The 71,450-nt window shown below is 47.9% G+C and overlaps 1 protein-coding gene across 4 annotated transcripts; it reads right to left on the bottom strand.

The window, feature by feature from the left end:
- Positions 1-15,419: 15,419 nt before the first annotated feature.
- Positions 15,420-66,426, bottom strand: PDGFRA (platelet derived growth factor receptor alpha). 4 transcript variants are annotated; one of them, XM_055138006.1, is made up of 23 exons: positions 66,301-66,426; positions 55,830-55,889; positions 53,767-54,087; positions 52,321-52,581; positions 50,914-51,044; positions 46,477-46,648; positions 46,196-46,385; positions 42,930-43,045; positions 42,241-42,367; positions 40,596-40,789; positions 39,307-39,401; positions 39,007-39,139; positions 36,311-36,415; positions 35,791-35,901; positions 34,507-34,660; positions 32,838-33,004; positions 31,052-31,167; positions 30,557-30,679; positions 28,758-28,869; positions 26,809-26,908; positions 26,589-26,694; positions 24,492-24,751; positions 15,420-18,253 (listed from the first exon to the last, which is right to left on the bottom strand). In XM_055138006.1, exons 2-23 carry the CDS (start codon positions 55,876-55,878, stop codon positions 18,106-18,108), a joined length of 3,291 nt encoding a protein of 1,096 aa, XP_054993981.1. In that variant the 5' UTR covers positions 55,879-55,889; positions 66,301-66,426; the 3' UTR covers positions 15,420-18,105. The 4 variants fall into 4 exon arrangements, with proteins under 4 accessions (XP_054993981.1, XP_054993983.1, XP_054993984.1 ...); XM_055138008.1 differs by lacking the exon at positions 66,301-66,426 and adding an exon at positions 65,825-65,843; XM_055138009.1 differs by lacking the exon at positions 66,301-66,426 and adding an exon at positions 65,066-65,154.
- Between the last annotated feature and the right edge of the window lie 5,024 nt (positions 66,427-71,450).

Below are 71,450 nucleotides of genomic sequence, written 5' to 3'. Positions count from 1 at the left end.
AAGCATATCAGCTGAATGCAGATGAATCCTTATTCTATACAGAGCTCCCTTAGAAAACTTCATATAAAAGATATATTTATATACATCTGTGCCCATATACAAATATATAATGATGTCCATTGTCTGCTGTCATTATTTTTCTATAATTTCATTCCAAGTTGCCTTACCCACTTGAGATATCCAGCTTCCCAAAATTTCCCTGGGACCAGGCCAAGTCAGACTTTAAGTAGCAGCACTCCTTGTTATTTGTTCACCCATAAACAGCTTCCTTTAGCAATAGGCACAAGTATGTTAGCTGGTTCTCCGGATGCAGGAAGCAACTTATTCTTTTCTTCTGAAAGCTGCAAGGATTTCTGTTGCATTCAAGAAGTTGAGGACTAGGAAAACATATAAGGAGCTCCTCCAAAAAGTAGAAAAGTCAGATGAAGGAAAGATTGAAAGAAAACGATTACAGGTAGACAAATATGGGAAACCCAAGGTAGTCATACCCACTAATAAGTATCACCACAAATAGAACCTGTCTTCCTTCCCACAAGACTTTGAAAATGAGAAACGTGGCCACAAGAAGAAACTTCAAAGATGTTTCTTTAGAACTTCTGTTGCTCTCTAGCAACCCCTTGTGGTACTTAAAATAGACTGCAGTCCAGCACCTGTAGATCAGACCCCTCTGTAAGAAATTGGAACTATGAGAACCTGATCAATGGAAATCAGGAGATCAATGGAGATCCCTGGCCCCTACGGGGGGGAGGAAAAAAACTATACCGTGAATGTGCGTAACCTTGTCCTGACACAAGGATCTTGCATACTTTGATAAAAGTAGTAGCCATTACTAGTTATGAGAACTTGCTCTGTAAGTTCTATAGAACTTGGCCATTAAACTTTGTTTAAATCCAGTTGGGAGCCAGAGCAATAGTACAGGCTGTACAGCATTTGCCTTGCATACAGCCAGCCAGGGTTTGATCTCTGGCGCCACACATGGTCTCTGAGCCCTCTATGAGTGACCACTGAGGGCAGAGCCAGGAGTAAGCCCTGAGCACTACTTGATTTTGGTGTGGCTCAAAATCAAGCAAAGCAAAAACAAACCAAAAGAAATACAATCGATAGTTTGTAAAAAAAAATGTTTTCCCACAATCATCTTTAATCTACGAAATAGAATCTCCTTACAAATTAGCTGTTCACACAGTATTTCTTCCAACCAGATTCTTAATTAGTGTAATTCTATACAAAATTATTTGGCGGTGGGGGGCGAGGGGGGAAGGAAAACAATATGACCTGTAGTGGGGAAGAGAAAAGAAGATAGAAAGAAATTGAACTTGTCCAGCCGCAAAATCATATTGCTATTCTAATAACCGTTTCCACAGAGAGCCTTCCATGATTTCAAGATACGAACAAAGAAAGGATTGTCTGAGACCAGTCAGAGTAACGGAATCAGAATGGTGACTCTATTTCAAAGAACAAAGCATGAGAACATTCTAGATTTCCTGGAGCGTTTAATGTTAGCTCCATTTGGTTCAGCCTGAGAACAGATTACAGCAGGACCACAAACAGGGCGAAGCCAATGAGATGCCTTGGACACAAAATTTTCAAAGGCACTTGCATCCCTGTCTCTGTAAGTGTGCCCCTGATCCTCACCCTACAGTACAGCCATAAGCATAAAGGCTTCCGTTTCAGTGTCGCTGACACAGAGGAGCCCTATTAAGTGGCGAGCCCTCAGCTGTAGCATAATCATAATGTGGGCTATTGTAGGCCGTACTCCATGCTGGAGTACGCTTCCACTGATGGGCTGGGTTCTTGCCAAGTAGCCCCATCCGAACCTACCCAGAATTCTGAATTTGAAGAGGAATTGAGACTAAACAATGTTGGCTTATTCATACCAGAAGTGGAATAAATTCTCTATCTCAATGAGGTAAAATCAATGTTTATGAGAAATTTGCCTGAAGTTCAACAAATACACATGTGTATTTCTTATAAAAATAGCCACCACCCGAGACCACCCAGGTTCTTAATTCAACAGAGCTCAGGATCAAAAATTCCCTATGCCCCTGGCTTGTCTTCCTTTTGCCTTGCTTCAGGCATTAACCGATTGCCAGCTAGACTCTGGGTTTTATTTAAAATAAGGAACGTAATTCTTCCTGTAAGTCTGAAAGAGGTGTTATGATGGTAAATGACTGCATTCAACAGAGTGTTTGATTTTTCTGAATTCAAGAGAAGCTCTGTATAACACCATCAGCAATTTTCAGATTTATTCCTGCTTGAAAAGAAAAGCTCTCATGCATTCACTATTATGGTTATTGTCCCTTTTGTCCCTAGAGAAGAAAATAGTCACGATGCCTTACACACTGCATCACACTACGTTTCAGACTGATGCAGATAGATGGGAGTTAGGTCCAGCACTGAACTGGACCTACCTCCAGAGTTGCTAAATACTTTAGTGTTGGTTTGTTCTTTTTTCTCAAGTAGAAGCTCCTATAACTCTCCTCCTGTGGGTATGTGATTCATTCAATTCTGCAATAGACGTATAGTATGGAAGAGGCATTTTGAGGGATATAGCAGTGAAGAAAATAAACGCAAATTCTATCATCATGAAGTTTACATTCTAGCAGATGAGACAGAAAATATCAATAAGCACACTTATAAACAGATGATTCAGTAATTAGGAAGTTTAAATGGGATGGGATAGGATGGGATGGGATGGGGTGGGAAGGGGAGAGAAAGTAGAATCGGAAGTGCTAGGGGCAGAGGGCAGTGAGGGTGAATGGTGAGTGAAGCCAATATCTACATTAAAGAGGATAGTTAGAGTCCACTTCATGGAAAAGGTGAAATTAAGCAGCCATGTGAAGGAAATAAGGGAATTATCTAAACAAAGCCTGAAGGAAAGCATAACAAACAAAGGGAACAGTCGATTCAAAGGCCATTACATGGTGTGTCCTTATTGTGTTCTAGAAACAGCAGTGAGGTCAGTGAGGTTGTAAGGAATAAACAAAGGGGAGAACAGAAGACATTTTTCTTTTAGTCCAAATTCCGAGGGAATTTGAATATTTAATTTCCAAATTCATGTTAGAACAAAGGGAATAAGAACATGCTGAGAAGGGTTATTGGGTGGGCTCATTAATAATATGTTACAAAAGATAAAAAAAAATAAATCATTCAGAGGTGCCAGAATGGTAGTACAGCAGGTAGGGTACTGGCCTTGCACATGGCCAACCCGGGTTCAATCTCCAAACCCCTTGAGGTTCCCCAAGCACCACCAGGAGTGATCTCTGAGCACAGAACTAGGAATAAGTCCTGAACACTGCCAGGTGTGGCTTAAAACCAGAGAATAAAAACAAACAAGAAAGAATTATGCAGAGTTACAAACCTCATGGCTTCAGCAGTAGATAAGATGTTAGGTCTTTCTTGTCTACTTGTCAGAGGTAATTTCTTTCTCATAAATGAATGCATCTTAATAACAAAGTGCCCATGTCTATGAGTTGTAACAAGTTCACTTCTATATTGCTTCCATTTCAACCTCCTTTTAACTTTATTCTGTTCAATACCTAAGGATTTCACAAGATCCTTGTGCAAAATGCCACTTGTTTCAAATTGTATCAGCTATGAGTGACTTTAAAGCCAAACTTTATTTATGGGTTTTTTTTTTTCTTTGCTTTTTGGGTCACACCTGGCAATGCACAGGGGTCATTCCTGGCTCTGCACTCAGGAATTACTCCTGGCGGTGCTCGGGGGACCATACGGGATGCTGGGAATCAAACCCGGGTCAGCCACGTGCAAGGCAAACACCCTACCCGCTGTGCTATCGCTCCAGCCCCTAAAGCCAAACTTTAAACCCCACCATTTCTTTGGTTTGAGAGAATGACTGACCAGAAGAGGCATTCAATTTGTAAACTATAGATTTAAAATGTTTGTGATCTTTATGAAGAAAAAGTAAACTCATAAACCTTGGTTTATTATCTTTTTTCAAATTTTATTATAGTTAGGTAATTTGACTATAATAATTTTGGCATCTTTAATATTGATATACATAGTTACACTGCCACCGCCAAAGAGCTCATGACCCTCCACCACTCCCCGGATGTCACTCTGATGAGATGCTCACCCTCCTCCACAGCCTGTGCCCCATGGTATATTGATCAGCATCATAGTCATGGTGATACAGTTACCTCGCCTATCATCATCAAAGTGCCCAAGACCTTTTCTGGACCAGTATATCATAAGGGCCCTGGTAAAGGGAGTTGGGCACTTTGATGGAGGGTCATGGTTTATTGTCTTTCACTTAGAAGGTACCATTCTTTTCATGAAAGAAAAGCATTTGACGCCTAGGTCAAATGCTGCTCTTCAATGTTTCTTAGACTAATCAAAAACTCTTCCCTCTGCACTGTGACAAAGCTTTAATTTATGTGTCACATTACATTTTATCAGAATGGGTAGGATGTGGCCAAAATAATACTTACAAAGGGACATAGCATTAAATCCTTATATTAGAAAGTATTAAGTATAATACTTGAGGGGCTGGAGCAAGAGTACAGGGAGTAGTGTCTGCCTCATCTGTAGCCAATCTAGGTTCAATCCCTAGCACCCCATAGGGTCCCCTGAGTCCTCCAAGAGTGACCCCTGAATGCAGACCCAGGAGTAAGCTCTGAGCACTGCTGGGGATGGCTCCAAAACATACAAGAAGAAGAAAAAGAAGAATATTTCAAACAAGTTATCTAAGACTCTACCTTAAGAAACTAGAATGTAAGGGGGATGGGCAGAGCAATAGAACAGCTGGGAGGGCACTTGCCTTACACACTGCTGACCCAGGTTCAATCCCCAGCATCCCAAATGGTTCCCTGAGCACCACCATGAGTAACTCAAATGTAAAGCTAAGATAAGCCCTGAGCACTGTTGGATATGGCCTCCAAAATACCCAGAAAATAAGAACAAATTAAATACAAGGTAAATAATAATGCAAAATAGAGAGAAATTAAGAGGGAAATTGTCTGCCATAGAGACAGGGGGAGGGATGGGACAGTGGGAAGAGGGGAGGGATACTGGGGACATTTGTGGTGGAAATGTGCACTGGTGGAGGGATGGGTGTTTAATCATTGTATGACTGAAACTCAAACATGAAAGCTTTGTAACTGTAGCTCACAGTGATTCAGTTTAAACAAATAAATGAACGGTAAATAGAAAGAAAGAAGTAATAAAGAGGAGAAACTACTGAAATTGGAAAAGCGCAAGCAATAGAAAATAGGAAAACAATGAAACCAAAAGCTGTTTCTTTGAAACTATCACTAAAATTGATCTAACTTTAGTTAATATAAAAAAGAAAGACCACATAAATTATCAATAGTATGAATGAGGAAATATTACAGCTCTAACAATATTTTTTGGTTTTTTGCTTTTTGGGTCACACCTAGCGATGCACAGGGGTTACTCCTGGTTCTATACTCAGGAATTACTCCTGGCGGTGCTCAGGGGACCATATGGCATGCTGGGATTCGAACCCGGGTCGACCGTGTGCAAGGCAAACGCCCTATCCGCTGTGCTATCACTCCAGCCCCTACAGCTCTAAATTAAAGAATAAGGAATGTTATGAAAAACTTTATGTTAATAAATTCATAGCTGATATAAACAAATTCTTTCAAAATAAGAATTTTGAACTTCCTAAAGAATAAGCAAGTAGGAACCCAGGTGATAGTTTGGTGACCATGTGTCCAGACACAAGTTTAAAAGCCCAAACTGGGGCTGGAGCGATAGCACAGCAGGTAGGGTGTTTGCCTTGCACGCGGCCAACCCGGGTTCGATTCCCAGCATCCCATATGGTCCCCTGAGCACCACCAGGAATAATTCCTCAGTGCAGAGCCAGGAGTAACCCCTGTGCATCACCGGGTGTGACCCCACCCCCACAAAAAAAAGCCCAAACCACAAGGCCCCGCAATCCAGTACCTCAAGGTGTGGCCTTGCCAACGGTGTCAGAATGACTAGAACAGTGGCCCCCAAAGCACTGTTGGGGTGTCCCTAATGGTCCCTGACATTACAGGACCTGAGCAGCTGCATATCCTCAGACCCAAACATTGGAACAAGTAGAAAATTGGCAGAAGAGGCCACTGGTTCCCTAACCACTGGTTGGGAGCAACCCCAGAAGAAGAAGGAGGAGAAGAAGGAGAAAGAAAAGAAAAAGGAGGAGAAAGAGGAGGAGGAAAGGGTGGGGAGGGAGAAGAGAGTAACATGAAGAGTACTATACATGATTTTGTCATTTTTAACATCCCAGCACAAAAAATTTTCAAACCCAGGTGGCTTTAATGATGAAACATTTAAGAAAAAAATAATACCTATTCTACACAAATCTTTTTCAGTAAATAGCAGAAGAAACATCTCCTAATGCATTCTATGAGACTATTATTAATAACCTTGATACGCAAACATGTAACAAAAACAGAACACTTTTGGTCAAACTTGATGCTCAATATCCACTAAGATCATAGATTTTAAAATCTTTAACAAACCGTAAATAAGTCAACTCTGGCAATAAATAAAACATGTTAAATCATAAGCAGAAATGCAAGATTCTTAGCTTTTGAAAAAATAAACATATAATGACCATATTAAGCAAGTGGAAAAGCACAGAACTATGTAATAATCTCAACAGATACAGAAGTCTTTCACAAACCCAACATCCATTTCAGATTAAAAATAAATAAATCAACCTCAACAAGCTATAGCCCTTTCTTTACCTGACAAAGAGTGTCTTTTGAAGCCAGAGTAATACTGCAGTAGGTCAGGCGACCAACCCAGGTTCCATTCCCCAGTATTCCATATGGCCACAAAGCACTGCCAGGGGTAATTCCCAAGTGCAGAGCTAGGAGTAATCCATGAGCATTTCTGGGTGTGGCACAAAGGATAAATGCATGTCTATTAAAAAGCATACAACTCACATCATAATTAATAGAAAACTAAAGTACTTTCCCTCTTAGATTAGAAACAAAATAAGAATGTGGCTTTCAGCATTTACATTCACCTTTGTACTGAAAATCCCTGGTCAGGGCAATAAAAAATAAAGGGCATCCAAACTGGGTTGGTGACAGCGGGTAGGGAGAGAGAAGTAAAACTGTCTTTACTTTTAGGTAATATCACTCTCTGTGTGGGAAAAAAAAATACTTGAATTTTATTTTTTTAAATTTTATTATATTGAATCACCGTGAGAAAAAAAGAAAATACAAAGTTTTCAGGTTTAAGTCTCAGTCATACAATGATTGAGCCCTCATCCCTTCACCAGTGCACATGTTCCACCACCAAGAACCCCAATATACCCCCCTCCCACCCAGCCCCCACCTAAGTAGCTAACGATCTTCATTGTATTCTCTATACTTTGAATACATTCAATATTTCAATAGAGAACTCACTATTATTGCTTGGAATTTTCCCCCAACAATCAGGCCTGCTGAAAAGGCATCATTTAATAATTTTTTTTCATTGCTGAGAATGAAGATTCACGGTTTTGGATTTCTGATGTTTTAGTTCAGTTCACAGTCTAGATGCATGTCTGTAAGAAGCCGCTCTGGGTGCCAAAATGGGTTAGAAGACCTCTTGGATCATAGTCTGTACAAGCAGAGGGTCTGTTTCGTGAGCGGCAGCTCCGGATCTTATCTGGGCCGAGGGCGTGCAGGTAACGCCCCCTTCCCACGATCGCCTATGAGCCACAACATTGCAAAGTTCCTAACTCTGGGTGGAAGTCTTAGGGGGTGGCTCTCGCCACGTGGATGGTGCCGCCGCCACCATTTTCCTCACAGAAAAACAGGGTGGAAAGGGAAAATCTCTCCCGGGGTGGCACATAGTCGTAGTACAGCTCACAGTCTAGATGCATGTCTGTAAGAAGCCACTCTGGGTGCCAAAATGGGTTAGAAGACCTCTAGGATCATAGTCTTTAGGAGCAGAGGGTCTCAATACTTGAATTTTAATAAAAGATGACAGAATACAAAGTCAATTACACCTCTGGGGTGTGGTGCCTTAGAACCACACTTGGCACTTTTCTGGGGCTATTCCTGGCACTGCGTTCAGGGGTCACTCCTTACAGTGCTGCTGGGGGCTGAACCAAAGTCAGCCATATTCAAGCACCCTAAGTCCTGCACTGTCTCTCTGCCGGCAATCACATTTCTATGTATTAGCAAAAAATATAAACAAGAGGGTTAGAGAGTTAGTACAGAGGGTAGGGCACTTGCCTTGCATATGACCCAGGTTTGATCCCCAGCACCACATACACCCTGAGTTCTGCCAGGAGCAGTGACTGAACACAGGCGTGAGTGAGCCCTGTGCACCATCAGACGTTGTCCAAAGACCAAATATATAGCACTGTAGCACTGTCTTCCCCTTGTTCATCAATTTGGTCCAGTGGGCACCAGTAATGTCTCCATTGTGAGACTTGTTGTTACTGTTTTTGGCGTACCAAATATGCCATGGGTAGCTTGCCAGGCTCTGCTGTGCCGGGGAGATACTTTCGGTAGCTTGCCAGGCTCTCCGAGAGGGACGGAGGAATCAAACCCCAGTCGGCTGCATGCAAGGCAAACACCCTACCCACTGTGCTGTCGCTCCAGCCCAAAAACCAAATATGTATGCATATAAAATTCCAACTACTTTCTTTTTTCGACTTACAAACCTTTGTGATTACATTTCAGTCATACAATGATCGAGTACCCATCCCTCCACCAGTGCCCATTCTCTACCACCAATGTTCCCAGTATCCCTCCAGCTACCCCCCCCTTACTTCTCCCCCTGCCTCTGTGGCTGGCACATTCCCTTTTACTCTCTCTTTCCTTTTGGTTGTTAAGGTTTGTAATACAGTTACTAAGTGGCCATCATGTTGGGTCCATAGTCTACTTTCAGCTCACATCTCCCATCCCGAGCGAGCCTGCCAAGTATTATTTACTTGGTGGTCTTCTCTACCCCAAACTTCCAGCTACTTTTAATAAATTACTTAAAGTTTAAAATTTAAACTTTAAATGGGGCTGGAGCGATAGCAGAGCGGGTAGGGCATTTGCCTTGCACGCGGCCAACCCGGGTTCAAATCCCAGCATCCCATATAGTCCCCTGAGCACCACCAGGAGTAATTCCTGAGTGCAGAGCCAGGAGTAACCCCTGTGCATCATTAGGTGTGACCCGAAAAGCTAAAAAAAAAATTTAAACTTTAAATAATTTAAATAAATTATTTAAACTTTAATAATTCATAAATAAATTGACAAAATATATTTAAATGCACACACACACAAAAACCCAGTTATGTATTTCTGAGATAAAATGAAGAAGTAAATAATATAAAGCCATATTGCGTTCTTGTATTAAAAGACTCAGATTAAGGTAAGAACATAAGGTCTAAAACACAAGCAAATTTTGGGTGTCTATTGTAAAATGTCTATTATTATCCTGCAAAGTGAAGAGTCACATGGCCAAGTGCAACTTCCTGAGATACCTACTTCTCCCATGAAGGTAAGGGGAAGGAACAAAGTACTAAAGTAGAATTTGATTTGCAGCAATGTTCACTGACCACTAGTAACAGTGGTATCCTGTAATTGACATTACTGCATGGGAAATGGTCATTGAATATGACTTTTCAGTCCTTTTTGAATAGTATGCCAAAAATATCACTTTGTGTTTCAGCTTGGAAGGATTCTTATTTCCAAAGCCATAGAGAGAATGCCACAACCTTAACCTATCACCTCTCTGTCTACATTCCTGAGATGCTACCATCAGCAGTCTTGCTCTGTGCACAAGAGAGTTATGCTGGGAGCTAAATGGCAGCATCAAAATACTAAAAATACTCCAAAGATTGACGCCAATAGTGGAAAATTGTCGTGTTTCTCTTCCTGTGTTCTGTAGTATTGAGGTAGAAATGCTTGGGTTGAACGTGTGCAACAGTTAAGATCACTCAAAATATTGTCACATAACTTACTTGTTCTGTAGTTTTTTCTTTCTGATACTTTGGATAAATTTTAGAATAAACTTTACCATGTGTAGTCAGCTACCAAGAGTATCCCGCTTGCATGGCAGAGCCTGGCAAGCTACCCGTAAAGTATTCGATATGCCAAAAACAGTAAAAACAAGTCTCACAATGGAGACATTACTGCTGCCCGCTCGAGCAAATTGAGAACAATGTGTAGTAAAGAAATAACAAATGTCCACAGACAACAAAAATTGAGACTTGGCCTTCAGAGGTAGTTTTTCCTGGGTGGTGAGAGATCAGATAGGGGCAGGATGCTGGGACAATAAGTGGAGGGAAACAGACACTGGTGGACGGTGTGTGCTGGAGTATTTTATGCAAGAAATATTGTGATTTACAGTGGCAGGATTTCTTGCACAGTACAGTATTGTAAATCACAGTGCCCAAAATTAAATTTGGAAAAAAAACCTTTAAAGCAAACCAAGTAATGTCCCTTATCATGCTTAGATAATAAAATAGTTCCTATTGCTTCCAGTACAGTAATCATAAACTTTAAACTTAATGTGAATTTTTCTTTTTGTGGTCCCTTTCATTCACCGTGAAGGATCTTGATCTCCTCTAGATGAAATAGAGGACCCTATTTCTTTAGAAATGTCATTTATATGTTTATCTGGCATTCATACGTTTATTAATATGGTTTAAAACCCATCCTCTACCACTGACTTCTGTCATTTTCCGTGCAAACCTATTTGTTTTGAAGAAAGCCCCCACCACAGTAGACTTCTCCAAGACGAACCCTGAAACCCCAATCACTTAACTTCAACATCACTGCTTTCAGACTTCTGACACAAGAGCTGGTGTCCCTCATGAAGAACAGTTTCTTTCTGAGATATAACTGACATAGGACTTTAGATTAGTTTCAGGCATGCAGCATAAAAATGATTCAGTATTTGTAAAGTTTCCATTTCTCTTTCCCCACTTTGGTGATTTTTTTTTTTTGCTTTTTGGGGTCACACCCAGCGATGCTCAGGGGTTACTCCTGGCTCTGCACTCAGGAATTACTCCTGGCTCTGTGGGGGGACCATATGAGATGCCAGGAATCAAACCTGGGTCTGCAGTGTGCAGGGCAAACACCCTACCCACTGTACTATCGCTCCAGCCCCATCTCTTTCCCCACTTTTGACCTACTGCGGAAGGAAGGGCTGCAATGAAAGATGAATATTACCATTTCTCCTCTATTTGCCCCAAGTAGAAGTTTTCATTTCTTCCCCACTCACTCTATGACTCTGGTCCCTGTAAGGTTGAAAGGGGCTATCATTTGGGGAAATTGGAGGTAAGTGAGATCTTATTTGACTATGTAACTTGATCTATGTTGAGTCAGTGTCAAAATCTGTGAAGAGTCTGGAGAGTTATTGATTGATTGATCGATTGATTGATTGGTTTCGTGGGAGGGAGCCACACCCAGAAGTATTCAGGTCTTTTTTTTTTTACTTTTTAAAAAAATTCAATTGGATATCCAAGAGATAGACCATTATAAAGCTGTTTGTAATTGGGTTTCAATTACATACAATGATCCAGCACCCATCTCTCCACCAGTGCACATCTCCCACCACCAGTATCCCCCGTTTCCCCACCACCATCCCCCATCCCCCCAATCTCTACCCCCCAACCTCCCTCTATGAGAGGCACTTTCCTTCTTGCTCTCTCTCCTTTTCCTTTTATGCATTATGTATTTATGCAATACAGGTGCTAAGAGGTCATGGTGTTTATTCAGGGCATTGGGCATTTCTTTCTGGACAGTAAGGCTGGAGTAGCTTTTCAATTTGGTGGAGGCTTTGGGGTATGGATGTGACTGCTGAGGCTTTCTGGAAGTACAGGGAGGTGGAGGAAGGTAACCCATCCTGACTCCAAGAAAGCCTGGAGATTTCAGTCACAAAACTCGCATACAAGAATTTTCAACAGATTATATCTTGGTGGACTGGAGCAATAGCACAGCGGGTAGGGCGTTGCCGTACATGCGGCTGACCCAGGTTCTATTCCTCTGCCCTCTTGGAGAACCTGGCAAGCTACCGAGAGTATCTCGCCCACATGGCAGAGCCTGGCAAGCTACCTGTGGTGTACTCGATATGCCAAAAACAGTAACAAGTGTCACAATGAAGACATTACTGGTGCCTGCTCGAGCAAATCGATGAACAATGGGATAGCAGTGATAAAGTGATATATCTTGGTGAGGTCCATCCTGAGATGGAGTATTCAAGTCTTACTCCTGGCTCTATGCTCAGGGATCACTCCTAGCAGTGCTCAGGGGACCATATGGATGCCAGAGATCAGAGGGCAGCCACATGCTGTGCAAGTGCTCTATCTAACCTGTGCTATCTCTCAGGCCTTGAGTTATCCTATTTCTCTGATAAAAGTTACTCTTTCTGGGGCTGGAGTGATAGCACAGCAGGTAGGGCGTTTGCCTTGCACGCGGCCGACCCAGGTTTGATTCCTAGCATCCCATATGGTCCCCTGAGGTAATTCCTGAGTGTAGAGCCAGGAGTGACCCCTGTGTATCACCAGGTGTGACCCAAAAAGAAAAAAAAAAAGTTACTCTTTCTTACTCTTTCTCACTTCATGCATGCTGTCAGCAGACATAAGACACCTCTCCTGGCATAGCAAAAAAACATAAACACTGTGTTTACTTCAAGTCTTCCTGAGCCACAAGCTTATGGGCGTCAAGGCAAATGAGCCAGAGTATACACAGGTCTGTGTCAGAGCTGAAGAGCCCTAAAGGTAGGGGACACCATTCTTTTATCTTAGGCTTCAAGCAAACCTGATTGTCCTTTGTCCCAAAACTATCAAGTCACTGCTCTCCACTGCAAAGATTATCTCTGCTTTCCATGTCCCAGAGACCTTGTCTGTTGTATTCATTCTGAATCCCCAGGACTGAGAGTGTCTATCTCCATCACATGAAAGAACAGAGACAGTATTTAAAAATGTCAGGGTCCAGAGAAAGAGTGCAAGGAGAAAGGCCATTTGTTGACATGCAGCTCACCCCTTTGGACCTACTGCAGCTCACCCCAGTCTATGATTCCCTGAGCAAACAGTCAGGAATAGCTCCAGAGCTCCACCACGTGTGGCCCAAAAACTAAACAAACAAACAAGTTGGAGAAGATGGATGTGAAACTGGTCGTGGAAAACTGAAATCAAGCAACAAGGGCTGTGAGAAACAAGGCTGCCAGAACTGGCTTCCCCAACCCTAGATCCCCTTTCTCAATGTTTCCCATGATCTCCAGTTGCAGAAAACCTTTTGTGTGATCAGTAGTCTCTAGTAAGTTCATGTCTAGATCCTGTTCGTTTGGTTTTGGGTTCCTCCTAAGAAAGGACAATGGCCTCCACCTCCCACAGCTTTGTGGTTTGTGGGGATCTGCTCTGTGGTGTAATGTCCCCCTCAGGTAATTAGCCATTTGGAATTAACTAGGCCAGCTGCCTCATTTAGGCTGAAGTATTCCAAGGAGCAACTAAACAAAGAAGAGACTGAGAGCTCATAAATATTTGTTGAAGGAATTCATTTAAAAAATGACATAAGGGCAGTGGTGGAGGGTCGCAGACACTTTGAGCATGGCGGGGTGCAGTAACTTTGCACGTTTGCAATAAATGGTAACACCATCTTAACTATGTTCCCTAAACCATGTAAAACAAATTCTTAAAAGCAATAAATAAAATTAAAAATTAATTTCTGTAGCCACATCATCTCAACGTCTCATGTATTTTCTCCATTTAGGAAGCCAAACCCCAACCTTTCTGAGGTTTAAGAAAGAAGATCTAACAATCAGAGGCTAGGAAAAGACACGGAAGAAAAGGTCTTTGTTATCACGATGGAAGAGAAAGACTATGCTAATTAGAGAAAGACTCAGGACAGAGAAGAAAAGAAGGCTTTCATTGTTTCAAAGAACTACTTCATTTCTGGTGAGGTCTAAAACTTTGACCATTCCAATGAGCTGCAGCTCCAACACCACACAGAAAACCCTGGATCTGATTCTGTTTGGAGCAGTCAGCATGAAATGTAATGAAATTCAAAATAGACAGGATACACATGCTCCAGAGGGAAGTCATTAATACCCATGAATAATGATAAAGCAAAATACCATCTGCCAGGATAATGTGGCAAATCTTTTTAAAATTCCAATTACCCTATAAACCAGAGACAGGGAGCAAATATGCTCTCCCTGCCATGTGAGACCATGTGTCCATGATGTCTCCATTGCTTTGTATATAGACTCGACTGTGAGTGATGGAAAGGAACATTAGTCACGTCTGAATACATTCTGGAGAATGCATTCCTTATTCTTGAAGACATGGGTACTATTTACATAACCGGGTGGAACAAAATGAAAAATCATTAGGAACACCTATATACTTCCACGTGTGGGAAGAAAAGTGGTATCTGCGATATAAATACAGCATATTCATTTTGCCATAACAATGCGGTTAGATTTCATCTTTATGTGTACTTGGAGTCAGAAATAATGAAGCATTTCTATCGTCCTGTTAGCCCAGGGAAAATGGTGTAGTTTATGATGGATTCAGATCTTAGTTCCTGAGCTGCGTTTTATGAAACAGGGCAATTAAAATTGTGACATTCATTATTAGAATGGTTGCAGTACAGCCTGGAAAAAAAATAACATTCTTATACTATAAAATTGTTGCACAGACAAACTACTCTTATTACTTGTCCCTTGAAATATATTGCAAGCAACAAAACAACAGACTCCTCAACACTGCTATGTCCCAGCAGCTCTCTCCTCCTGTGGTGTGCTGTAGTATAGACAACACTGGGTAGACCGAGCCTTTTCAATCCTGGTACTTCTATGACTCGCTTGTATGATTTTTTAGGAATCACTTGGCTTCCTTGTCTACAAAGTATCTTCCTTGTCTCAAAGTGCTATTGTAGGATTCAAAACAGTTGAATGTGGAAATTGTTTTAAATCCCTCCAGTGGCCATTTTCAATGATCATAACTGATAAAGCAGGGCAGAACTGTCTGCTTGTTTTAAGACCTAGAATTATGCATTTTAAAGGAGAAGAAAAAGACCTATGCATGGGACTGGAGCACTACTGATGCTAGATTAGGCAATTACTGTTTAGCCAGCAGGACTGTTGTTCTTCCATGATCTATAGAGGTAAGGCTTTTATATGTCTAAACCACTAGACCCAACACTACTGAAGCCATGAGACGCAAACTACAAGAATTGAACTTAAAAATGAATCTGTCAAGAAATAAGGTTGGGGGTGGGAGGGAATCTGGGGGTCATTGGTGGAGGGACATGATCATGAGATAGTAGAATTGGAAATGAGAATATTGTATGCCTGAAACCCTATTCTAAGTAACTTTTAAATCCTGGCGTCAAATATGTTGTTTTAAAAATGAAAAAAAAAAATGTTGCTGAGAAACTAAGACAGTAAATTTAGCAAAATGGCTTCAATTCATATTATTAAACTAAAAACAAGAATTCTGGGACTTAGCATAACTTTAAATTATATATATATCATTTATTGAAATATAAAGATTTTCATTTACACATTTTAAAACAAAAACAAGAACAGGGGCATTTGTAATACATTTCAAATTGGTAGAACCGTCCTATGAAGTTTAGTTCTTCTCACACATTCACCACACCATTGTTTTGGGAACACAATGCATTTTTTTTCTCTTTATTATTTCTAAAATATAAATTTTGGACATTCAAAAGTGCAACAGTTAATGTGCCTGTGGGGAATATCACAGTTAAAAAAATATAAACAAAGGCAGTGATACAGCTTGTCATAAATGTTCTGGCAGTATTCTCCAAGTCTATATAGAAATACATATATACATATTGATGTATAACATCATTTTCTCTTCCGTCCCTCTTCACAAAAATAGGACCATTTTGTACAGATTGGCAGACCACATTTTAAGGACATCATTGATCATTTAGAAAGTTAGAAATTATGTTTCTCGGGCCAGCTTTGATTGTCTTTATGGAATTTCAAAGCAGGAAGGACTGGGAAATTTTCATCTGGGGACTTTGCACAAGAGGAAACAAATCTGTGATACCCTAAAAACATCATTTAAAAAAAAAAATTGCAATCACATACAAACAAGTGGGAATGTTTGTAAAGACTGGCAGGCCTGAGAATTCTCATCCAGTTTCATAATGCCATGCCAGACTCAAAGGAACATCAAAAATGTTAAGCACCCACAAAAAAAAAAAAAAAAAGGCTGTACAAGAGAGAGAAAGCGATAAACAGAATGCTTGAGCTGTGATTCCAGAAACACAAATGCATTTCAAGTCTAATTGGTTCTACAGAACCTAGTCAGGTTTTCTTTTTTAATTGGCCAATCTGGCTCAGTCTTCACACTTCCTATGAAAAGGTAGATAGGAATATTGGGCCTTGCACTGAGAAGACACCAGTACGCAGTCAAGTACCTTGTTTTTGCTTCTCCATCTTCCAAAGCCTCACCTGCCAGGGGCATGCACCGTGATTGCAAAAATCACAGCACATGTTTCATTCATGGGTCGCCAGCAACAAAACAGAATCGCACAGAATGCCAATGAGCTTTCATCAACCCATCTGATGGTTTGGGTGGATGTGCCTGTGAGTCCTGCTATCTCACTCCCCACTTTCAGTAAATCCTTTTTTCTTTTTATCAGATTGTTGAGTTGACAATACAGAACTGGGCACACTGGATGGCATCATTTCAGCCCCCAACTTTGCTTGGGGAAAAGAAATTTGACTTCCCCAAGCCAGGGAAAACAGAAAGTCCACTGCCAAAGCAAGACTTCACTTCCGGGGCCTCACCTAACACTGGGCAGTTCAATGAAGAGTGGCTACTGCTTAGGTGGCATTAAAGGGCACTGATCTTATACCAGGGCTTAAGAATGCTTTCTGCATGGTCGGCTTCTTACCCAATTTCAAATTGTCTTTCTGTTTTCCAAAGCCACTTCCTGTCACCTATGCTAGTATTTCACACCTGATCAGGGAGTTTACAAAAATACAGATTCCTGCTCCTTCTTTCTTCTATCTCTGATTGAATCATCCAGACTCTTTGGGAATCCTTCTGACTCTTTGAGGACAGGGTTTGTAGAATTAAGATACATCTGTATGTTAGGGTCCACCAGCATGTTTGCCGATAATTTTTTTCATTGGGTAATAACGTGAGAAATAATATCAGGTATAGGCTTATGATGCCGTTATTGAGACAATTTAGGACTAAGGACTTTTTTTTCCTTCAAATCCCATTACTTCAGAGGGAATTTCATTGTACATACTGTTTTCAACATTAGGGCACCGTTAAAAACTTTGACTTCCTGGAAGACACTACTTTTACTCTTCTCTATGTTCAACTAAATTTAATCCCCTAAAGCTATTACCATATTTTATAGAGAAACATATGTTATTTAATATAAGTGTCAAGAACTGTCAAAATTATCACCTACTTAGTAACGATTTTTTTTTCTAATTGTGCTTTCTCTGTAGGGAAAACGTGTTAGATATTACACATTTAGCATTACCGATTACAGTAGTATTATTATAAACATAGATTACAATATGAAAATGGGTTGTTGGGTCTCTAAATAACCCAAATCTATTAAACAAGGTTGGTTAATTATTATTTTTTTAATCTCTTTTACACTAAAAAAAAAAAAGTTAAAATGCTATAGTACCAGTACCTTTTAAGGTTCAAAAGTGGTTTTGCATGTACTTCTTAAAATTCAACAGCAGCTGATACCAAGTTTCAAGCAGGAAGTACATGGATGAATTGAGTGGTCTCTTAAGTCCAGAGAAGACAGTGAATACAAATCTAAACACTTCCTTGGTTAGAGTTATTTACATAATTACAATGCTAGAGTTTTGTTGCAGTAAAAATCGCATTAAGTTGGATTCTCACCAATGCCCTTGAAACCCAAAGTTTGTCTTCTGTGGCCATTAGTTCTTCCATCTACCTCCAAACTTGACACTCCACTGAGATGCTACTGAAGCATTGCAAGAGGCAATGCTGGAAAAGTTAAATTCAAAATATGCCACTCATTCATATTTAGAAAGCTCCCTGAGGTCCTTGGTGGGGAACTTCTCTTGACACATCATCCAAGTCCTCCTCCCAAACTTTGCATTGCAATAAAGTGGTTTTCTTGCAGGGATCCCAGGTGGCTCCAGAGATGGAAAGTGTTACAGGAAGCTGTCCTCCACCAGGTCCGAGGAGTCTATGCCGATGTCGTCCATCATGTCAATGTCTTCAATGGTCTCATCCTCTCTCTTGATGAACGTAGAACTGCTAGAGCCCGTCTCAATGGCACTCTCCTCCGAGGTCTGTGAGCTGGAGGGAAAAGAGAAGGGGAAAGGTTATAGGCCACAGACCAGGTCTTTCTACTGTCTGCAGGACCACCTTCAAAGACAAAGGCCATCTTCCTGAAAGAGACTTTGTTGTTCAAATACTTGTCCTCTGGCAAGACTCATCCCCCATCATGCTGCAATAGGCCACCATGAGGGAAACCAAGTTCACAGGTACCCTACTCTTTTGGTTTTGTTTTGGGGCTATATTTTGATTCGGTTTTGGTTTGAGGTGAGGGCAAAGGGAGTCACACCCCAGTGGCTCAGGGGTCTCCCCTGCCTCTGTGCTCAGGAGCCTCTATGTAGTGCCAGGGATTGAACCAGGGTCAGCAACATACATTGTTGCAGATCTCTCCGGGCCCAAATTTTAATTTCTTTCCTACCAAATATTTCATCAAAGTTGTTAGTGGGCCTGAATGTGTCAGTGTCTGCTCTCCTGACTCATTCCTGATGGAATGTAAGCAATGCCTGATCAAAAGGCAGCAGGGGAAGAGAAACAAAGGGATCAAATCTCGTGTGCCACAGCCAGTGGTCATTTTTTTCTGAAACCCCTCTCCGCACGCCTCCCACCCCCTCGCCCCCAAGAGAACCCCCACTGCATTCTCAGGATTCCCTCCCCCACTTCCTTCCCATCTTCTCTCTCTGTGAGTTTTCAAGGTGCAGATAAAGGCTCTTTCTGTAGGGTGGATGGGTAGTTCCAGAATTATAAGGCCTTAGTTGTGTGGCAAGATCGTCTAATTGCAAAACTCTCTCCTTGCACTTGTGTTTTGGCCTATAAAGTGGAAGGATGACAGTCTAAAAATATCTGTATGTATTATGACGAATGTTTACTAAAGTCCCAAGCCCAGCACCTAAAACATGTTAGCTTTTATTTATTAGTACTATTATTAATTATTAAAACTCTTGCCTCAGGGCCCAAATTTTGTGATACTAGGAATATGTGATAGGGAATTATGTGATATGAGAGACACTGAATTATGTGTTATTGTTTTAGGCATATGATGCTATTATGGTTATGAAAGAAAATATCTACATCCTTAGATGGCTCTGTGCTGGTAAGCTGGGGGTTAAGTGTCCTGGAATTTACCAGGTATCAAGATTTACCAAAAAAAGAAATTATGAGCATGAGTGGTGGGTGTGTGTGTGTGTGTGTGTGTGTGTGTGTGTGTGTGTGTGTTTGACACTTACACCTATTATGTACATAAAGCTGCATAAAGCAAATATGCCATACGTTAGTGGATAAATCTAACGGGTACATGTGATTTGCTCTCAATTATTTTGACTACTTGAAAAAAGAATCTTCCTAAGTCCCCAGACTATGATAATTCCTGTCTTCCCTCTCTTCACTGAACTCATTAACTTCCTTCTTTGCATTGTGATATTTTTAGCTCTATCTTTTTGCCCCCAAATGACCATGATTTCTCCTCATTGTTCAGCTACACCATTTCACTCCACACAGTTAACACTCTACCTGCCCCCCCTCCACACACACACACTCCCTCCCTACCTATCTCTTCCTCCATCTTCCCCACAGGTCAGAAGCTCTCAACTCTCCAAGCTGTTTCCAGCCTCTTAGCCCACCCAGATTCCTCAATCTCTCCCCCTTCCTCCTCAAGTTCATTACCTAGCAGAGAAGTGAGCCAGGTTGGGAAGAAGCCCATGAGGAACTCCAGTATACTGGTCCCCAATATATTTTGCTCGAGCAGCTTCCAGTCAAGGTCCTGTGAACACAGTGCCCCTCACCACGCCAATCTACCTGAGGCTAAAAGAAGTGTCCCAGGGATCTACCCGGCTGATCCTGCCGGCCCAGACCCAGACAGTCCTAGCTTGGGGTGTCCACTCATGTTTGCTGCTAAACGGTGGCCCCCTCCCCGCTAAATCCACACAGTGAAGCCCTAACCATTGTCCACTGTGACTATATTTGCAGCTAGGACCTGTAAGATGATGATTTAGGGTAAATAAGATCAATAAAATTGGGTACTGATCAAACAGAAATGCTGTTCTGTCCTATAAACACAAAGAGGGGGATGGAGAGACAGTACAGCAGGTAGGGCATTTGCCTTGCATGAGACCAACCCTGGCAAAACGTATGGTCCTCCAAGTCCTCCAGGAGTGACCCCTAAGTGCAGTCAGGAGTTGAGCCCTGACCAACACTAAATGCGGCCAAAAAAAAAAAACAAAAACAAAAATAAAAAGAAGAGGAAGAAACACGAGGGATGTATATGAAGAAACAGGTCACAAAGGAGCCAGAGGAATAGTGCAGCAGATAGGGCACTTGCCTTGCACACAGCGACATGTTTGAGCCCTAAGTACAGAGCCAGAAGTAACTCCTGACCACTATCAGGAGTTGCCCAGAAAGCAAAATAATAATAATTGTCCTGAGCAAAGGGATAATCAGAAAAGAAAATCAGACAAGCCTCATTTCCCTGTCTCCAGATCTCATGACACATACCCCCAAGCTTTAAAACGGGAGTATGAAACCGGGGCATGTACAAATAAACAGGACTTTTTAATTACCTAGTATGTACAAATAAATATTCTATAAAGTATATCTTAACTAGTTAAAATCATATCCACCGAAGTAACTCTGCAATGTGTCTCTGTTTAAATAATCATAAAGTTAATGACTTAAAAAAGAAAAAGAAAACAGTACCCTGATAAAGAGGAGAAAAAGTGAGCCTCAAATCAGGGACCAGAGTTTTCCCTTTCTCCTGCACCCACACATGGACTATGCAAAAAGCGTGAGGGCCTGGGCCTGGTCCTTTCACCTTAATGATGTAACCATGGTTTAGTCCTAGCTGCTCGGGAGTGAACCCTGAGGACATCTCGGTGTGGCCTACACATCCCCAAAATAAAGTAATTTAATTAACTAATATGCAAAGGAGCAGAAGAAAAAACAAATGCAGATATTTATCAGTCAACTGCAATTTGTGACTGGGTATGTATAAAAAAACCAAAGTAATCTGAACACTAATGACGTATCTCAAGCTCTTACTGATCTGTGTTCTACTGGAAATGGGGATGAGATAACAGTATTAGAGTTTTGTTTGAGGGTTTATTTGGTTTGGAGGGTTTTGTTTGTCTTTTGGGGTCACACCCAGCAGTGGTGCTTAAGGTTTACTACTGGCTCTGAGCTCAAGGATTACTTCTGACACTGTGGAACTGTATATAGTGGTGGGGACCGAGCCAGGTTTGCCACATGCAAGGCAAGCGCCATACCCCACTGTGCTATCACTCTGGCCCTGTTGTAGTTATTTTTCATAACTGTGGTTCTCTTATTAAATAGAGTTCCTATCTCTGATCTTACCTTTGAAGAGACATGTGCCAGAATATTTATTATTAAAATTATAAGAGATCTAGGACCTGATTCAGAGTTGACGTGGGGGTATAAAATACGGCTGTTCATGTGGATTGGGCAGGAGTTCAAAACTGCTGAAGTTGCAGGGCCAGAGCAATAGGACAAGTCTACTTGACTTGCATATAGCCAACCTTAGTTCAATCCCTGGCATCCCATATAGTATTCTTTCTTATTTTTTAATAATGTAGGAGCACTGCTCTTTATTCAGCCATTAATTAAGCTGATTGAATTGGGCATGAACTCCACATTACTTTTTTTTTAATGTTTTTATTTTTTTTATTTTTAAATTTTATAAGTTAGTTCACAATGTTTGATTACATTCAATATTCAAACACCAATTCCACCACATTACACCTTCCCACCACCAAATTTGGGATGCATCCATCCCAAACCCCAATCTCTGTCCCAAAACACAACCAAAATAATGTATTTCGTATTGTCTGTTATGAAGAACTATTGAACATGCTCACAAAAAAGTGTTCATATAGGAAACAGCGTAAAGATTGTTCTATTTTGGCAGGAGCCATTAAGACATTCTACAGGATATCACTAACATGTTATTAAAGTTTGGATGTTGTGAGCTTTGGTATATATATCTGAAAATATGTATATATGTATATACATATATTTCCCTCTATGATTTGTTGCCTACTATCTGAACCCCATCAAATGTGGTGTGGTCATTACGGGGAATGGATAGGGAGTGTTGTACAATGTGTCACGCAAAGTGGCCGCGTAGTCCAGGAGTATGTTTACTCATTATGGGAGGCCGAGCACGTGGGTAGCGGCCTCGAGCGTGGCGAAGGTTGGTTTGTGGAGGTTTTTGGCTGCCGGAGCTGGGTTCCTTGAGGCAGGGAGGGCTCTCCCCTGCCTTCATCTGGGGCTCCCCATGTGAAACAGCCTGGCACGGCGTCCAATGGCATGGTTATGGGGGCCTCATGTCATGCTCCCTTTTGGGAGAAGCAGCCGTGTGATCTGGATGGTGGCCGATGACGAGATTATCTGGCGCTGGCAGGAGGTGGCTTTTGGGCATGACTCTTGGGTCGCTGGAGACTGGGGAAAGAGGGCAGAGGATCTCGGCTCCTGGTCCCATTGAGCCAGAGTCCAAGGTCACAAAGTTCCACATTACCTGGGTTCTATAGGATTTCACTCATACGTGAGGCTCGGCCCGAGCGCGTGGGGAGCGGCCTTGAGCATGGCAGCAGTTAGGTTGTGGAGGTTTTTGGCTGCCAAAGCTGGGTCCGTTGGGGCAGGGAGGGCTCGCACCTGCCCTCTTCTGGGGCACCCCGTGAAGACAGCCTGGTGTGGGGTCAGGGCATTCTGTGGCGCTCTGTTTCAGGAGCTTTAGTTTATAGTCCCTGGGTCTTGGCCATTGATGAGATTACATGGCATGGGGGCAGTTTGTGGGTGTGACTGCCAAGCTACTGGAAAACGGGGGATCTGGGGGGAGGAGGCCCAGTCCCAATCCAAGCAGGCTTGGAGATCTCAGCCACGGGTTCCCACCTACCTCTGCGCTACAGGCCCTAACTGCGTCTTTTGATCTCTTTTGAGATTTATGGGTCTCTGAAATAAGGCCAATAAATGAGATTATATAGCTGAGCTGGAGGTGGTTTGTGAGTGTGTCTCCCACATACCTAACTTTTGGCCATTTAATTTCTTGGTAAACTTGGCCACAAGTTGTTGGGGTCTGACCAAAGGCACAGCAGCAATTTTGGGGTATCTGGAAGTCTGAAGGCACAACCAGGCTGATGATGCACTCGCCCCACATGTACAGACAGGCTGACCTGCTGATGGCACCATACCCCCCGCCCCCATATAGTATTCTGAGCACCACCAATAGTGATTTCTGAGTTCAGAGCCAGGAGTAATCCCCAAACATTGCCAGATGTGGTCCAGAAACAAAAACAAACAAAAATACTGGAGTGATAAATACCTGACAAATCACTATACTGTTTAAATAGCATATACTAGAAATTTTCCATAATAATGTAAAATTTGTTTTTAATCAGCTAGTGAGTGCATGGAACCCACCACTAAGACTAATTCATAAGTCTGGACATGCTTGCATAGCTGTATTTCCATCATTATTCCAACTTACAGCTGATGGAGTATCAAAGAGCCCAGATTGGTCTCTCATCTTTCGTTTCCATTTCACAACTAAGAAAACAGCAAGTGAGGCTTATCATAGCCCAATAGTCACTGTATCCATGTGATAAAGGTCTCTGTACACGCAAGTCACAGACTGTTCTTTCAACCATGGAAGGTGGGAAAAGCTCATATTAGAATCATTTACAAAGTGTTTTCAACCCCATGGGGAGCCAGAGAGACAGTGTAGGGTAAGTTAAGGCACTGTCACTATCAATACCAACACTGGTGCAATACCCAGTACCATGTATAGTCCCCTGAGCACTACCCAAAGTGATCCCTGAGCACACATCCAGGAGTAAGCCCTGAACATCACAAAGTATGGCCTCCAAACAAACAAAACAAAACGTGGCCACTGGGAACAACAAACGTTTGGGAAAAAAAGACCTCTAACTTCTGACCACAGAACTGAGTTTATCCAGGAGACACTTGAGGGGAAGGGGTTGAAAGGGCTTAGTAGGCTGGAGGGAGGAATAAAGGCACAACAGGGATAGTCATGGTATGATAACTGTACCCCTAAAATGTTACCAACATTTACCCTTTTGTAAATCAATGCAATCATTTTTTTTAAATTAATGTCTAACTGTATTTTTCAATGCTTTGAAATTAAGCCCTAGGGAGTCTGTGCACCCCGGACCCTCTAGAATAGTCAAGTGTGACTCACTCTCCCTAGAGCCCCTCCCCATCAGGTGTGTGGAGCAGAGCAGACGCCCTAGCCTACCTGTGTCTGTTCCTCTTGCCTAGGTCCTCCTCCTCCTCTTCCTCCTCCTCCTCAGGAACAGGGTCGATGTCTGGCAGCGGGATGATGTAGCCACTGTCGGCGCTCAGCCGCTGCTCATCCAGCCCGCCCTCCCAGTCTTTGAGCTTGTCCTCCTCGTTCTTGTAGGGGACGCCGATGTAGGCATGGTCCGAGTCCGCACGCATGCGCGCCACGGCAGGGTGGTCGCTCTTGAGGAAGTCGAGATGAATCTTTTCGTAGCTCTACAAGCATTTCATTGCACACGGTTAATCGGGCATCACTGAGCCCAGTTCCGAAGAGAAGACATGCTCAGAACTCACTGTTTCCAAACTCTCTCGCAGAGGTGGGATTCAGGCACCTGAGGGTCAGCCAAGAGTCAACTGTCCCCAGAGATGTGGAACACACAGAAAGAGGGGCTGGTGGTGGATGGCCCATTCTGGTGGTCTTAAGATACCAAGTGCTCCATCTCTGAGTCAACAGGCTGTGCCCCATAAACACACATCCCTTTTTTCTGAGACTGCCATAGACCCTTCTACACTCTGTCTCCAGGTCTCCAGCGGGTTGCCAACAAGAAGGGACAAGAACTTCCTTCCCCCACCCCCTAACCCTCACCCACCCCCATGCCCCCAGGGGACACCATTACCTGAAGTCTCCTAATCCTAAACTTTGGAAAAAATCTAACTCACAATTTGGTGTCATAGGTATTATGATGGGTAGGGTGCCTGCCTCGCACAGGTTCGATTCCCAGCCCCACTTATGGTCTTTCTGAGCCCCACCAAGGAATGATCTCTGAGTGCAGAGCCAGGAGCAAGCCCTCAGCACCACTGAGTGTGACCCAGAAACAAAAACAAAAAATGAAATAAGAAAACCTGGGAAATCTCTGATCTAAAAAAAACAAAAACAAAAAAAAAACATTCTCAGCCAAAGTTCCAGTCCCTTCTCAAAACCCATCAACAAACCATTGACTTGTGGTTTCTGCCTTTCCTCCACCTCATTGTCTCTCTTATGGGAGTGATAATAGGCACAAAATAGTAAACAGAAACATTTCATTTCCAGGTTGGTGAGCAGCCTTCTCAGACTGCCGCTCCTTGCGAGGAGGGATGGGAAGCCTTCAGGATGAAAAGTCCACAGAGTGAGAAATCGGAAGCTGAGAAATTGAGTTTCCTGGACAAGAGTGCCTGGGTCTCCTTAGCCTCTCAGCAGAAAGTTTGTTTCATTCATTAACATATCCTGCTTGGTTCCATGAAATTACATTTGTTCCTTTGAACAATGCTTCCCATTCCACAAAAAAACCAGCTGGAGCCACAGATAACAGCTGAGGTTGTTCCTTCCAGTCAGCTGGTAAAAGCCAATTTCGCCTGGATTAAAGTGCATTCAAATTAGCTACTTAATGACTGTGGGTGCCCTGAGACTTCTGACTGCACAGTAGTTGTGGGTACTCAAACATCTGGCAACTAAAGTGCTTACAGGTGTTGCGCACTTAAGATGAAAGGGAGGCTGTGCGGAGAGGAAAGGATGTCCATTCATCGTTGTGTTTACAGGCCCAGGAAACAGTCCCTAAAGTCCCTGCCACTGAATGACCCACATCTTTCCTCCTTTGAAAATGTTCCTTTAACAGCGTGGGGACTGTTGAGATAGTAGGTAAGACCTCATCTTGCACACGGATGGCCCAGGTTCGATCCCCAGCACCCCACATGGTCCCCTGAGCACTGCCAGGAATGACTCCTGAGCACAGAGTCAGGAGCAAGTCCTGAGCATAGCCAGGTGTGGCCCCAAACCCAAAACTTTCAAAAATTAAAATATTGGGGCTGGAGCAATAGCACAGCGGTTAGGGCGTTTGCCTTGCACCCCGCCGACCCAGGTTCGATTCCCAGCATCCCAATTGGTTCCCTGAGCACCACCAGGACTAATTCCTGAGTGCAGAGCCAGGAGTAACTCCTGTGCATTGCCAGGTGTGACCCCAAAAAAGAAAAAATAATAATAAAATAAACATGGAATAGATCTATTTCCTGTCATACCTAGCACTTCTGTCTTCTCCCCTGTGTCATTCATCCCTCCTCGTGAGAGGCCCAGACCCACCTTTTTATAATGTCCAGGCAGCAGATTCTCCACAATCTCACTGAGGTGGTAAAAGGAGGGTCTCTTCTCTGGCTCACTGTTCCAGCACTTCACCATGATCTCGTAGCTGGAAAAGCAGAGAATTCAGAGTGGGCACAGGGAGGTATGTCGGGACACCACCCCCTCAGCAGCCTCACTGGGGTGGACACAGGCCCAGGGAAGGGAAGGGAAGGCGGCTCACACTTCACTGGTGGCATGGTCAGGCTTGGCCATCCGGTAGCCGCTCTTGATCTTATTGTAGAAAGTAGAGTCCACCATCATGCCAGGGTAGGGTGTGCCACCTGCAAAGCCCAAGAAAACCACAGGGTTAACCAATGGGCAGCTTACTTCTAGTCTACCTGGGGCAACACAGCACCTAGAGAAACACTTACGAGTCCATATTTTGAAGTCCTAATTTTCTAAAGGAAACTAAAGATCATTATAGCCTTGGCCTCAAAAACTTAACCAGAACTTTTGGGTGGGTCAAGTCCAGATAAGTGAGATAGAAATTCTACAACTTTAGAAAGAACACGGAAAATTTTTTCAGTAGAGCTGGATAGTTCTAGAAAACCCTCTGACTTTAGTGGAGGATAGGACCCATTAGCAACACACTGAGATGATCCACAGTAATTTCCACAGGAAGAAAATTCAAACAGAAAATGAAAGAGAAAGAGATGAGAGGATTAGAGAACAGAACAGGGGATATGGTGTTTGCTTTGCATCTACCAATCCCAGGTAGATCCCTGGCATTTTTCTTTTTTTTGCTTTTGGGGTCACACCTGGCGATGCACAGGGGTTACTCCTGGCTCTGCATTCAGGAATTACCCCTGGCGGTGCTCAGGGGACCATATGGGATGCTGGGAATCGAACCCGGGTCGGCCGCGTGCAAGGCAAATGCCCTACCCGCTGTGCTATTGCTCCAGACCCCGATCCCTGGCATTCTTATCACCACCAGGAGTGATTCTCTGTGAATTGCCAGGTCTCTCTCTCTCTCTCTGTCTCTCTCTGTCTCTCTCTGTCTCTCTCTCTCTCTCTCTCTCTCTCTCTCACACACACACACACACACACACACACTGAAAATACTTAACCCTGAACTTGCTTGGACATATAACTGTGTATCATAAGCCTAAGAACCCATACTACTGTAAGTATGTAACCCAAAGTATAATAATTTATTTGAAAATGAATTTTCTGAAGAGGGATGGTGGAGATGGGGCAGGACCTGGAGACACTGATGGAGGGATGCCAATATTGGTGATGGGTGGGGGGGTTGGAGTGCTATGCCTGAAACTCTATTAACAGTTCTGTAAAACACAATAACTAAATGACAATTAGAAGAGGGAGATAAAGAAAAAATACATTTTCCGAGAGAAAGAAGCATAAGTCATGAAACATTTCATGTCTTGACAAGCCAAAGCAACAACAAACTTAGTTTTCTTCCCAAAGACTTCCCCAACATCTCTGGAACTCCCCCTTCCTCTAGGCTTCTTTGTTTTGTTTCTGTTTTATGGGAAGTGTTGGTGGAACTATACCTGGTGGTACTCAGGGTTCACTCCTGATTCCGTGCTCAGGAATCACTCCTGGTGGGGGCTCAGGAAAGCATGTAGGGTGCTCAACAATTGAGCCCAGTTTGTGACATGGAAGGCAAATGTCTTACCCACTTTACCAGCCCCTCAGACTCCTGTTATTCTTAAACCCCTGTCAAAGAGCTTTTCACGGGGAGTGGAAGTTTTCCCCCAGATGACTGGAGGTTAGCTAAGTCACACCTCCTGCCTCTCTTAGGCTCGTTAGGGACCTCTATGGCTCAGGACCTGTGTCCAACCAAATGACCTGGAGGTTTTCTCTAAAATGGTGACCAGAAGGCAGGGTAGTCACACCTTTCACACACACACACACACACACACACACCTACCTTTCACCAATCACCATGAAGTGGGTGAGATGGGAACCGCGTCAATGGTGAACCCAGCCCGATGGCTCCCCTCCATAGCCTGCACGCATACACACAGCTCACAGTGAGTGCAGATGTGTGCTGTGGATCCCGCGTGCTGGGCCACACCAGGTTTTTTCACAAGGTACGCGAGCAGAGGGGAAAACCAGCCCCTTGCCCTTCCCTCCCTCAGCAAGTGTGGATGTGGGACGGGCCCGTACCGAGAGAGAAGATCTCCCACAGCAGAATGCCGTAAGACCAGACATCGCTCAACGTGGTGTAGAGGTTGTCAAAGATGCTCTCCGGAGCCATCCACTTCACAGGGAGAAAGGTCTGCGGGGGGAGGAGGAAGGCAATGAAACCCAGCACACACCAGGGATCTGCTGATGCACAAACAGAACAGGATACCCCGCCCTGGTAAGGGCTTGCACTAATGCCCCAGCCCCGCCTAAGACCACACAGCTCTAGTTCTGACGTGCTTCTGTTCGCTGCAGTCCTCGCAGCACGCAGAAGAGCACCCGGCATCCAGGGGGTGCTCGATGTATAGCACATGAACAGGAAACAGTCTGTTGTGTTGCTCTCCTGTCTTCTCATGGAGTTATACTCCCAAAATATTTACTTCTGAACTCTGACCCCAAAGTGTAAGCCCTGACTGTGCTCTATTTCCAGGTGTTGCTAGAAACAAAAATGAAGAACAGATGGAGTCATCTGTGAACCAGGAATGTTTGAGGAAGGGTCATTTCCTACCACTCCAAAGGGTCTGATGTGTGGCCTCTTTTGTGAAGTCGGTCCAAACCTCACAAAAAACACTGAGCTGAAGTGAACACATAAAGTAACCACACCACCCTCTCTTCTGCCCATTAAGGTTGCTGGGATAAATCAGATTCATAACCTGCAGGCACAAGAGAGGAACTGGTTGCAACAAATCCACTGAGGCAACCAGGGCCATGCAAAGCCTGGACAAGGGCCAGAGTTGTTCTTTAGGTGGGTGCAGTCACCCAGGAGAGCTGTCCCCCAATCAGTGTAGTGGGGTAATTTGCAATCATACCGACAAGGGGCACTGCTTAGAGGTAGAAGGTGTGGAGGAAAAGGTTCAAGTGTAAGACTGAATAACTTTTTTTGGGGGGGTGGAACACATACAGCGATACTGAGGGATTACTCCTGACTCCGCACACGGGAATTACTCCTAGCAGTGCTTGGGGGACCATATAGGATGCCGGGGATTGAACCCCAGACGGCTGCTTGCAAAGCAAACACCCTACCCACTATACTATAGCTCCAGCCCAATATAATAACTTTTTTTTTCCTTTTTGGGTCACACCTGGTGATGCACAGGGGTTACTCCTGGCTCTGTACTCAGGAATCACCCCTGGCCGTTGCTCAGGGGACCATATGGGATGCTGGGAATCAAATCCGGGTCGGCCGCATGCAAGGCTAATGCCCTACCCACTGTGCTATTGCTCCAGCCCCAATAGAATAACTTTTTAAGGAACTGTGCCTCTAACATATATTCATTCAAAACTTTTTTGGTTATTTAGGGGAGTTTGGGGGTCATATTCAGTGGTACTCAGGGGCCGGTCCCAGCTCAATATTCAAGAGTAACTCCTGGTGGTACTGGGTGGGAGGTGACCGCATAGAGTCAAGGACTGAACCCACGCTTCCTCCGTGCAAAGCATGCGTTCCAGCCCTTGAAGCCATCTCCCAAGCTCTCACTAAAATACTTTTAACATGTTAGGTTAGAGATGGCTTCTGAAAATTTGATTAAAAAAAAAAGACACTTTTCTTGGAAAGGCATGAATGTGCATACAATTTACATAGTAATATGTAATCAATTTTTTTTAAAAAAACACTGAACACCTATTGGGTGTTCTGTACACAGGACATTATCCTAAGCATTTTATATGTATTCACTGACTGAATCCTCCCTGGTACCCCAGCAGTTAGGCATTATGATCACTTCCCGTTAAAGACTTTCAGGGGTTCAAGTGAGGAAGAGTAAGGGTGCTAAGTGAGCACATACACTGCCTTTTGACACGTAGTTTGAATCATGCATGATGTCTCTGGCCAGGCCAAAGTCACAGATCTTGACGATTTTCCCTTGAGCAAGGAGAACGTTGCGAGCAGCCAAGTCCCGGTGGACACACTGAGGGGAAATGGGAAGAAACAGAGTCATCAGAACCTGCGTGTGTGTGTGTGTGTGTGTGTGTGTGTGTGTGTGTGCTGCTTACAGCGTCACCTCGGTGGCACGACTGTCACGGAGGCACATCTCAGCACACTGTCCTGACCTTAAGAGCTCACCTCCCCTGCCCTCACCTCCCCAAGACTATCATGAGGGAGAAAGCTCGGAAAGAGAGGAATCAGCCGCTGATGCCAGAGTCCCTCCTCTGCTCCGGGGAAAGGGAACTGATCAGGAGATACTGCCACAAGCCCCTCCAAGATCTTACTTCCGCCACACCTCACTCTAAGACCTGGGACCTGGACCTAAGTAGGTCTCTGCTCTCCCAAAAACACTTACGTTTTTTGAGGCCAAAAACTCCATTCCTCGGGCAACTTGATAGGTAAAGCTCAACAAATCCAACAGAGTGAGGCCTTCTGAATTATCATCCGAGAGGAGGTTTTTGACTTCTGAGTCTGCAGAGAAGGAAGGACCATGCATCAGTGCTGTGGGACAGCCTGAAACAGCTCCCTCTGGGGTGCCACCCCATCAGGTCGAGGAGGCTCGTCCAGAAACACCATCTACAATCACTTTTCTTAGAGCATTTCCAGACCTCACAGGTGGGTCTCTCCACTATGCAAAGTTCTTTCTTAAAAAAGAAACGTATCTGCATAAACATGTTTAAATATAAATATAGAGATCTATACACACATACATACACATTTTTTCCCACGATGAATATGCATGAAGATACTTTGAAAAGATTATTTCGGGGGATTTTGTTTTTTCCTTTTAAAGCTACCATCATGGCACTGGAATTCTTTTATGAATACAAGCAACCATCGGTCAGACTAGAGAGGTGGCAACCTTAAAGATGGTGCATTTAGTCCCAATTGTCTGGAATAGGCCTGCATTGTTCAGACCTCTTTGGGAAGATCCTTGGTTTTCGAGGAAGGAGGCAACCTGGGCCAACAGTTCTCTGTTCTTTTTTGAAAATGATCAAGCAAGGGAAGAGTAGCTGTAGCCATTCATACTTTTTCCAGCCGGCAAGGAGAAGGCCAAGAGTGGTTTCTCTGCCAACAGGGCCTGGGCTGAGCATGAATCAGGTTCTCAGATATGTGGAGCCAGGTCCAGCCTGGGGAGCCAGGTCCAGCCTGGGAAGCAATGTAAACTATTTTTAACAATCCGAGACAGGAGAGGAAGTACTGATCCTGGCAACTCTCATTGGTGAGTCTTTTAGAACAAGCTTGGAAGTTTACCCATTTGGCAATGAGAAGCAAAGGGAACTTGGAATTACAGCAGTGGAAAATATTATTGTGTACTAAAAGCTCTGCAAAACAAGCCTTCTTCTTCTTTTTTTTTTTCCTTTTAACGGATCTTACCTTTCACTGACAAACCCTCAAAGCATTCAGAGCACAGAACTAAATTTAAAATTCAGTCCCCCAGCACTTTTACACTGAAGGGCTCAGACCCCAAAACACAAGATCACAGAATGAGTGATCTGACAGCAGAACTAGTATGAGCAGCCCCCCTTTTGTGTCCCCACCCCCAGTCCCCACATGCCTATGATTAAAGCAGAGCCCTGGAGACACCACCCCGAAGCAGATGTGGGGTGGTCCATGTGGTGTGGTGATCAGCCCAGCTCCTTGGCCCCATCAATCAACTCAGCCCTGACACGTGCTCATCTGCTTTGAAAACAGGCAGTTCCTCCTTAAAACAACATGCAAGGAAACACCCAACACCCTTGTCTGAGAAGGTCTCCTCTCCACTTTCAACTTTTTAAAGCTCCCAGGTAAGGACCTGGGAAGAAAAGAGAAACTTCACCAGATGTTCTTTAAAAATAAAAGGGGATGTTAACACCGAGTTTGTATCAGACGAAGCAGCACTTTGAAGGGATTCCAATTTGAGCCTGAAAAATGCATTACAGGAGGCTTATTCTTTGCCTGTCTTCTCAACTCACAGGTCATGACCCTGTGAAAACCGGTCATGAACCTAATTGCATTTTGGCCTTTAAGGCATGGCCTGACCTCACAGGTCTATGGACCAGGCGAGCTCATCTCCTTCTAGGCATTTCAAGTTTCTTGTGAAACCACTGGGAGACCCCCAAACCCAGAGAGAGAGAGAGAGTGAGCAGAGGCGCTTTTACCTAACATAGACTTCTTCTTGTAGGAGGCCGGGCGATCATACAGGGACCTCTGGATGTCCGAGTACTTAGACACCTCCTTTCTCTCCAGCATGGGCACATACTGCGTGGTATCTGCCTGCTTCATGTCCATGTAGTCACCGTTGTTTTCAAAAGATAAGATGACGTAACTGTCAAAACAGAAAAAGTGACCTTACTCTGTGTGTCCCTCTGGATGGGTCACCCAGTGGGTGATCAGGGACCTCCAAGGGGCATGGGGGGTGGGCATGAGGGTGGCAGTGTGAGTAAACTGCAGAACCAATTCACATCCATCTCACGGGTGGTCTGGCTGGGAAGAGGTGATGAGCATCAGTAGCCACACCAACACACAGAGCTCCTCAACTCCTGGGAATGGGGAGTGGGTGGACAGCCTGTGGACTCACTCTGGACCCCCCAGGCCCCAGGAAGTCTTTTTCTGAAGATTCAGAATGGATGCTATTGACAAGTGCAGAAAGCACACTACAGGAAGGGCCAGAGAGATAGTACCGCCTTGCATGCGGCTGACCCAGGTTCGATTCCCAGCATCCCATATGGTCCCCTGAGCCCACTAACTCCTGAGCATCACTAGGTGTACCTCCAACCCCCCAAAAAGAAAACATCTAAGACACATCAAAGACACTGGAAATCTGAGAGGTCTCACAAACAGAGTAAGATGATTGCTTTTAAAGTTGGACTTAGGCATCACCTTAGATTTATTTTCTTTCTTCCTCTGCTTGTCAAATCAGACCATAAACCAGGACCATGGGACCCTGTGGCTGGGGCAAACAATTTTTGCTACACCTGTCTGCTGGCCACTGAAAATATGAAGCCTGTTAATGTGACCTTAGCTGATCTGACAAAACCTCACACCTCCAGAGATCTCTGTAGCCATTTGGAGGTTTCTGCAGTGGGAGTCATTATTACTGGCTTGATTCCAGCTCAGGCTCAATAAGAAACAGTATCTCAAGCTTGGTGAGCCTCGTTTACTCAGCAGAGATTAGCACCAAGTTGCATCTGTAGAGGAAAGGGCAGGGCACACCCAGCAGTGCTCAGGGGCTCTATTCCTGGCTCTGTGGTCAGGAGTGACCCTGGCAATGTTTAGGGGACTGTATGGGGTGCAGGGGAAGTGCTTTAACCTCTTTACTATCTCTGTGGCCCCTACATTGCATTTTATAGGTGGTAAGGGAACTGCACCTAAATAGTAGAGTGTTTCCAACTCTCATTCTCACAGAAACCTACTGGCAAGTCCTCCCCGACATACTACCCCAGTGGGGGGTGGGGGGAAATATGGAGGGATCGGATGACCAGAGACATAGTATAGTGGTAGGACATTTGCCTTGCATGTGGCTGGCCAACCCTGGTTCAATCCCCAGCAACCCATATAAAACAAGTCCTGCCAGAACTGATCCCTGAGCACAGAGCCAGGAATAAGATCTGAGCACTACAGGACGTGGCCTCCCGAACAAAACAAAACCCTACAGGTATCACATATCTGCTGGCACTTCGTCACAGTGAGCAGGGTCAGGGAAGTTGGACTCATTATTACCTTCTAGTACTGAATGCACAGGGGACAAGCCCTATCAGGACCAAGTTTCTCTTCCCCTGTGAGGTTCCTAAGACAAAGATTCATAGCAATGTCTCTCTTAACACCCACCTGCGTGTGCTTTCATCAGCAGGGTTTAATCCAAAGATGTCCAGCTCCTTCTTCGGCTTCTCTGGGTGGCGGCTCAGGAAACTGTCCCTATTCTTATGCAAATAGTTGACGAGATCCCCATAGAAGCAGTACTCGGTAATGATGTAAATGGGGCCTGTGGGAAGCAAAAGGAGTTAGGAGGGCCAACCTTCAACTCTTGAGCATTTACTCCCAGGATCCAAAACCACTACTTCTAAAAGACATTTGTGCTCCTAGGTTTATTCATTGCAGTGTTATTATGCACATAGCCAAAACCTGGAAACAACCTGAGTGTCCAAGAACAGAGAAGTGGATAAAGAAAGTGTAGTTTACACACAATGAAATACTACTTAACTATAAGAAAAGATAAAATCATGTAGTTTTACCACTACATGGATGGAACTTGAGGTATCATGCAGAGTCAGAGAGGGAGTGGGCTAGATACAGAACAATCTCTTTCACATGTGGCAGCAGAACCTAGAAACTGTTCTATAGAACTGAGTTTCCCCAGGGGGAGGGAAGGGAAAGGAAGATAGAAAGAGAGGGGACACTGGTCAAGGATGCGGGGCAGAAATAGTGGAGTGGGCAGAGTGCCCAGAGTGGGCAGAAATAGTGGAGTGGGCTGCTTTCAAGCAGCCAATCAGGTTCAATTCCAGCACCCTGAGACCACCGGAAGTGGTCCCCACGCAGAGAGCAAGCCAGAGGTAAGCCCTGAGCAGAGCCATTTTTGTTCCTTGTTGTTACTGTTCTGTTTGGGGGGGTGTGGCCCAAAAAAACAAAAATAAAAGCCAGAAAAGGCATGAATCTCTAGGTTGGTACTGGATGAGGGTGTTGCTCAAAAAAACAATGAGCTTCTGTCAATTCAATCAACTCAACTCCATCAAGGAACTTGGAATTGCTTTCATGTTTGGAGTACAGACATGATGTTAAAAGGCTGCATGGGGCCAGAAAATAGTACAGTGCTTAGGGCTGAATCAATGCCTTGCTGTGATTCTCTGTGCCAGGTGGTCCCCTAGGTACCAGGCTGGCCCGGGGACCTCCCTAGCACCTCAGGGCCCAAGGAGTACCACATCCTTAGGCCCTTGCATTGAACCACTGTCTGGTTGGCTGGAATTACTAAGAGATTGGCAGTACATGGGGAGCAGGTGGCTGTGTCTCCTAAGCATTGCGAGAGCCCCACCCCACCAAAAAAATTTCACAGAACCCTACAGTCCTCACCCCATAGGTGTTCCATGCGAGCATTCCTTCCCAGGGGAATACACCTACCTGACTTGGTACAGGCTCCCAGCAAGTTGACAATATTTAAATGTGGCCCCAAGTGAGTCATTATTTTCAGTTCTGACATGAGAGCTTGCTTTTCACTGGATCTGGCTGTGGCTGTTGAAATAAGTCCCATGTCAGTTCAACCCATGTCAGAGCTACTTACTTCCAAGAGAAAGCCAAGAATCTGCCTTAACCCCATGACTGGATATCATGCTATTTACAAAGAGTCTAAAATGAAAACAGTCTACACTAATCTACACCATCTACTAGTATGGAATCCTTGACTTTAAAGCAAGAAAAAAGGTCACTAGAGAGAACCTCTTGATTTTCCAACACAAAGACAAGAACAGCTTAAACATATCTAAGGACTAGAAGAGCATCTACTACAACCAAGCCTCAAGTAGAAAGACCCAAGATCTCAAGATCTAGTGCCAAAGTTGGCATTTACTGGTTGTGTGATGTTTAAGCAAGTCATAATATCTTCATGTGCAAAAAAAAAAAAAAATCCTCTTAGGGCACTTACGTTTTAGCATCTTCACTGCTACTTTCATGACAGGCTGTGACCTGCTTAATCCATAGGCAGTTCCTTCAACCACTTTTCCAAAGGCACCAGATCCCAGGATCCGACCTACGGGCAACCAGAGCCAGCTGTTAGGGCACGCAGAGGCCAGCCTTCCCTCCACTTCCCTTACCAGGGCCAGCACTCAGCTGTGCACAGCTGGGCGGTGTTTTTCCTGTAGGGAACAAGCATAATGATTCCTCCAAGACATCGTGTCAAAACCAGACTTGAGCCCACAGGGAAGGAAATTAGTATAATTGCTTTTGTCAAATAACATTTGCGAAGGAAAGGAAAACACGCCAGGGGAAGGGAGGCAGCAGGCCTCCCGGCGCGAGGGCTCCGTCTACCAGCTCGTGTGCAGAGTTGGAGGAGCCGTGGCACTTGCTTTCTTTGACTGGAGCCCAAACCCTCTGGTTCTCTGCCCTTCTGTTTTCCACTTGCAAACAAGGACATATTTTGCATCAATAAATCCCTTCCCACTGAAAATCCTTCCATATTCAAGAGAACGCTGGTTCCAAGGAGTGAGGAAGTCAACTTAGGGCTGATGGCATGGCAAGCTCTCCTGGCTGCCTGATTCCGGGGAAGAAAGGGAATAGCTAAAATGTCCCAGGAGCACAGCACAAAGAAAAGGAAGCCGTGAGCCCTGCTCTCCCAGACCTCACGGTTTACCAGGGAAGCTTCCTTGAACAGACAATCCACCAAAGCAAGCCAGAAAAGACTTGCTCCTAAGACACAAACAGAAAAGCACTGCTGTTGACAGCATGTGGGCCTGGTTGGAAACGGGTGGCTTGAAAGAGATGGGAACATACCAGAGCAGAAAGATGGGAATATACCAGAGCCACGCCTCTGGGCCGATCAGGGCTACTGCTCTTCCCCGCCCCACCACAGTTTATTTCTTTTAAATTTCTCTGAGGTCCTTGTCCCTTCTTTTGTAAAATAGGGGAAGGTACAAAGAGAAAGTCCCAGGTAGAAGCATTTAGGAGGCAGAGAGATAGTACAGCGGGTAAGATGCTTGCCTTGCACCCAGTCGACCCAAGTTCAATCTCCAGCACCCCATAAGATCCCCTGTGCCCCGCCAGGAGTGATGCACCCAGTTGACCCAAGTTCAATCTCCAGCACCCAATAAGATCTCCTATGCCCCACCAGAATTGATCCCTGAATTCAGAGCTCAGAAGTAACACCCTGAACATTGCAGGGTGGGGCCCAAAAGCCAAAAGAATTTAAAAAAAGAGAGAGAGAAGCAAAGCATAAGGAAAAAAAGAAGCAGCAGTATCTGAAATTGAGAACAGCGAGGCTGTACTGTTTTTGTTTGCTGTTTCCAGTGTAAGACAATGTCTTCAACCACTTCCAGTTGGCAGGTATAGCAAGTTAAAAACAACTGGTCTACCACCTTGGTTCTAACTGTGGACCTATGGACCAGTCTGTGTACAGATGCAATGAGGCTGAAGAACGCTGCTCTAGGGGATGTGGATGCTTCAAAGGGCTAGAGCGCATACTTTGCATACAGGAGCTCCATGTCCAACCCCAGTCTCAATGCATGGTTATACAAACCTCGTCCAAAGCCAACCTGAGCACTGAGCTAGGAGTGGCAGCTGAGCACTGCCCTCTGTGACACAAAACCCCAAATAAATTGATAAATAAATTCCCCTCTAAAAAAGACTTAATTTTGCATTACTTTGAAATGAGATAGGAGAATAATTAAAATCATCTGCCTTGGGCCTCCTCTGAAGTATACACCATCGGAATATTTATGGTGACACAACTTCTAACTTTCATTTGTCTTTGTCCTTGCTTTTGTTCATTCCAAAGAAAAAATTTTTTTATTTTTTAGATGAGATCAGACGCAGTCAGGGTGATATGGCTTAGTTGTTTTGTTTTGGTTTTTACTATTTTATTTATTTTTTTGAGGGTTATTTATTTATTTATTTATTGAATCACAGGGAGATACACAGTTACAAAGTTGTTCAGGATTGGGTTTCAGTCATATAATGTTCCAACACCCGTCCCTTCACAGTGTACATTTCCCACCACCAATGTTGCCAATTTCCCTCCCGCTTCCCAACCGCCTCCTCCCCCCCCCATGGCAGGCACTTCTTAAAAAATCCTTTTTTAATATCTTGGACTTAAGTTTCTATATACTTGGTTTCAGCCCTAGACTTAAATATTTGAAAAGGTTGGGATATGTTGACTTGATTATGTTTACATTTGCCTTCAAAATGTATTTTTACATTTTGTATTCTCACGAAGTATTTAATACATCCTCAGAATGTACTGGATCAAAATATAGTTTGTGTTTGTCCTCATTCCTTCCTCATCTGTTCCTTTTTAGTCACAGAAATTCATCTCATTTCCAATTTGTGTCATTTCCAAAGCAATGCCATTTTGATGGGTATCTTTGGCAGAGTTCTTCATATTCTCTTCTCCCTTTGTAAAATTTCTGTAACCATAATTTGTGATGGAACAAGATATTGAAATAAAATCATTGCAGTGATCCAATTAACTTGTTTTCAAGGCAGAAAAATATCTCTAAAATCCAGTCTCTATCGTTTAGCTCTCAGAAGGAATGAGTTTTGATTTCTCCCTCCTCCACAAGCCCATAAAGAATGAAGATGCTCTTAAAATAGAGGCGAATCTTGAAAAATGACCCTGGAAGGACTTACCGAGTACTAGTCCATCTCTTGGGAACTCCCATCTCGAGTCATAAGGCAGCTGCATTGGGTCCACATAGATATATTCATGTCCATCTGGGCTGATAGATTCGATAACCCGCCAACGAATCTCATACCTTGGTTTCTAGAAATGAACAGGAAAGGGAACTGGTGAATGACCCAAGTCCATCAACTCCTAGTCAACAGTTTTCATGCCAAACATAGTGACTGAGCGCCCGCTCTCAGCTGAGGCATTATTCGTCAAGCTTGTATTGGCTTCCACGATTCTGGGTTCTTAGACAAAACACCTACCTGCTTCCAAATGACAACCAGGACAATAAGTGAGATGATCACAATCACCAAGAGCACCAGGACTGCAGCGGCCACTGTGAGCTCGGAACGCAGAGCTAGATGAGAAAGAGAGAGAGGGTGTGAGAGAGAGGAGCGAGGCAGAGTGTGTGAGAACAGGAGGGAGGGCAGGAAGGCGGCATGGCCCCATCTGTACCCAGAATCTCTCACTGCTGGTGTGGAAGGATGCGGGCTGCCTGCCTCAGGTGTGGGCCAGGCAATACCACCTCACACCTAACTCTTCATGAAGTTATCCCAACTCTTTTTCAGAAGGGAAAGGGATCGATTCCAATCAGTAGGAATGCAAGACTTTCTCCCAAGGTGCTCCATGTTAACCTTCAGGACACAATGAAAAGGGAAATACAAAGATGATCTAAAGTTACTAAAGTTCAGTTTATTTGGAAGGAATAGATTCTATCATCTTTTGCATATATATGTATATGGAGTGATAGCACAGTGGGTAGGGCGTTTGCCTTTCACGTGGTCTACCCGGGTTCGATTCCTCCATCCCTCTCGAAGAGCCTGGCAAGCTACCAAGAGTATCTGCACGGCAGAGCCAGGCTAGCTACCTGCGGCGTATTCAATATGCCAAAAAACAGTAACAACAAGTCTCACTTGGAGACATTACTGGTGCCCATTCAAGCAAATCGATGAGCAACTGGATGACAGTGATACAGTACATATATATCTACACAAACTCATATATGTATATTTTTATATTTTATTTTTAGAGCCACATCCAGCTGTGCTCAGAGCTTACTCCTTGCTCTGTGCTCAGGGATAATTCCTAGTGGGGCTCAGGGGACTGCATGTGACACCAGGAAGCAACTCATGGTGGCTATATACAAGGTAAGTGCCTTATCTGCTGAGCTATCCCTGCCATCTCTCTCTCTCTCTTTTTTAACCTTTTAAAGAATTCAACCTATCTCAGCTGCTATAAGCAGCAATAAAGCCAGAAATCATCCTTCCTTAACCACCATCTCTATACTCAGACCAGAGATTGGCTAGCTGTACTGTTGACAAGCAAAATGCCCAAGAAAAGAAAGGGTGGCGTCTGCAACACAGGGTTTGGGATGTGAATCTGTGTGGCAGGGCTCCCAGACAGATGCCCAGAGCAGGTCCCTGAAGGGCACTCAGAGCTGAATTTCTGCCTGGAAACCTTCATTCTCCTGAGAGCCCATCTGGGATTCAGAGTTCCACAGCAGGGACAAAAGGCTTGGCTCACGAGTTATCCTGACTGAGACGCAACTCACTGGAAGCCACCAGCTTCAGCTCTCGGTTCTCAGCTCCAAGGAGATTTTTAGCCAAGCAGCGCACAGCGATGGTCTCCTCAACTTTGGTGAAAGTCACTCTGCCTTCCACAGTACTCCTGTCTCGGGGCTGGCTCTCCATAATGAGGTTTGAGACGTTGTTGGTCAAAACTGTCCACGAAGTCTCATTGTTACATCTGGGGAGGAAAGAGGCATAAATAAAGACCCACTGGCTGCAAGAAATGGAGGTGAATGAAGCACTAAGAATGATCCAAGGGACTGGAGAGGTAGCCGACCAGGGTTCAACCCCCGCCATCCCTGTATGGCCCCTGAGAGCTGCCATCACCAAGTGTGAACAACCCAAGACCGAAAGTGCTTTGACCTTGCTCCCATGTGTCCACTATCGGTCGATCCTCTTAATTTGCATGCAGATTGACACTGACACTACAACTTGTTAGCACATACCTCAAAATAAATAAATAAACCACATGTGGATCATTGCAAATGAACTATTTGTGAGGACATGACAGAAATAAACTAATTCACAATAGAATCACCAAAACCAAGCCTGGATACTAGGAGCAAATGGAGCAGGTCGACTTCAAGAACATTCATCCCTTGGGGCTGGAGCAATAGCACAGCGAGTAGGGCATTTGCCTTGCAAACAGTTGACCCGGGCTCGAATCCCAGCATCCCACATGGTCCCCCAAGCACCGCCAGGAGTAATTCCTGAGTGCATGAGCCAGGAGTAACCCCTGTGCATCACCGGGTGTGACCCAAAAAGAAAAAAAAAAAAAGAATATTCATCCCGGGGTTGGAGCGATAGCACAGTGGGTAGGGTGTTTGCCTTGCATGCGGCTGACCTGGGTTTGATTCCCAGCGTCCCAGCGTCTGAGTGCAGAGCCAGGAGTAACCCCTGAGCATCACTGGGTGTGACCCCCCCAAAAAAATTTTTAAAAAAGAATATTCGAATCTCCCCCCACGCCCCTTCCCTCCTCTCTGCCCACAGTGCACTACTAAGCTTGGACCAACCCACTGTGAGCTAACACCTAGAGGGCAGCTCCAGTCTACAGGTGAGAAGATGGCAGGTCTATGAGTGCCAGAAATCAATTTCGAACCCATGCAGCTGTGCTGGGTAGAAGCGTGACTCTATGACTCGTGTCCCATTGGACAAGGCAGGGGGACAGAGGAGAGACCAGTGAGCTCACCTGAACAGCAGGTGAACTAATGAGTCAAAGTGGTCACAGGGCAGGATTTTCATCTACATTTACAAAAATCACACAAATCAAGCCACCAAATAAATACCACCAGATAAGAAATGAGAAGTGAAAACATAGGCCAGGGAGATAAAAATCCTGCGAGTAGCAATTCTCAGGTGAGAGACTGTTCATGAATCTGATGGAAGTTACAGACATGCTCCTTGCAATTATTCATGCATGCATATACGTACATGCATGTGAACACACATACACACATACATGCGTGCACACACACATGCACAATCTATGTACTGAATCTTCCTATATTAGCAATGAAACTTGAACAAAATAAGAATCACAAATATGAAGGCCAGTAAAAGAATTAAAATGTGTTTGCGGTCTTTTGAGTCAAGGGAGAAAAATTCAAAAGGAACATCTGGTTTCCATACTTCTTAATATCCTTGCAAATCATCCACTCAATCTCAGGAAGAGGCGTTCCTCCGGCTGTGCACCTCACAGTCTGTCCCCCCGTGGAGCCGTGGTGGTCGTCAACCAGGTCCTGAATAGACGCAGGAACTGCAAGAGATGGAAAGAAATCAGGAATGGATCACTCAAGAACTTTCACCACAAGGTCTGCAGAGTTCATGAGTTGTCCATGTGGCTTTCGGATCTGAACTACATTATGCTTGTAACAAAGTCCCAGCGTGGACAATCCACTGGCTTAAGAGCATTTGCACATTCCCAGTGTTTGGGGACTTGTGTCCATTCACGTTTTATACTGGGAATGGGGAGAGTCAAAGGAAACAAAAGAACTGGTTATTTGACTTCAAATACGAAGAGGGCAGACCATTAGTTTATTAGAGTTTGGCGGTCAATTGGTGAATTTACTTGTTGTAGAAACTCTCACTGTGAGCCAGCAAAAAAACCCAAGCAGCATCCTCTGAAAAGCAGGATGCTGCCAGGGGACCTGGCAGAGCATGTTCCAAAGACTGGACCCCTGAACAAAGGCAAGAGTTACAACCTCATCTAGTGGGAGAGACCCTGCTTTCACCCAGTGCCACTTTTCCTACCCAGCCCTGGGAGCCCTCTACTCACTCGTTGGCTGAGCTAACAGGAGCTTTCTTCAGTTCTCACCTACCTTGAGTTAGGAGTTCAAAAGTATAGCTCTTCACATCATCGTCATTCTGAACTATGATAGTATAGTGGCCACTGTCTTCTTCCTTAGCACGGATCAGCTTTAATTTGCTTCGATACCTTCCAAGAAAAGAACTTTGTTGAGCAAAGAGAAATAACGTTCCCAGCACTTAAGCAACTACCATTTACAACTCAAGTTTTACTTTTGTTGCAGACAGTACAAGGGCTAATCCTGAATCTTTACAGTTCAAACTTTACTTTTGTTAGAGATAGAATAGGGGAAACTGCTGTCTTTCATGTCAAACCCAATTCAATTCCCAGAACTGAATACGATCCCCGGAGCACTGTCAGGAGTAAGCCCTGAGCACAACCAGATAGGGTTCAAGACTGAAGGACTTAAAGGGATAGAGCACATGCTTGGCATGCAGGAGCCCTGGGTTGGATCCCTGGCATGACATGGTCCCCTGAACACCACTAGGAAAACCCCCTCCCAAGATAAAATAAAATAAAATATCACATTTTGAAATCGCAACCAGAAAGAGCGCTGATCATAGGAGGCGAAAATCTGTGTGTAAGTGAAATTCTCTGTACCTCGGTTTCCTGACATACATAAGGTATGTATGACATACATAACATGTATACTCATTCTTGAGTGTGAAGTGAAATTATATGTGTGGAAGCATGTCAGAGGCTCGAAAGTACCCTATATCCCCTAGACTTGCCCATTTGCCAGGCACTAGGACCTCCCTCCGCTGGGAGTGCACTGGGCTGGATGACCCCTGCTGCCCCCTCCTGGTCATGCTCCAGGACTGCAACTCCTTAGGGAGCCTTCGCTACAGATTACCAGGTGATCTTTCACTCATTTTTCTACACATTCAGCAAAGAAAGCTTATTTTTAAACTCCAGGAAGCCAAACAACCCATTGGCAAAGTTCCAGGACCATCACTGAGAACTGGAAGACTATGTGATGGAGGAGCTCTTGGAGTAAGACAACTTTCCTGAACCTCTCAGCTGGTGACCTTTTGTCTTGTCCTGGACCTTGACTATCCCCTGGACACCTCTGCACATAGTGCTCGTACAAGTTTTTGAGATTGGCTGTATCCCGAACGACCCCACTTCTCTCTGGCTTCACAACCTCGCTGAGCTGGGTGTGCCCACTTTCTTGCAGCACCTTCACTTGTCTTCAGAAAGCCTTCCAGATGTATTTTGCTCCACCTCTTTCTAGAACACTCTTCTACACAATCGACAGTCCCATCAGATACTGCTTCTCAATGACACAGCTCAGAAAGAAGAAAGGTTTCAGCTCAGAAAGAAGAAAGCAAGACCTGTGGCTGAGGGAACTGAGAAGAGAGATTGCGTTCTCCTCTGACTTAAAGGCTTGAAATTAAAGACTGACTTTCATCTCATTGGGATGGATGTTGAAAGAGGCTGCAGGGTTGAGCTGGCTGTGCCCCTTCAGAATGCACCTTGTAATCAGAGCCTGAAACTGCAAGAGGCCTCAAAATATCACCGGATCCTTGGGGGCTGGAGCAATAGTACAGCAGGTAGGGCGTACTCCTTGCACACAGCCAACCAGGGTTCGATTCCCAGCATCCCATATGGTCCACCGAGCACCGCCAGGAATAATTCCTGAGTGCATGAACCAGGAGTAACCCCTGTGCATCGCCAGGTGTGACCAAAAAAGCCAAAAAAAAAAAATCACCGGATCTAACTCCTGCTTTGAAGAATAAAAGGTTTTTATCACCCTGTGTCTGCATGGAGAAACTGAAGCTGAAGGCTGTCTGACCTAAAACTCAAATAATTAAATAGAATCTACCCATGGCATGAGAGAGCAGAAATCCCAACTATTTGTTGTACCTTTTCTTCCAACCAAATGTAACCAGACACTATTCTTACTTCCAGTTGAAGCCTGGACTGGGGCAAGTGCTTTAAATTAAGTCAATCATGTTTTATCAATTAAATGGCCTCACAAGTAGAAAGAGCATGCACCGTATATGTATATTTGGGCATGAATGATGGGCATCACGGAGTAGATTCTATCCAAATGGGTCCAATTTTAGTTTCTCTGCTCCTTTCTCCATCGGATGTGGATGTGGAAACTTATCTTTGCTGGGGGGACATGGGTGGGAGATTCAGTTCTCATTTTATTAGCCTGTACTTCGTAAAATATATTAAGTATATTAGTGTTATTATGAAAAGTAGACTAACTCCAATGGCTGCTCCATTTTCTAGACTGACTCTTGACAGGTTCAAAGGCACACACAAATGTCAGGCTCTCTAGAAATATAATAAAAGGGTCGGGAATGGAACTCAGTAATAAAATTCCCAGCCCATCCTGAGAACTAGGACACTATGTGATGGAGAAGCTCTCAGAATACAACAACTTTCCTTGCTAAAGGGACGGGTGTTGGAACATTAGATGACTGAAACCCAATCAAGAACGAGTTTGTAACTGTATATCTCATGGTGATTTAATTTTTTTAATTAATTAATTTTTTAACAGATAACTTTCCTTGCATATATGAGACCTGGGTTTAGTCCCTAGTATTTCAAAGAGATATAAAAACGAAACAAGTTCATTGCATCACTGTTCACAATAGCCAAAATCTGGAAACAACCCAAGTGCCCTAGAACAGATGACTGGTTAAAGAAACTTTGGTACATCTACACAATGGAATACTATGCAGCTGTTAGGAGAGATGAAGTCATGAAATTTGCTTATAAATGGATAGACATGGAGGGTATCATGCTAAGTGAAATGAGTCAGAAAGAGAGGTACAGACATAGAAGAACTGCACTCATTTGTGGAGTACAGAATAACATCACATGAGGCTGAAACCCAAAGACAGTAGATACAAGGAGGATTGCCCCTTAGCTGGAAGACTGCTTCATGAGCAGAAAGGAGAAGGCAGACAGAATAGAGAAGGGATCACTAAGAAAATGATGGCTGGAGGAATCAGTCAGGATGGGAGATGCATGCCGAAAGTAGATAATGGACCAAACATGATGACCTCTCAGTGTCTGTGTTGCAAGCCATAATGCCCAAAAGTAGAGAGACAGTATGGGGAATATTGTCTGCCATGGAGGCAGGGGGAGGGTGGGGAAAGGGAGGGGTATACCGGGGATATTGGTGGTGGGGAATGTGTACTGGTGGAGGGATGGGTGTTTGATCATTGTGTGATCATGTTTGTAACTCAAACATGAAAGCTTGTAACTATCTCATGGTGATTCAACAAAATTAAAAAAAAAGTACTTGGGGCAGATATTTACCCTATTTCCTGGATCTTTTCTACATCTGTGGTGATCTCCGTGAGGTTTTCTATCAGAGTCAGGTTGTCTTTGAGCCAGGAGATCCTGGGGGGAGGGTAGGCCTCGACGTCCACCACAAAATTCTTGACTTCATGCAAGTTGACAGTTTCCAACTGGCTGAAGTTGGGGGTGATTTCCACGAAGCCTTTCTCTGTGCAGGAAACAGTTTCCATTAAAGACTGATTAGCCTAAGAGGCTCCCAAGCGGCAGGGAGAAGTGACCCTTTAGAAAGCAGAATATACCGTGGACAGAAATGGTGACTTTCTTCATTTCTTTGACCTCCTTGGTGGCGTGGCCGGCAGCACACTCATAATCTCCACTATCTTTCACCGTGGCCTCCTGGACCTTCAGCGTGTACGTCAATTTGATGATCGGATATTTGATTTCCTCTAGCATTATGTTGCCTTTGCCTTTCTACAGAGGGGGAGGAAAACCAACTTTATTTTTATTATGATGATGAGTTTTAAATTTTTTTTATTGAATCACTGTGAGAAAGACTCTTACAAACCCGCTCATGGTTAGGTTTCAGCATACAGTGTTCCAACATCCATCCCTCCACTAGTACAATTCCCAGCACCAGTGTCCCCAGTTTCTCTCCCATCACCTCCTCACCTCACCCCAAGCCTATAGCAGGAACTTCTCTCTCTCTCTCTCTCTCTCTCTCTCTCTCTCTCTCTCATATTGTGGCTTGCAATATGGATACTGAAAGGTTATCAGAAATATCCCTTGAGCTACTTTTAACACTCAGTTCTTGCCCAACGTGATCATTTCCAGTATTATTGTCATACTGTTCCCTTCTCTATCTACGCTACCCTCTGCCCCCCCCCTCGCCAACATACACATGTGGTTGATTCCAACCATTGAACAGTCCTGCTAACTCCTGAGAAAACCAACTTTAAAACTGCTAGCTCCTCAAAGGGACCTCCCTCTGGAAACAACGGACAGTGGGTGCGCCTGATCTACCAGTGTAAGTTCATTGACCCTCACACCTGTACCTCTCTGTGGGATTGTTGATCATGGAGGAGTGACTACATACATGTGGGGCCAGGGGGGTTCATGGGACACCTCTGGATATTTTAGTTGTAGTGACTTTAAAACTATTCTGAAAGATGAAGTCTAATAAGTTGGTGGGGGAGGAAAGGTTCATGGTGCCAAGCATTGAACTCGGGTCTCACACATGCAAGGTAAGTATGCTACCACTGAGCTACATGACAGTCCTAACGATTAAAAGTAGTTGAGAGGGCTGGAGTGATAGTACAGTGGGTAGGGCGTTTGCCTTGCAGGTGGCTGACCTGGGCTCGATCACCGGTATCCCATATGGTCCCTTGAGCACTGCCAGGAGTAATTCCTGAGTGCACAGCCAGGAATAACCCCTTAACATTGCCAGGTCTGACCCAAAAAAGCAAAAAAAAAGTAGTTGAGGGTTGGAGAGTTAGTACAGAAGTTAAGAACCTTGCCAACACCAGTTCAGTCCCCAGAGCACCACTAGGAGGAGCTGTCCCTGAGCACAGAGCCAGGAGTAAGCCCTGAGTTGTGCTATGTGAGACTCCCCCTCCCAGAAATAGTCTTCTGTTAGCTGCTTACAAAGTCATGTTCTAAAAGGATATTTTTTTTTTTTTTTTTTTTTTTTTTTTTTTACTTTTAAATTTATTTATTTTTAATTAGAGAATCACCGTGAGGGTACAGTTACAGATTTATACACTTTTGTGCTTATACTTCCCTCATACAAAGTTTGGAACCCATCCCTTCACCAGTGCTCATTCTCCACCACCCGTAAACCCAGTGTCCCTCCCACCCACCCCAATCCCATCTCCCCCCCACCCCACCCTGCCACTGTGGCAAGGCATTCCCTTCTGTTTTCTCTCTCTAATTAGCTGTTGTGGTTTGCAATAAAGGTGTTGAGTGGCCGCTGTGCTCAGTCTCTAGCCCTCATTCAGCCCGCAACTCCCTTCCCCCACATGGCCTTCGACTACAATGTAGTTGGTGATCGCTTCTCTGAGTTGACCTTTCCCCAGAACGTGAGGCCAGCCTCGAAGCCATGGAGTCAACCTCCTGGTACTTATTTCTACAGTTCTTGGGTGTTAGTCTCCCACTCTGTTATTCTATATACCATAGATGAGTGCAATCTTTCTATGTCTGTCTCTCTCTTTCTGACTCATTTCACTCAGCATGAAACTTTTCATGCCCATCCACTTGACTACAAAATTCTTGACCTCCTTTTTTCTAACAGCTGCATAGTATTCCATTGTATAGATGTACCAAAGTTTCCTCAACCAGTCATCCGTTCTGGGGCATTCGGGTTTTTTCCAGATTCTGGCTATTGTAAACAGTGCTGCGATGAACATACATGTGCAGATGTTGTTTCGATTGTACTTTTTTGCCTCTCTGGGATATATTCCCAGCAGTGGTATTGCTGGGTCAAATGGGAATTCAATATCTAATTTTTTGAGAGTCGTCCATATTGTTTTCCAGAAGGGCTGAACCAGTCGGCATTCCCACCAGCAGTGAAGAAGGGTCCCTTTCTCCCCACATCCTCTCCAACAGCGGTTGCTTTTGTTCTTTTGGATGTGTGCTAGTCTCTGTGGTGTGAGGTGGTATCTCAAAGTTGTTTTGATCTGCATCTCTCTGATGATTAGTGATGCAGAGCACTTTTTCATGTGCCTTCTAAAAGGATATTTAATGAGTAGATTTGTGCTCTACCATCAAAGCAAACAGGATATTACAAAGTACTACTTAAAGCATAAACCTATAATTTTATGTATTTCTCATGTACAAAAAAAAACATTTAAAGGATTTATCTTCTTAAATTATTAAGGTGAGGCCCTGGGAAGGGGCTTTGCCACCGTCTCTCTGCAGTTTATAAAGTTTCAACAATAAACCTGCATTACTGGTTTATCAGACCAGAAAAAGAAAAGACCCAGGGCCAGCCAGAGTGATATAGTACAATGGGTAGGAAGCTTGCCTCGCTCACAAACAACTCAGATTGACCCACAGTACCATGTATGATCCCCTCGGTCCTGCCAGGGCTGATTCCCGAGTGTAGAACCAGGAACAAACCCTGAGCACCACTGGGTGTGGCCCCCGAACCAAAACCAAATCAATGAAAAGAACTGAGGGCAATTGTGCGTGAGCATAACACCAGGTGTTCAGTGTTTCAGGGAAGACACTGATTCAAGTTTGAAAACAGGTTCATGGCATGGTGACGCGGGAAAATGCCAGGCTCCCAGTGAGAGGCGAGAAGGGAAGCGTGCGGGGAGAGAAGTGACACAAAGGCTGAGGTCCCAAGTGCCCCGCAAGAGTGGGGAGCCTGAGTCGTCAGGTCAGGAGCGCAGGGTATGTTCCCGTTCCTCCCGAGGCTGCTGTACAGGGCAGGGCTCAGCCTTCCAGCAGCAAGTGAACCACCCCAGCCTTCCTCCCCTGCTCTTCCAACACACGGACGACCATGCACCCCAGGGAGTGCTACCCTGTGCATCACAATGTTGGTTCCCCTTCCCCAAACCTCATCCCTACTCTCCCTCCATGAATGAAACTAGCAAGGTCATTTGGATTTAGCCAAGGTCATTCTGTAAAGGGTTCCCCACCCCCCCTTCCTGGGGATCACACACACAAAGCTGGGCTCTGCAGATCACCTCGGTGCACACAGTGGCACTGGATTCGGGACCTGGCACTTGAGACAGACTTTCTGAATGATTACAGACATGCCCCTTCATGGAAGGGGAGCCATGCAGAGCCAGCATGGGCAGGAAGGAGGCAGAGAGTGACCTTTTGCCGCAGTAGTGCAGCAAAAGCAGAAGGCGTGGGCAGTCAACACCACTGGACACCTCCATGGGCATCCTTCTGGAAGCCTCGGAAGTCATGTTCACACCCCAAAGCTGCCACTCAGTTAAAAAAAAAAGCTACTCCAGCCTTAGCTTCCTGATAAAAATACTGGACACTCTGAACAAGCATGATGCCCTCTTAGTACCTGCATTGCAAACCATAATGCACAAAAAGAGAGAGAAAAAGAAGAGGGGGTGAGGGGATGATGGGATGGAAATGGGGGACATTGATGGTGGAAAATGTGCATTGGTGGAAGGATGAGTGTTGGATCATTGTATGACTGAAACACAATCATGAACAGCTTTGTAATATAAGCATGAATATTCAATTTAAAAAAAAATTTAAAGGTATGGGACAGAGTGATAGCACAGCTGGGCAGGTAGGGCATTTGCCTTGCACACAGCCAACCCGGGTTCAATCCCCGGCATCCCATATGGTCACCCAAGCACCGCCAGGAGTAATTCCTGAGTGCAGAGCCAGTTGTAACCGAGCATCTCTGGGTGTGACCCAAAAAGAAAAAAAAAATTTTTTTTTAAAGGTATGGGTAACAAGAAACATTTTTTCTCAAGATGTCAACAGTCAACAGTAGGTACATTTTCCAATATTTTTTTCTTTAATTCGTTGTCTTGTACGAAGTCATAGACCTTCCCCCTGTCCTTCTGAGAATGAAATCCCTAGAAGTCTCAGTCCCCTCTGGGGCACCCTCCATGGCGCATGGCTCAGAGAGCTTCCTAGCAGGGGCTCCATCCGGTCCAGCCAATTACCAAGATGCAAAGCTCAGTGAGGTGGCAGTTAAGGATGCTTTGGTGTTCGGTGAGCCCCACCCACACTGCACCCACGGGAGCCCGGAAGGTACCTACCACTTGTCCAGGGTAAGTCCACTTAAGGTCGACCACCTCATTGTTAAACACAACGCAGGTCACTTCCACTGTCTCCCCTGCCTTGTAGACCGTCTGCAGCGCGTTCATCTCGAGCTCCAGCTCTGGTGTAGCTATGTAAAACAAACACAAGGACTTAATGCCATAGTTGAGTCTGAATGAATCCACATTGGTTCTGGAGTGATCTTTTTCTTTTTTTTAATTTGTTTGTTTTTTTTTTTTTGGCTTTTTAGATCACACCCGGTGATGCACAGGGGTTACTCCTGGCTCTGCACTCAGGAATTACTTCTGGCAGTGCTCAGGGGACCATATGGGATGCTGGGAATCGAACCCGGGTCGGCTTCATGCAAGGCAAGCCCTAGCCGCTGTGCTATCACTCCAGCCCCAATCTTTTTCTTTTTTAAACCCTTAAAAGTAAAATCGTGGGGCCAGAGAACTAGAGCAGGAATTACAGCACTTGCTTTCCATACAGCTGATGTTGGCTCAATCCTGAAACCGGATAGAGTCCCCTAAGCACTGCCAGGAGTAATTCCTGAGCAGAGCCAGAGGTAAAACCTGAGCACAGCTGGGTGTGGCCCCCAAACAAAACAAAACAAAAAGAATGTGCCTTTACCAAGACCAAAGATGAAAATTTCAGAAACCTTGGCCTTGAGTTGGCCTATGTAATCAAACATATGAGACAATAGAATAATTCTCTTTTATTTTTGTTTTTTAGTTGTCAGGCCTTACCCAGCAATCCTCAGGGACTACTTCTGGCTCTGCACTTAGGAATTACTCCTGGCAGTGCTCATAGGGACCATATGGGATGCCGGGGATTGAATCTGCATTGGCTACATGCAAGGCAAATGCTCTCCCCACTATACTATCGCATGGCTCCCCAAAACAAATTTTTTTTAAAATCTACATGCATAGGATTCTTTTTCCCTATCCAAGAACTCACACGAATGGAGGGATATTATCTCCCCAGTCCTGCCTATAGTTCCATTTTCTGCAGCAGAGTAGGGGAACCCCCCAAGAAGTGCTCAGCAAACTCAGGGGCCAATCCTCACAATTCTTGGCTAACCCAGCCGGGATGGTTGAAAACTAAGGCCCAAAGATGTAGCACAGGCACCCGCAGAGCCTCAACCAGCAGTGACCCTGTAGTTCACCAAAGAGGAGGAGGGGGTGAACTGGACAACAGCACCCGGGGTGGGGGGGGGGGTCCATGCCTTGCAGGCCCAAGACCCCAGACTCAACTCCTGGCACTGGATGCCCTTCCCCAGTGCTGCCAATCACCAGCCTACTATGAACCATCCAGACCAGATGGCAGAGCTGGGCCCCCCGATCACAGCTTGGGAGACCCCCGTGCCCAACATGAAAGTAAGTAAACAAGGGAGAGCACACCAGTACCTTTTAAAGCATAAACAGTAAATGAGAGGGTCCGGACGGTCTTGCCTCTGACAGTGGCCTCACAGAAGTAGGTCCCGCCAGGGAAGGTGCCATTAAAGCCTTGTCTGCTGTCGTACATGGCAGGGACCACCCCCTCACTGCTGAGTAACGTGACAGGAGTGTCTGGGTCCGTTGTGCGGCAAGGTATGATGGAGGTACCATCCTCATCCACGATGACTAAAGAATCTGTCAGTCCTAGAGGCACAAAGGCTACATCCGGGTCTGTGGTTTTAAAAAAAGAGAAACATATACTGTATTAGTTTCACCCTTTGCAGCTATGCAGAAGAATCACACACCCCTAAAAAAGGGTAAGAGAAAGATAGATAGGCAGACAGAAAGACAGACATATTGGTCTAGATAGAGTTATACAGATACAGGCAGAATTACATAGGTGCAGATGCCACCGACAGAGAGAGGTAGAGCTACAGGTACTGGTAAAGCACCTACAGATATAGTCTGCAAGTGCCTCCACAATCCAAATGCTACAAACAAACATCTGGGTTGTAGACACAGGTATGAATATGGACAGAAATAGACAAGGAAATACAGACAAAAGCACGACATGGTTACAGAAGATATAAATGGTAAAAAAAAAATCCAAAGAAGGGCCGGAGTGATAGGACAGTGGGTAAGGCGCTTGTAATTGACTCGGGTTCGATCCCTGGCATCCCATATGGTCCCCTGAGCCTGCCAGGAGTGATTCCTGAATGCAGAGCCAGGAGTAACCCCTGAGCATCGCTGAGTGTGACCCAAATAAGTAAAAAAAAAAAAAAAGAAGAAGAATTTGAATGTTAATATTTTAATGTTTTAAAGAGGGCTTTATTACTGTGGTGGGGGGCACACCCAGCAGTGTTCAGCGCTTACTTCTGGCTCTGTGCTCAAGGATCACTCCTGCTGGGCTCGGCTGTGTGCCAGGCAAATGTTCTACCCGCCATACTATCACTCTGGCTCAACTTGAAAATATTTCAGGGGCTGGAGCGATAGCACAGCGGGTAGGGCGTTTGCCTTGCATGTGGCCAACCTGGGTTCAATTCCCAGTGCCCCTGAGCACCACCAGGGGCAATTCCTGAGTTCGGAGCCAGGAGTAACCCCTGTGCATCACCGGGTGTGACGCAAAAAGCAAAAAAAAAAATTCAAAATTGTAATAGCAGCAATCTCTTTTGTGGGTTTTTTTGGCGTTTTTTGTTTGTTGGGCTTTTTTGGTTCATTTTTTTTGCCAACCCCAGCAGTGCTGGGGGCTCAGGTGGGGCCAGACACGGATAGGTCGGGCCCGTGTGTCCAGCAAGGCCGCCTGCGGGACCACCCTAGTTGCTGATCAGGCCGTTCCCATAGGTCCTCATTGACTCTAACGCTTTCTCCGGGTCCATCCGCCTCCTTCCTTGGGCAGTGCCAGGTCCCGGGCCTCACCTGGCACGTAGATGTAGATGTGGCGGCCCTCCACGTCGCTCTCGTCCAGGGTCTGCGTGTGGTTGTAGTAGCAGGTGTACAGCCCCGTGTGGGCGGCCGAGGCGTTGGCCACTTCCAGCACCTTCACAAAGAGGCCGCTGTTGGTCTCCTCGTTCCTGACCTCCACGTTGGAGTTCTCGTCCTCGGACGTGGGGTACAGCCAGTTCACTTCGCTCTCCCCCAGGCAGCGCAGAGAAAAGGACGAATTCAGCGGAACCACCTTCTCGTTCTCGTTGGGGAGGATGGAGGGGAAGGGCAGCTGAGCGGGGATGAGGCGCAGGCCTGTGGAGGGAAACGTGCCCTGAATCAGGGGCCGCAGCCAGAGAGGACAAGCCCCCCGCCCCCCACCGCCGGCCCCCACTACCGCCGCCCGCCCTGGAGCCCTGACAGAAGCACCAGGCCGCGGCAGGGAGGACAATGGCCATTTCTCCTCCCGAGTCCGCTGGCTGGCCTGGACGCCCATGAATGGCTCCCCATTATAGCAGCCCCTGCATCTGCTGAGGGCAGCAGAGGCTCCAAGAGCCTCAAAAGCTTCCCCGAGCAACCCCCGCCCCCGCCCCCCGCCCCAACCCACCCCTGCAAAACACTCCAACGGAGAGAGGGTGTTGATTCCAATTCCATATTTCAGACGCTGATGTGTGGCCATAAAATATCCCCAAGATGGCACGAACGCCAGCACATATGGGTTCTTCGGGGGCGCACACTCCCAGCAGAGGCGGCCCGAGGGGCGGGGGGAGGGGAGCGGGGTGGGGAGCGGAGGGGCACACAAAGCACCCAGCAGACGCCTCTCCCGTGGCTCGCCACGCTCCCGCCTGCCTTCTCGCTAATGGCTTCCAGCAGCCCGGGCCGGACAAGGGGGGCCTTTCATCCCAAACCCAGAGACAGAAAACCCTGAGCTCACTGTTGCACCTGAAACGCACCCCCTGCCCCCTCTGTCTGCAACTCCCACAGAGGAACGATTAGGACTCGAGTCTGGGTGCGTGGGCTTCAGTCTCCTGCAGGACCCAGCTCCAGGGAGAACCTCGTACCCCCCTCCCCACCCCCCACTCAGATTGCTGTAGCTGGTGAAGCTGGAACTTAAGCTCAGCCCTGACCTCAGAGCTGGGGAGCCCTTGAGGAGAACAGAACCCCGAAAGCAGGCTCCCTTCTGCTCTCTGCACATGGCTAACATCAGAGGCATGAATACACTTGCGTGACCTCCCTGCCCTGGAAAAAAACATACTGTTTTTTTGTGATGAACACCTGCAATTCATAAATATCGGGGTGGAAACTAAACGAGTTCAATAAATAATTCAACATATGGCCCCCACAGCCTTCCCTGGTGGAAAGGGATTAGTAAGATTCCCCATGAACCATTCCACTCCCGGCTAAAGGTGGTTCTGAGACTCTCCAGCCATTTCAGCATCTCCCGCTTCAGACAGGTATGACTGAAGATTTCCTTGGCAAGAATATTCCATTCTTCATTTCCTTCACGTCGTCTTGACTTTCTGGGATCACCAGCCTCCCCACTCCGGGAGAAAACTCACATCAGAAAAAAAGGAAGAGAGGAGCTGGAGCGATAGCATAGCGGGTAGGGAGTTTGCCTTGCACGCGGCCAACCCAGGTTTGATTCCCAGCATCCCATATGGTCCCCTGAGCACCACCAGGAGTAATTCCTGAGTGCAGAGCCAGGAGTAACCCCTGTGCATCACCGGGTGTGACCCAAAAAGCAAAAAAAAAAAAAAAAAAAGGAAGAGGGTAGCAAAGGTAGTGGGTACACTGAGAGGATGACGTCTCACTTTTTTTTTTCCATGCCAGGATGGCACCAATACTGAAGCTGTCCCCAGGGGCCACTCCTTGCAAATTAGAACTAACTCCTCCTAGCGAACAACCGGAGGTCTGAAATAGCAGCGTAGAATCTCCACTGTACTGCTTCAGAGGCTGGTGCAGAGGACACACACGTGACAGCCCCAGAGCACAGAGCTTGAAAATCAAGACCCCTCCGTGCCCCAGGACAACCCCTCTGAGGGGAAGCGGACCCCTACCTGTGAGGAGACAGCCTAGAAGCAGGAAAGTCCGGTGGTCAGTCCCCATCCTGGAGGAGCCTGGAGGAGGGCGAGAGAAAGCGTCTTGGTCAGCACCAACAGTCAGGAGCCGCCTTGTCCGGGAGCTGGACTCTGAGGAAAACTAGAACCGCGTCCCTTTGACCCAAAAGGTCCCTGTTTGAGACGCACGGTCCCAGCAGGTCTGACGGGCCCTCAGGCTGTGCCTGGCCCCTGAAAAACCCAACCCTTTTTTGCTCACATGCAGTCTGCAGATTCTGAAAAGCTCTCCGTTTGTTGTCTCAGAATGTGTCCAGAGTAGGGGAGAACTCTCCCTTTTTCAACTATTTAAGCGAAGAATGTGAAAAACAAATAAGCAGACGTATTTTTCTTCCCCTCGAGTCCAGCTTGTGTCTCAATACAGAGAAAGTCCCCGGCAGTCCCCTCCTCCCGGGGAGAGAGGCCAGAAGTCCCACAAACCTCATCCGATCGTGCCTTTCTCCCCCAGCGCTGGGAGTGTCCCGCTTACCACTGTCCCGTTGGACAGGGACGGGACCAGCCTCCAGTGTCACCTGCCCCCCGCCCACTTGCTCTCCCATTCATCCACACGGGTACACCTGGGACATGGGCATGGAAGGAGGCGCAGGACAGAAAGTGAGGAAGAGGAAGAGGCCCGAGGAATAATAGAGTGGGCAGGGCATTAGCCTTGCATACAGCCAACCCCGGTTCCGTTCCCAGCACCCGATACGGTCCCCTAACTTCCATCAGGAGTAAGGCCTGAGCACTGCAGGATGTAACCCGAAAACCAAATAAATAAGTGAAAGAAAGTGAGAAACGAACCAGGGGAGCAGGAAACAGCTGTACTGAAGCATACAGTACAGCTGTGAGACCGCCCCCCAAAGTCAGACCCTGGTACCACCTGGCCCCCCCGAACACCAGCAGGGAAAAATCCAAGGGGTCCCAAGTACAGCCAGGCTGAGCTTGTGCGGAGTGGCCCTAAATAAATACAGGGTTTTCTTTTTCCTTTCTTTTTAACAAAGAGAGAGAAAAGGGGGATGTCACGGAATTCCTGCCTTTGTGAGGCTGCAGGAAACCGTGGCGTAAAACTCCGTGGAAAGCAAAGGTTGTGTCCACGCTAAGGAAACAGCAGCAGCAGCAGCACCTGCCGCTGACTCCCCGCTCTCCCCTCCCTGCGTCCGCAGGATGAGGAGACGTGGGCAAGGAGGCTGAAATGCCACATCCAGCAGCAGAGCCAGCCAGGGGGGAGGGACCACGAAGGCAGAGGGTCCGGGAGGGAGCACCCTGGCCACAGTGCAGGTTGTTGTGCTCATGCTCGGGGGAGACTGGGACTCACCAGGCGGAGCCACATGATCCCCTGAGCACTGTGAGCACAATCCAGGAAGAGCCCCTGAGCACTGTTGGGAATTAAGATGGAGTCCAGCTGTCCCGGGGTAAATAGACCGAGCAGTCTATTCCAGCCATCTCTTTGAATAAGCCACTTCTCTGCACTTCTCCGCTCCCTCCTGAGCTCAGTCTCTTTTTTTTCCTCCTGCTGCACTTTCCAGCAGGGGTCTCACTGGAGTCACTAAAAGGCCAAAGGCCTGGGGACACGGCTCAGTTCTGGGGTGTCTCCCTGCAGACATGAGGCCTTGAGTTTGATTCCCTGCATCGTCCCTACGCCAAGTGTGATCCTAGCACTGCTGCCGGCATCCCCAGCGCCACAGCGCGCACACACACACACACACACACACACACACACACACACACACACACAAGCAACACAATGTGGAGTGTGAAAAGACAGAGATGAAGCAACAAAAGTGAAGGGAAGAGGGTGCCGGGTCTCACAGAAAAGAAGCATTAAGGGGCATGGGAGCAAACCCCAAGATAATGCCCCTTGAAGCACCCACTAGCCCGGACAGACAATACAGCAAGGGAAGACTTGCCTGGCAGGCAGCTGACCCAGGTTCAATCCTTGCCACCACATATGCTCCCCGCAAGCACCACCAGAGGTGACCCCTGAGCCCAGAGCCGGGACAGAATGCCCTGAGCACTACCAAGTGTGGCTTAAACACAAACCCCTCCCCGGCCCCACAGAAAACTGTCAGTAAAGACGCAGAGAGGGGCCACAGAGCAGGTAGCAGAGCTAGGATTCTAACGCACAGTCGGGGTCACACAAGAGCCCTGGGCTCATCCATCCCTCCACCCTGGGGTCTTGTCTCAGGGCAGGTGAGTGACTCAGCCTGGTGCCTTCCCCTTCTCCCTGCCCTGGTCCCCCAACTACTGCCTCCTGCAGCTCACCTTCTCTGCAAACCAGTGACAGAAAGCAGCGTCCGCCCCCCCCCCCAAGGCAGTCTGCACAGCACCGGTCCCCGGGATGCTGACCGCAAGGGCACACAGATTCTGCCCGGCTGCCACGATAGGAGGTGCCCAGCCAGGCTGCCCGGATACAGCACCACCAGCAGGGGAGGCCTTTGTGTTTGTCCATCGAAGTGTCAGCCTCCCACTGATAATCCACTTAGCGCACTTCAAAGGCGCCCTCCAAGGCTGGCTTCTATCTTGGTTTTATCACACTTATATCGCAACTTTCTTGCGCAGGCACCATCCTTGATCTCTAAAGCATTCCCGAACCCAGGGAGAGGGATTGCGGCTTGCGCCAGGCTGGCTCTGAGCACTGTTGGTGCAAGCTGGGCCCCAACCAGATTTCCTTCCCTGGGTCAAGTAGGAAGGGATATTTACCAACCTACCAAGTGGGCAATAAAAACAATGTGTGTGTGTGTGCGCGCACACACACACACACACACACACAGAGCAAGTGATAATGATGTGAACGCTGCGAATCAACATGTGTTTGCTTAAGACTTCCAACTCTCTCTTCTGAGAAGAGGGCTGCTGGCTAGAAACCCAAGCCGACTGGGGTACCCCGTGGCATCACTCACTGCAGCCGAGACTATGCTGTGGTTAATGATCACAGCATCTGCCCGACAACCGGTCATGGAAAACATGGGAGAGAAGGTGGGAACCCCTCCAGACGAGTCCGATTTGACTGGCCCCTGGCCCTCTCGCTTATTCAGTCACCTCTTCCCCGAGCTCACCAGGTCAGAGGTACAAATCATCAGAAACACAGCGCGGGCGAGCCAGCAAGGGCATGTCGCTTTGCAAGGAGGAGCAAAGGAATTTTCCCCAATCTTCTCGTTTTAAAAACAAAGAATTCCTCTCACACCCACTGAATTATCAGCCTGCAGCTCCAGTTCTGTGCAGCCCCAGTTTTAAAGGCATCATCCTTTACCCAGCATCCTGTACGGTCCATTGAGCACTATTAGGAGTGATCCCTGAGTGCAGAGCCAGAAGTAAGACCTGAGCACCGCTGGGTGCAGCCCAAAAATAAACCAAAAAAAGCCAAGGGCAGAGATGGGCAGGGCAGAGAGAGTGTACCATGTATGTAGGGGGCTCTGGGGTGCAGCCCTGAAGCAGCAAAAATAAATGCTAAGGCCTAAGGAATAAAGATATGGAAAGCATTGCTACAAGTTAGAGAAATAAACCAGGAGATGTTAGACAAGTGACTGAGGGCCTCCTTCCCTATCTTCTTCCATCCTCCTTCCTTCTCTTGCTAAAGATCCGTCCATCGCCTTAGATGAGGCTCTGACCCTACATCTGATTGTTGGTCCATCCCTTGGAAGCTCAAGCTCCATCTCTTCTTGCATAACCCTAAACTCCTTAGGGCCGGGAGATAGGACAGGAGGCGAGAGCTTGCCTTGACGCGGCTGCACCGGCTGCAACCCATCACCGCACACCCATCACCGTAAGGCGCCCTGAGCACTCCCAGGGGCTGCTCCGGACTGAGCACAAGGCCAGGAAGAGCCCCTAAGCATTGTTGGGTGTGTCCCCCAACAAGAGACGGACGGACAGACAGACAGACAGACAGACTGCAGTAATAACACATGCCTTGCTGGCTGGCCCGGCTGTATAATTGTAAGGACCAACTGCCTTGTTGAAGGTGCTTTGGAGACTGCAAGCTTGGCACCTCCAGTTGGTTCTCACGGGGACCGTGCAGAGCCCTGGGAGGTGTCAGAAGAGGGTGTCAGAAGAACGACCTCTTCTTCTGGTGGAGAAAGCAGCCCCTGCCTGCTGGGGCTGTGAATCTGGACTCAGGTTCAGCCCACGCGGCATCAGGCTCTCCAGATGATGCTGAGGTCCAGGATGTGATATAAGAGGTAGAAGCATGTGCTCTGCATGTGTGAGGCCTGGGTTCCCTCACCTGCACCAGGTGACCCCCGAGTAAAAACTACGGATGACCACTGCTCAACCACAAAACTAAGTGGGGCACTCTGGACACGGAGTGCCGAAAGGAGGTAAAGGGACATGCATGATACCCTTTCAGAACAGTACTGCCAACCACAGTGCCTAAGAGGGAAAGAGAAAGGGAGTGAGAGAGAGAGAGAGAGAGAGAGAGAGAGAGAGAGAGAGAGAGAGAGAGAGAGAGTGAGTGCATAAAGAGAAAGAGAGTGAGAGAGAGAGTGAGTGCATAAAGAGAAAGAGAGTGAGAGAGCGAGCGTGCTATAGTGTCAGGCTGCAGGAAATGGTGGGGGGGGCAGGTGGGAGGGAAATTGGGGACATGGATGGTGGGAAATGTGCTCTGGGTAGGGATGGGTCTTGAAACATTGTATGACTGACACTTGGTCACCAGCAACTTTGTAACTGTGTATCTCCTGGTGATTCAATTAAATAATTAAAAAAAAAAAACCCTGAGTGACACCTACACAACCATAAGAAATAAAATAGACATTTTAGTAAACCAAATCATCTGGCCACATAATCAGAGACACAAATCTGTTCGCAGGTGGCTTCTCTCTCAAAAACAAACAGACAAACAAAAACAAGCGAAAAAAGAAGAAGGAAAGCCTTCGGGTGCGACTCAAAACCACGTGCTACGCGGGAGGAAACCTCCTGAGCCCTACAGGGGTGAGTGAAGGAGCCCTTCCTTTGCTCGGAGCCAGAGTAAGCTGTCCCTGCTGCGGGTATTGCATTTCACCCCACCCAGGCGGGATTAGAGGCCACAGGAGACTCTCTCACAGTCCCCAAAGCCACTGACAACTTTTAGGCTCAGATTTCCAAGGTCCATTTAATTTCAGCTCTCCAGAGTTAATTCTAACCATGAAAATTACACAGCCTGCTTTTCTCTGGGGGACAAACATCCTGCAACCCAAACGCCTGTCTACACGGGTGCAACTTCACCCACAACCCGTTTTCCAGGACCTGCACTTTTGCCTGCTCTCCCTGGCTTCCATGAGACTTTCCAGGGATACGTGGAGGCTGGAGAATTTTGAAGCAGGAGCATTTTGTGGGACAGAAACTTGTAAACTTCTGTTCTCCCTCTCACTCAAAGATGACACCTCCACTTTACTGTTACTAAACCAGGGTGACTCCTCAAGGGAGAATCGGGCATAGTATGGAGAAGTTTGTTTGGCTTTAAGAGCACAGAGCTGGGGCTGAAGCAATAGCACAGCAAGTAGGGCGTCTGCCTTGCATGCAGCCAACCCAGGTTCAATTCCCAGCATCCCATATGGTCCCCTGAGCACCGCCAGGAGTAATTCTTGAGTGCAAAGCCAGGAGTAACCCCTGTACATTGCCAGGTGTGACCCAAAAAGAGCAAAAAAAAAGAGCACAGAGCCCCCCACTCCTAAACACACACACACACACACACACACACACACACACACACACACACACACACACACACACACACACACACACACACACACACACACACCCCAACTGGGGTTTCACTCATACAGGGAAAGGCAACTGCCTGCCTACCTTACCCCACAAGAGATTTCTGTTGCTTTTTTTGGGTAACGGAAACCCCCGTTTCCGGGGTGGGGGTGTCTGTCTCTGCTTGGGGGAAAGGGGGCGCCTTCTGCATGCCTCCATTTGCTTAGAATCGCAAAGCAGCCCATTGCCCGCAGCGGGTCCCTGCCGTTCTCCAGTCTGACCAGAAGATGGCAGTATTGGTCCAAGGACCTGCATTCCCCGGGATGCAGGCGCCGCGGCACACTGCGCAGCATCGTCCCGCATCCGAACTGCCAATCTCTTCCTTTCTCGGATCTCACTTCCAAGAGCCCGTGGTGACCTGAGCTCAACGCCCAGGAAGGAAGAGGGAAGTTGCTGCCGAACAAACCTAACACTCTGCGGGGGGTGAAGGACGGTCACCCACCACCGTGGCCCCTAGGAGCCCTCGGGAAGCAGGAAAACAAACGCGGCCAGCCCCCGCCAGCAGTGAAAGCCGATTCCAGAGCAGGCCGGGCGGCCCGGGGTTTTGTGGCTGGTTCTCTTGCAACTCTTGCATCTCAGGGTTTCCGCCCCTTCGGGGAGGGGGCCGCGCAGGCGATGTGCAATCTATTCGCGCGCCACTGTCACCCCTCACCAACACCCCTGGCGGGGCCCGAGACGACCGCGCGGCCCCAGAGCTGTGCGGGCTGATTGGAAACGACTGTTCCCCGTTGCACAATCAGTCTGAGTCGTCAAACAAACAAACAGCAAAAGGCGGCCTGCGCGGCGGGCCCCTGGGAAGGGCGGGGGGTGGGGGCTAGGAAAACCAAACTTGAAGACTTCTCCCACACACACATACACCCCGCCCACCTACGAGCGCCCGGGACCCTCCATCCTCATCCTGGCTCAGCTAGTTCCCACCCTAAAAGATTCAGAAGACCCCACCTCCGTGTGCAAGCGCGCCTGCTCCAAGTGCGCCCTTCGCCCACCCGGCTTTGCACGGAGCCCGCGAGGCGCCCACTGAGACCCGCGCTCGTCTTCCTATAAAGCCCCAGGGGTCTCGACTTTGCTGGAGGTGGGAGGGGTGGGAGCGATGGGGCCCCCAGTCCTGGGGGGCGCCAGATCCCGCTCCTGAACCCCGCCAGGGGGCGCCGCAGCCCCGCGAATCTTACCCCGCTCGCTGGCTCAGCCCTGCACCGGTTTCGGGTCCCAGACAGCGCAGTCCCTGCCGCTTTGCAGGCGAAGTTCCGCCCCGCGCGCTGAGCGCTCCTGCCACCGACACCCCGGCACGGCGAGAGTCGCCCCCTGCCTCCGGCGGCTCGGTAAGCCCCGGGGTCCGTATCTCCGACGGCCCACTCCGGGGGTCCGCGCCCCGGCCTCCGAACTCTTGACCTCAGAGCTGCTCGGGCCGCTGAGTCCGTCCGCAGCCTGACGCAAGGCGTTTTGCATTGTTTTCAACTGAAAACCTGAGAGGGGGCCGGACGGGGTGGAGGGAGAGGGGCCGGGAGGGGTGGAGAGGGATGGGGTTTAGGGTTACAACCGCGCGCCAGCGCCTCCTACGGGCCCTAAAGCACACGACAGCTGGCAGCGGCTCCAAGAAGAGGCTAGGACCAGTCTAGACTACGCCCCCTCGGTTTTTTAAGGACCAGAAGTTCCACCAGCGGGTCCCCACCCCCCTCACCCCTCTCCACCTACACCCCCCTCCCAACACACACCCCTAGTTCGGAGCTCGCCTTAACGGCGTCTGCCCAGCGCCTCTCCCTCACTTTTGCAGGGTAGAGAAAGGAAACGTCCGAGCTCTCTTTTCCCCCTCCTGTCCAGTACTGCTTGCAAGATTCTCTAGACCCAGAGCCCAGTTTATAACAAAAGGAAATGCCTCCGAGTCCGAGAGCAAAGGACAGCACGGCAGAAAGCGGAGAGCCAGAGTGGGAGCGATTTGCGCCCCCCCCGCGCCCCTTTTAGAGAGGGGGGTGGGGAGCCCGAGAGACATTCCACGCTCCACCTCCGACGGCTGATGCTGTGCGCGACCCCCGCGCGCGAGACGCCGAGAGCCGCACCTTTTCCGTTATTCGGTGGGCTTGAAGCGCTCCCCTATCCTTGTCACTTTTCCATCGGCGACGCTGAACCCTGTCCCAGCTCTCCCGGAGACCAGAGGGGGCGTCCCAGGCTCTGGGTTCAGCAGCAGGAAGGCGCGGGCCACCACGTCCCCAGGCCGCATCCCGGCCCCGCGCGCCGCCCACGGCCGGTCCCCAGGAGGCACAGGACTGGCCCGCCTCGGCGCCAGACGCGTTTGCAGCTGGAAAGCCCGGCCTGCCGCCCCTCCCCCTGCACCCCTCCCCAGCTCCAGGCCCGGAGTAAAATTCACCGGGGGGCCGGGATCGGGGCTGCGGATCTGGGTCGCTCTAGGTTTTAAGGGTTGATGCGAGGACCATTGGGTGAGCTCCCGGGGTGCCTTCCCTCGCAACCGTCCCTCTTCTCCCGCACCCCTTTCCGCTCTCGAGACTCCGGTCCTGTCGTGGAGTCCCACTCCACTTAGGTCAGACCAAAAGCCAGAAACGAACACAGGGAGTGACGGCGTAAAAGGGCCCGTCCAGGAGTTCCAGAGAGAGAGAGAGAGAGAGAGACCTTTTATCTCGAGAAGCGCGCAAAGGAGCCAGCCAGGGTTGGGGCGAGCGGTTAGGGCGAGCCAGGGCAGGAGGGAGACGCAAAGCAGCATCACCAGGGTCCGGGAGGGTCAGCTTGGGGTGGTGGTGGGGGGGATAAAACGTAAAATGAAAATAACAGAGCCAGCTCGCCAGAAAAAAAAAAAAATGAGGCCAGTAAATCCAGAGTATTGAGCAATTCCGCCGCGGAGCCAAAAAGCATTTCCCACACGGCTCAGCACTGGCTTTCCAAGGCAGTCGGACCCGATCCGGGCGCCCTGGAGCCCCGGTGGGTCGCTCCCCCTCGAGATGCTAGGGACACTCGGTGTGCACACGCCGCGGCTCGGCAAAGCCCGGGGAAGCCTGCACGTCGCTCTCGGGCCGCGGGAGATGGGGGTGGGGGGGGGACCACCGCCAGCCCGCCGGCCAGATGCGACCCAGGCCCCTGGCTAGCGGCGCGCACACACCTGGCCGGGCGGCCCGGGCTCCGGCCCCTGCGGGACACACTCCGAGCTGGCCGAAGGACCCGTTCGGAAAAGAACCGCTGAGCACCCGTGGGGTCCGAGCCAAGTGGACGCCGGCCGCCCCTCTCGGGCGCCGCCGAGAGTCGTTCATCTGTGTGGAAAACCCGATTTCCAGGTGGAGGGGCAGAGGGTGGGGGAAGGAGGGGCGCGAGGCCACCGCTCCGGAGTCCGCTGGGGCCCGGCGCGGGACAACCGCTGTGCGAGCGCCACGCATCCTTGCCTAGGAGCTCGGCGCTCGGGGGGCCTGAAGGGGTGAGGGGTGGGGGGCACGAGGCGAGGGAGTCTGGCTCCCCGTTCGTCTTACCTGCTAGCGGATTCCTGGGATCCGAGTCGTGTCTAACTACCCCCAAAAGAAGTTTGGTACTTTTCTGGCGACTATTCTTCTCGTCCTGCTTTGTAGCAGCACCGCCCCCGACTTTTCCAGAAACAATTCCACGGAGAAAGGGGGCGCGCAGAGAAAGAGTAGGGATGGGGTGGGGTGAATGAGACCCCCTCCCCAATAAAAAACAATGAGGGCCCCTTGGAAGGGCAGCCCGAAATTCCTCAAATCACAGTTACTGGAATGCGAGGCGACGACGACTTCTTCACTCGGGCCCAAATGTGTTTGTCATTATTCCAGACCGCCCGCCTGCGCCGCCTGCGCCCCCGCGCTCAGGGCGCGCACCCCGAGCGCACCACGGGGCTGGCGCCCGAGCTCCAGGGCAACGCAAAGGCAAAGAAGCACCCGGACCCGACGCCCAGCTCGTGCCTCCGCACGGCCGGGTCCCGGGGCGGCCACCGCGGAGTTAGGTCGGGCCAGGTCTTGCAACCCGCTGCAGCGCCGTCCAGCAAATACGCGCCGTGCGCACCCAGCGGGCATCCAGGGTCCGGCCTCCTCCAGCCGAGCCCTTCACGCCTCCCCAGCCTCGCACCCCCCAGTGCGCGCCCCACTCGGCGCTCTGCCCTCCCCACCTCCCGCGGTCCGCCCGCCGCGCCCCTCACCACCCGCTGCAGAGCTGTCCCGCCAAACCGCCAGCCCGGAATGAAAATACTCATTAAAAACCTGTCGCCTTGCTAGACCCACCGCCAAGAAGAGGGCAAGCATCTCCGTCCCCATTCTCAACATTGCTGGGTGCTTGTTCCAGTAGGCAAGAACAGCAAACCCCCCCCCACACACACACACACACACGCCAGTCCCCAAAGAAACCTCAAAAATGTCAGACCAAACCATTTCTTTGGGAGGCCATAGAGTTGTTGGAAAAACATTACTTTCAAAAATAGACCTTTTAAAAAGAATTTTTTAAACCCTAGACTTAGAACTCTAGAGTTATCTAAGTTCTGCATTTCCCTTCAAGGGAAATTTATTCAAAATTAATTACCTTCTGGGCATACAACCGGAATTCAAGTCCAGTTGGGGTTTTTTTTTGTTTTTGTTTTTGTATTTTTTTTCTCATTGCCCGAAGTTCGAGCGAAATTTACTTCACTTCCAGTCCAAAAGGCCTGATCAGAGACTCCTTTTCTCAAAAACAAATGGGTTTTTTTCCCCCCCTCTTCTCTTACCTTCTTCTCCTCCTATGTCAATTCGCAATGAAGATCCTACATATGGAGTCAAAAGCTTGTCCACTGCCCTCGGGTCCTCTCCTGTCGTCCCCTCCTCTGTTTCTCTCCCTCAAGCGCCAACCGTAATGGGCTCAAAAACCGCGTTTTGTAATTGATTCAATGTTATAGTCCATCCTTCTAAAACTAATCATTTGCTCTAAGTAAATAGCTGTCAGGAAATGAAGCCCCCCCTCCCCACCCGGCCTCTTCAAAATAAAAGTTTCCCTCGAACTCCGTATGCTCTCAATCGCCTCCCTCCAGATTGCGCCTTGGCTCTTTGCTCTTACGCAATCAGGGGGTCTAGCCCCAACCCCCAGACTTCGACAACAACTGGGGGGGGGGCTTGAGGCGGGGAGAAGCCGACCAGATGGGGTGGGGGTGGTGGAACTGGCCGTGTTGATGTTCTGTCGGGGGGGGGGGGCGGAGGTTCGTGCAAAAACCAACTGCCCATCGTTACCAGAATGAGTTTGACTTCTGCTTTGGAAGATATTTTCCAACGCTGATACATTGTTTTTGTGTTGGCTTTGAAAGGGAGAGGAACGTGTATACATTTTTTTTTTGAGGGGGGGCAGTGAAGGCCCCGAGAGTGAATAACGTGAAATCTAGAACAGGGTGCTTTTGCTAGATTTAAAAAAAAAAATAGCGCTGGCTACTGGGGTCTTCTGAGCGCTGCCTCGGAGGGGGCGAGTGAGTTTGGACCCCGGCTCGTGCCGGGGAAAGTGCGGGGCCGCGGCTAATCCTCTAATAGGATTAGGCAAACTGTTGAGCCCCCGGTAACGATGAGGAGGGTGTGCGTGTGCTTCTTGTTTATGGAAAGCGGGGTACAAAGAATGGTGGGGCTGGACGTTCTCGACACCACGACCTTTCCCTCCCTCCGACTCACTTATCTCGGCGAGTCTTTGTTTTCGGGCTATCTGCGCGAGGCGGCCCTGGCTTCTAATCACGCACACAAAACGGTTCTGGCCGCGGCGTCGGTGCTGGCTGGGGCGGGGGGGTGGGGGGGCCCGGAGACGCCCACCCGCCCGTGTCCAGGCCTCCCCCACTCCCCCACTCCCCCCCTCCCCGCATCCCGCCGCTCGCTCGGACCCTGCCCGCCTGCCCCGGGGAGCTGAGGCCTGAGAACCCAGCCCCGAAGCTGCGAAGAGAGATGCTGCGGGCGAGGGCAAGGGGGCGCTGGCGCTCCAGGAACGGGGGTCTGGCGCCCCGGCGGCCGGCGGGCGGGCGCGGGGGAGGGGGAGGGGCGGGAGCGCACCGCAGCAGCCCTGGGCGCTCCGAGGGGCTCATCCCCCGCCCCCCGCGTCCTGCCCCCTCACCCCCTGATCTCGCCCCACCCCAGCCCCCCTACGGCCAGGCTGGAACGGGCAGGCAGACTGCCTGGCCACCACTGTCCCCCGCTTCTGCAGGGAGGGTGGGCACCGGGCAGCAAGCGAGGGAGGGTCACCGAGAAGTACGGCTTAGGGGTGCTGGAGTCCCGCTCGGCGGCCGCAGGACGGGGGTGGGTGCGGGGGGCTGCCGGCGGCTGAGCGGGGGCCCCGCGCGCGCGCGCCTCTCGGACATCTTTCAGTTGGGGTGACTCCACGGCGCACTATTACTTCCACATGTTCCTTCAGGAAATCATCGAAGGCAAATATATGAACAGCCCCCTTGTTCGGAATGTTAACAGGATACCGTAATGTTTGTAGAAAGCGGACCCCCGCAAAAGAAAAGAAAGAAAGTCCGAGTGCGAATCCTAGGGAAATAGCGGACTCTGGCTTTCGTGCTATGAATTTAAAAAAAAAAAAAAAAAAAAAAACAAGCTGAGTTTCAGAATTTTTTTTTTTTTTAAATATCGAGTACCCAAGAGGGCAGGAGGCAAGGCAGAGAGCCTAGGGGGGGAAGGCATGCGTGGCAGTCGGGGAAACTACCCGTTGGAGAACGCCGGGGTCTCGCGAAGGCTGGGCCCCAGCGCTCCCCGCCCACAAATGGTAACTTCACAGCTCAGTTCGGGAGGCTTAAAGGGGCCCGAGAAGTAGGCTGGGGTGGGGGCGGTTAGGGTCGCCATTCCACGTGAGTTTAAAACAGCCCAGAGAATGGATGAGCCCCGTTGTCCTTCTGGTAGTAATTACCTGCCTAATTTGAATGATGCCTTTGTTATGATCATTAACAAACTTTTGCTAAAGGTTTCCATGTGTGACATTCCAGAAGGTTTAAAGGCCTGGGGAACTGACTCCCAGGACAGCGCGTCGGTGGGGGGTGGCGCTGGGAAGCAAATGGTTGGGGGGGGAGGGGGAAGAGGAGCTTTTGCCGTGTCTGGGCCCAGCTAAGATGGAAAGAGGTCAGCATCTGCCTCGCCTGCAAAAGCAAAATAAACCAGGCACCACCTCGGCGCTGGGGGCCCTGGAAATTAGGCCGTTGGGACACGTAAGCCCAGGCAGGGTCCGCAGCAGCTAAGCGGGTTCGAATCCCGTCGTCCGCCCCCAGCCGCGGGTCGTTGGCTTGGAGAGCGGTAGGGCGAGCCTCAGCAGACAACGCCGTTCTATCTAAGGTCCTTCCAGGATGGCTTCCCCCACCACCACCACCCCGACTCTCAGGGGCCCCAGGGAGTCCTATGGCGTTCTCCGAGCCAGAGCATGCACGGCGGGGCCCCCGGCGGACCGGGAACCTCTCTGTGCCTCGGCTCCTGCAGGCAGTCCCGTGCGCCCCTGGCAAGGCGTGATCTTTGCGGGCCTGGGCAGCGCTGCGTCCAGGCCCCCACCCGCACTCGAGTCTGGTCTGCAGCCTCTTGTGTTTTGGCCTCGAGGAATTATCCTGAGGCTAAGAATGAAAATTGGCTTCCTCAAGCCCGGGGGGGGGGGGGGGGGCGGGGGTGAGCGACTGCGCCCTGGGCGTCCCTGGCTCCCTCGCGCGTCTAGGCCCTGGACGACCGGGGGGAAAGATGGGGAGACTAGCGAGCCGCGGGGGCTCCAGCACGACGTCCAACATCTGGGCCCGGGGGCGACAGGAGATTAGCCGCGAGCGCCTGCAGAGTGTAAGAGGCCCCCTTATCCAAAGGGGGCGCGCAGATTTCTTCGAACCAAGTCAAAATAGTCACCTCCCAACTTCCCTGCCCGCGGCCCGCCCCCTGCCTCCCTCTTTCGGGTCCCATCAGGGCCTGTGTGGGCGCTTCCCGCTGAGTTGGCTTTTGTGGGGTGTTTTGCTCTACTCATGGGATCATGGAAAAGGTCCCTTTGCCTTAGAACGACTTACCGGGCCTTTCTGAGCCTTTGGTTGTGGGGGGGTCACATAAAGACACACTTGCAATTAAAAAAAAAAAAAGGCTTGATAGAGAGGAACACTCTTGCAGCTTCTTAGTGCGGGAGGGAGGGGGGGTGGCGCTGCTGGGCTCTGCTCCCAGCACCCCTCCCGTGCTTTGGGCTCCGAGCCGAAACTCCGTCGGCGGGGTCCTGGGAGAAGGCTCCTCGTAGAAGTGTGCACTGATGCGGCGACGGCGACGGAACCCTCGCGCACTGCGGGTGCTCACAAGCCTGGTTGAAGCTCAGCCCCACCTGCGGGGCGGATTCTCCCCAAAGGGTCTAGACTGGCCTGCGTGGCTTGCGGGGAGGGGGTGATCTCCTTTGCAAGGGAGCTGGTGCGCCCCTTGGAACGCAGGCTGCGTGGAAATTGGGCTCTTCTGCTCTTCTTGGGGCTCTCGCTGCAGACTGCCCCAGGCCTGTTGGCCTGCTCCTGGCTTCTAGGCACCAGTGGCTTCTTCGTGGCTCCTTCCTGAGACTCAGGCTGCTGGCTCCTCTAGGCCATCCCACCCTGACCTCCGCCCACTTTCGTGGCTGGCCCAGGTGGGTTTACACTCCTCAGAGCTGGGTCTTGTGGGCCCTCTTCTCCCCGCTTCTCCCTCTGCAGAAAGCCTCACCTCCTCCATCGCCAGATATTTTTGTGCTGCCTCCTCCCTGGTCTTCTTTTGGGGGCTTAGTGTTCGGGAGTTGGGTGACTTTTAATTTGAAAGCCCTAGTAAGGGCAGGGGTGGGGGCCGGGGAGATTGGGAGGTCTGCTCTTTATTAGGGGCCTACCCTGGCCAGCTTTCCAGCAGCACAGCTGTGGCTTGGGGCTGGCTCTGTTTAGGTCAGCCTGACAGAAGAAAGAGCCTGGGCCTGGCCCTCTGAGCCCAGGAGGACAGCAGGCCCTGTGATGGCTTTTTTTTTAAAAAAAAAAAAAAAAAGAAAACAACAACAACGACAACAACAACTTCCAACGGAGCTATCCTGATGAGGAAAGCTGTGGTAACTGGGATTGCAATGACAACACAAACAACTGCAAGGATTCCAGTCAGAATAGGAGTCGCTTCATCAGATCTTACGTAACCTCAGAGACATCCCTAGGGGCTGGGCGCTGGGACTCTGCCTGACCTGTCCTGGTTCCCCTGTGCGTGATGGGCCCCCCTCCCCCCAGCCTCAACCTCTTAGCCTGCCCCTGCTCAGGGGTGAAAATGAGATGCTGTGTGCAAACCGTGAAAAAGAAGCCGAGTCAATTGTATCTCCAGGGTCGGGGAGATGGCCCAAAGCCCTGTTCCTCAGCAGCTCACCTGTGTAGAGGGCCGGCTGGGGGTGCAGGAGGGCTGGTGCGGTCCCCCAAGCATTGCTGAGGTCACACCCACACTGTACTCTGAGTCCAGAGCAACCCCCTCACCCCCACTAGATGTGGTCCCCCAAATAATCTAGTTCTTTGTCTTTGGGCTTTTTCACAGTTGATAAAAGTGGGAGAGGAAGGGTGGAGCTCTAGGTGAACTAGTTAATCTAGTGGGTTATTTTACATCTCGCCCACCCCAGGGTAGATGATGAGATGGGGGGTGGGGAGGGGATAGTGGCAGATAAAAGGAAAGATAAGAGGAAGCCCCTCCGCCCCCCACTGCCAGGCAATGGGAGGGCTCTTTGCCTGTTCACATAAGCCCAGACAGATGGCAGGATAGTGATAGTCACACACACGTGCCTGGAGACCAAGGAAAGCCAGGTGACAGTCATGAGGGTCCAGTTCTAGTGACAGGTACACAGCAACAAGTCCCAGCCAGAGGCCACAAGTGACAGGGCTCCGGATCAGGAACATGTACACTGGATAGAGGAAGACGCAGGGGTGAACCAGGG

This window comes from Sorex araneus, chromosome 5, assembly GCF_027595985.1.
Source record: "Sorex araneus isolate mSorAra2 chromosome 5, mSorAra2.pri, whole genome shotgun sequence".
NCBI lineage: Eukaryota > Metazoa > Chordata > Mammalia > Eulipotyphla > Soricidae > Sorex > Sorex araneus.
The sequence above is the reverse complement of the archived record's forward strand: the minus strand, read 5'-3'. Positions and strand labels throughout refer to the sequence as shown.

What these genes read in the sequence shown, in the direction of transcription:
- PDGFRA (XM_055138006.1), bottom strand. Translation starts at nt 55,878, where the DNA reads ATGGGGACTGACCACCGGACTTTCCTGCTTCTAGGCTGTCTCCTCACA. An exon ending in GGGAGCCTGTACCAAGTCAG is followed by an intron (nt 34,661 to 35,790) that starts GTAGGTGTATTC and finishes TGCTTCCCACAG; the next exon opens with GCCCCATTTACATCATTACC. An exon ending in ACTACGTGTCAAAAGGCAGT is followed by an intron (nt 28,870 to 30,556) that starts GTATGTGCTCAC and finishes CTCCCCCCGCAG; the next exon opens with ACCTTTCTCCCTGTGAAGTG.